Below are 72,089 nucleotides of genomic sequence, written 5' to 3' on the forward strand. Positions count from 1 at the left end.
AAAGATAGGAATTTGTGGGCCATTCTGGCTGTAAATCGCTGTTTAAGACATGGAGATTTTTGGACAAAATGGTACACAATCTCTATTTTTAGGCACCAAAATAGCTTGTATTAACGTTATAGTATGTTTGATTAATAATACAAATATTATGGTGATATTCTACTTACTTTTTTTCTTAAATTAACAGGTAACTTCTTAATTCTTCTTTGTTCTTCGAATTCGGCTGCTTCTTTTCAGGAGACTGGTCTTCACTGCAATTGTAAAAGCTTCAAATGAGTAACTTTGTTTGTATATAGCGCTGTTTTTAATTTAGATATTGATTTTTTTAATTGAAATCCTCAGTGCCTTCTTTAAAACCATTAAACTAATTTATTTATATAAGACACATTGCATCAGTTCAGTACATATGATATGTTCTTAATGAACAAATTGTATTGAATGACTAACTGTAGCAAAATAAAATATCTTTACTATGTCTTGTGAAATGTATAATATACCAGTGAATACCACTATTTCTGTAAGTAAGCTGTTCTAGGTAATAGCGCCTCAATGGCCCTCATTACAACTCAGGCGTTAAGGGTTAACGCCACCGTTAACCCTTAACGCCTGATTCCCACCTTAACGCCTGCTTTTTGCAGGCGTTAAGTTCCATGGTGCTAAGGCACCTTGGTGCTAATTACGGCACCGTAATTTACGGTGCCGTAATTAGCGCCTTCCCCACTCCCATTATGCCCTATGGGGCAAAAATGGGAATGGGGAAGGGAAAATGGGAAATGGGGATTTACCGCCCTACTCACCTTGTAATGGGGCGGTAAATCCGCCATCCACCATGGTGTAAACGTAGTTTACACCATGGTGGTAAAGTTGGTGCACTTAGCACCTCAGTTGTAATGAGGGCCAATGTCATGTCTAAATTAAAGTTCTGAGGACGCTGTCCGTATTGTTCGCTGGCAAGTTGAATGTGTTCTAAGAACACTCGCGGTGTCCTGAAATGTTCGCAAATAAACAAAATGGGGGTGTCCTGAGGACGATGTCCATATTGTTCTCTGTCAAGTTGAATGATGTCTGAGAACACTCGCGGTGTCCTGAAATGTTCGCAAATACACAAAATGGGGGTGTTCTGAAGACGTTGTCGAACACTCGCGGTGTCCTGAAATGTTCGCAAATAAACAAAATGGGGGTGTCCTGAGGACGCTGTTCGTATTGTTCTCTGTCAAGTTGAATGTGTTCTGAGAACACTCACGGTGTCCTGAAATGTTCGCAAATATACAAAATGGGGGTGTTCTGAAGACATTTTCAAACACTCGCTGTGTACTGAAATGTTCACAAATATGAATGGGTGTTGTGGCTGGCAAGTTAAATGTGTTCTAAGAACACTCGCAGTGTCCTGAAATGTTCGCAAATAAACAAGATGGTGGTGTTCTGAAGACGCTTCTAAGAACACTTGCGGTGTCCTGAAATGTTCACAAATAAACAAAATGGGTGTGTCCTGAGGACGCTGTCCGTATTGTTCGCTGGCAAGTTGAATGTGTTCTAAGAACACTAGCGGTGTCCTGAAATGTTCGCAAATAAACAAAATGGGGGTGTCCTGAGGACGCTGTCCGTATTGTTCTCTGTCAAGTTGAATGTGTTCTGAGAATACTCGCGGTGTCCTGAAATGTTCGCAAATACACAAAATGGGAGTGTTCTGAAGACGTCGTCGAACACTCGCGGTGTCCTGAAATGTTCGCAAATAAACAAAATGGGGGTGTCCTGAGGACGCTGTCCGTATTGTTCTCTGTCAAGTTGAATGTGTTCTGAGAACACTCGCAGTGTCCTGAAATGTTCGCAAATACACAAAATGGGGGTGTTCTGAAGACGTTTTCGAACACTCGCTGTGTCCTGAAATGTTCACAAATATAAATGGGGGGTTGTGGCTGGCAAGTTGAATGTGTTCTAAGAACACTCGCGGTGTCCTGAAATGTTCGCAAATAAACAAAATGGGGGTGTCCTGAGGACGCTGTCCGTATTGTTCTCTGTCAAGTTGAATGTGTTCTAAGAACACTCACGGTGTACTGAAATGTTCGCAAATAAACAAGATGGTGGTGTTCTGAAGACGCTTCTAAGAAAACTTGCGGTGTCCTGAAATGTTCACAAATAAACAAAATGGGGGTGTCCTGATTACGCTGTCCGTATTGTTCTCTGTCAAGTTGAATGTGTTCTAAGAACACTCGCGGTGTCCTGAAATGTTCGCAAATAAACAAGATGGTGGTGTTCTGAAGACGCTTCTAAGAACACTCGCGGTGTCCTGAAATGTTCGCAAATAAACAAAATGGGGGTGTCCTGAGGACGCTGTCCGTATTGTTCTCTGTCAAGTTGAATGTGTTCTAAGAACACTTGCGGTGTCCTGAAATGTTCGCAAATAAACAAAATGGGGGTGTTCTGAAGACGTTTCTAAGAACACTCGCGGTGTCCTGGAATGTTCGTAGGGGGTGTCCTGAAGGCGTAGTCCGTATTGTTCGCTGGCAAGTTGAATGTGTTCTAAGAACACTCGCGGTGTCCTGAAATGTTCGCAGATAAAAAAAATGGGGGTGTCCTGAGGACGCTGTCCGTATTGTTCTCTGTCAAGTTGAATGTGTTCTGAGAACACTCGCGGAGTCCTGAAATGTTCGCAAATACACAAAATGCGGGTGTTCTGAAGACGTTTTCGAACACTCGCTGTGTCCTGAAATGTTCGCAAATATGAATGGGGGGTTGTGGCTGGCAAGTTGAATGTCTTCTAAGAACACTCCTGGTGTCCTGAAATGTTCGCAAATAAACAAAATGGGAGTGTCCTGAGGACACTGTTTGTATTGTTCTCTGTCAAGTTGAATGTGTTCTAAGAACACTTGCGGTGTCCTGAAATGTTTGCAAATAAACAAGATGGTGGTGTTCTGAAGACGCTTCTAAGAACACTCGCGGTGTCCTGAAATGTTCGCAAATAAACAAAATGGGGGTGTCCTGAGGACGCTGTCCGTATTGTTCTCTGTCAAGTTGAATGTGTTCTAAGAACACTCGCGGTGTCCTGAAATGTTCGCAAATAAACAAGATGGTGGTGTTCTGAAGACGCTTCTAAGAACACTCGCGGTGTCCTGAAATGTTCGCAAATAAACAAAATGGGGGTGTTCTGAGGACGCTGTCCGTATTGTTCTGTCAAGTTGAATGTGTTCTAAGAACACTCGCGGTGTCCTGAAATGTTCGCAAATAAATAAAATGGGGGTGTTCTGAAGACATTGCTAAGAACACTCGCGGTGTCCTGGAATGCTCGTAGGGGGTGTCCTGAGGACGCTGTCCGTATTGTTCTCTGTCAAGTTGAATGTGTTCTAAGAAAACTCGCAGTGTCCTGAAATGTTCGCAAATATGAATGGGGGGTTGTGGCTGGCAATTTGAATGTGTTCTAAGAACACTCGCGGTGTCCTGAAATGTTCGCAAATAAACAAGATGGTGGTGTTCTAAAGACGCTTCTAAGAACACTCGCGGTGTCCTGGAATGTTCGTAGGGGGTGTCCTGAAGGCGTAGTCCGTATTGTTCTCTGTCAAGTTGAATGTGTTCTGAGAACAGTCGCGGTGTCCTGAAATGTTCGCAAATACACAAAATGGGGGTGTTCTGAAGACGTTGTCGAACACTCGCGGTGTCCTGAAATGTTCACAAATAAACAAAATGGGGGTGTCCTGAGGACGCTGTCCGTATTGTTCTCTGTCAAGTTGAATGTGTTCTGAGAACACTCGCGGTGTCCTGAAATGTTCGCAAATACAGAAAATAAGGGTGTTCTGAAGACTTTTTCGAACACTCGCTGTGTCCTGAAATGTTCGCAAATATGAATGGGGGGTTGTGGCTGGCAAGTTGAATGTGTTCTAAGAACACTCGCAGTGTCCTGAAATGTTCGCAAATAAACAAAATGGGGGTGTCCTGAGGACGCTGTCTGTATTGTTTTCTGTCAAGTTGAATGTGTTCTAAGAACACTCGCGGTGTCCTGAAATGTTCGCAATTAAACAAGATGGTGGTGTTCTGAAGACGCTTCTAAGAACACTCGCGGTGTCCTGAAATGTTCGCAAATAAACAAAATGAGGGTGTTCTGAGGACGCTGTCCGTATTGTTCTCTGTCAAGTTGAATGTGTTCTAAGAACACTCGCGGTGTCCTGAAATGTTCGCAAATAAATAAAATGGGGGTGTTCTGAAGACATTGCTAAGAACACTCGCGGTGTCCTGGAATGTTCGTAGGGGGTGTCCTGAGGACGCTGTCCGTATTGTTCTCTGTCAAGTTGAATGTGTTCTAAGAAAACTCGCAGTGTCCTGAAATGTTCACAAATACACCAAATTGGGGGTGTTCTGAAGACGTTGTTGAATACTCGCTGTGTCCTGAAATGTTCGCAAATATGAATGGGGGGTTGTGGCTCGCAAGTTGAATGTGTTCTAAGAACACTCGCGGTGTCCTGAAATGTTCGCAAATAAACAAGATGGTGGTGTTCTAAAGACGCTTCTAAGAACACTTGCGGTGTCCTGAAATGTTCGCAAATAAACAAAATGGGGGTGTCCTGAGGACGCTGTCCGTATTGTTCTCTGTCAAGTTGGATGTGTTCTAAGAACACTTGCAGTGTCCTGAAATGTTCACAAATAAACAAAATGGGGGTGTTCTGAAGACGTTTCTAAGAACACTTGCGGTGTCCTGGAATGTTCGTAGGGGGTGTCCTGAAGGCGTAGTCCGTATTGTTCGCTGACAAGTTGAATGTGTTCTAAGAACACTCGCGGCGTCCTGAAATGTTTGCAAACAAACAAAATGGGGGTGCCCTGAGGACGCTGTCCATATTGTTCTCTGTCAAGTTGAATGTGTTCTGAGAACACTCGCGGTGTCCTGAAATGTTCGCAAATACACAAAATGGGGGTGTTCTGAAGACGTTGTCGAACACTCGTTGTGTCCTGAAATGTTCGCAAATATGAATGGGTGGTTGTGGCTGGCAAGTTGAATGTGTTCTAAGAAAACTTGCGGTTTCCTGAAATGTTCGCAAATATGAATGGGGGTTGTGGCTGGCAAGTTGAATGTGTTCTAAGAACACTCGTGGAGTCCTGAAATGTTCGCAAATAAAGAAGATGGTGGTGTCCTGAGGACGCTGTCCGTATTGTTCTCTGTCAAGTTGAATGTGTTCTAAGAACTCTCGCGTTGTTCTGAAATGTTCGTAGGGGGTGTCCTGAAGATGCTGTTCGTATTGTTCGATGGCAAGTTGAATGTGTTCATAGAACACTCGCGGTGTCCTGAAATGTTCGCAAATAAACAAGATGGTGGTGTCCTGAGGACACTGTCCGTATTGTTCGTTGTCAAGTTCAAAGTGTTCTAAGAACTATCGCGTTGTTCTGAAATGTTCGTAGGGGGTGTCCTGAAAACGCTGTCCATGTTGTTCGCTGGCAAGTTGAAAGTGTTCCAAGAACACTCATAATGTCCGCGGACATTAAAAGTTTCCATAGACCATAGTTGAAATGTTTGACTCTATGGATGTGATATGCTGCGGTGGTTGTGGCCAGGGCATAGAGTCTTGGGTGCATGGCCATTTGGCCATGCACCCAAGACTCTATGCCCTGGCCACAACCACCGCAGCATATCACATTCATATTTGCTTATAACTTTGGGTGAAAAACAAATGTATAAGGAACAAAGGTATTAGATACTATGGATGTGATATGCTGCGAAGGTTCTCCTTATTATTGTATACTTAATGTTTGGTCTAGTAACCGGAGTACATGTATTTCTTGTTAATTTCTGTGATAAAAGAAAATAGCATGTTAGTATTAGTATTTTGTAATGACTTATTACATTGGCCCTCATTACGACCCTGGCGGAAAGTGACTGACCGGACCGCCACAGCGTAAATAGCGTTTCCGCCATTGCACGAAGGAGCAAAGTGCGGCCCATTCCGACCCATCGGGCACGAGCACCACGGCATGGCGGAAGTGCAAAGTCCGCGATGGCGGAAATGAACCCAAAACGGCCCACACCGCCGCCGTACGGCGCCCTAGGTGCAATACCGCCACCCATCACAGCGGACACCGCAGTGTGCGCCTACCGGAAAGTACGGTGACCGGAAATATACGGAAACGGAAGTTAAAACATGGGCCCGGAACGGGAAACATCCCGCCGTACACCTATAAAACCACTAAAACCACACAACCACTAAAATCACTACCCTGAGACACACCCCAACCCGTCATCCACCCTAGCGAAACCAAGAAAAATGGGAAAAGTAGCGAAGAAAGCGTGCGACCGCAAGCGGCAGGTCCACTTCTCCCGTGAGGAACTCACCGTGCTAACAGAGACCCTCCAGGAGAATGCTGCCGTCGTCTTCTGCACGCAAATGACCAGGACGGCACTTGCAAACAAGAAGGCCATATGGGCTCTGGTGGCACAGCGGGTAAGTGCGGTGGGGACCGCACCCCGCACCCCACAGCAATGCCGTAAGCGATGGGACGACCTGCGGATACGCGTCCGCAGCATACTCTCTGCCAACCGCAACATTGCCACAGCCACCGGGGGAGGTCCTGAATCACCCATCAAGTTGACCCCCTGGGTAGAAATCTGTGCCTCCACCATCGGAATGGAGAGCATAGAGGGAGTCGGAGGGATGGAGAAAGGAGTGCAGACATCCGAAGATTCAGGTAGGTGGCCCAAATAAAACAATGCCAAATCCACAAAGTCCATCCATGTGAAGTACCATGCGTCCACATAGTGCAACAGAAACACATGTCCAGGAGAACGGCCACACACATCGGCCTGATAGCGCACGTTAAAACCCACAATAAATACATAAATAATTAAAAACCCCTAAAACACGCACTACACGTGCAGCAGGCACACCCTAACTGCAGGCTGCCAAACAACTGCACCCTCACTCCACACACAAATGAAAGCACCTCCAAGGCCCCGACCCAAATCACCCTCAGCTACCACCCCAATGCATGTGATACAATGCCATTCCAATTCCCACAGACCCATCAATAACCCTCGCCCTCCTTTACTCCACCACAGGGTCCGATCCAAACGACGAGCTTCAGGACACCCCTACCAGCACACCTGCAAAGAGGGCCAAGACCAACGGCCAAAGACCCTCCACCTCAGCTGCACGCATCAAGACACGGCAGCAGCACAAATCAGGTGGCAGCACAGAGGAGGGAACATCAACAGGCACCCCAGCAGCCAGCATGCCCACAACACCACCACCACAGGTCCCCCCAACGGATGCCACAGAAGGCACTGGCTCCGGTGGCAGCAGCACCATAGGTGACACCCCATTGATGGCAGCATGCTCCGACACAGAAGACGGGGATGTCGAAGTCAGATCCATCCATGACCTGTCCCAATCCCCCTGTCTGTCCCATCCCGTACAACATGAGGATACCACGCAGGGGCACCCACAAGACGACGACTGGCCATCCCCCACAAGCCCTGTGGCAGGGCAACATGAGGACAACAGCCCCTCTGTGACACCCCCGCAAATGGCCATGGCCCAGCAGAGGCAACAGTCCCTCGACAAGTTAATCGTGCAACAGCAGCAACTGGCCACGCTCCTCAAGGACCATGCCGATGAATGTGGGGGCACTAAGGCAGACATAGAAACATCAACTGAGACACTTAGGGCAGAAATGGAGAGAGGTACAGAGACACTAAGGGCACAAATGGAGAGAAGCACCGAGAGCCTGAGGGGGGAACTGCATACGAACTTGCCGCAGTGCGCCGTGTGCTCACTGAGCTCTCGCAAACCCTTAGGGACATGCATGGACGTGAGCAGGCAGAGACATCATCCGTTGCAAGTTCCGTCCAGGGCAGCCCCCAACGTAGATCTGGGAGGAACCTGCGCTCCACAGGCAGGGGTGCCCCTGATACCCGCAGAGGGGGCTTGCAATAGCGACTGCCCACTGACAATGAGCATCTTTGGACACTGGTGTTCGGGGGGGAGGTGGGAGGGTGGAGGGGGTGTGTTGGGCTCACTTGGGTGGCGGGTCGATAGGGTGTACAACATGATATCACATATGCCATAAAAAGTGCACGATCAACCAATGAGATGTGTGGACATTGATCTTTGTGTACTAGGCCATCATAGGCGTACAGTCCATATTGTGCATGTCCCAGACACACACAGTGCCACGAGTCCCGTGTCCATGTATCAGCCACCAGGCGTGAGTGCTAGAAGCATACATCAATGAGATGCTGACGAATGTCACGGGCCTCCGGTGCCTCGCAGACTCCTTGAGGTGCTGCCACATCCCCACCCTCATCATGACCATCATCAGGTGCTTGCAGTTCTGCGTCAGGGGGCATGGGCACATTTCTACGTACGCACATGTTGTGGAGCATGACACATGCCATCACCATCTTTGCAACCTTCTCATGGCGGTACAGGAGTGCCCCGCCAGACCTGCTGAGGCAGCGGAAACGACCCTTCAGTAGGCCGAATGCCTGTTCAATGACTACACGGGTACGTGAGTGGGCATGGTTGTAGTCCTCCTCATGCTGGTCCCGTGGGTTCCGGACTGGTGTGAGGAGCCATCTCTTCAGTGGATATCCAGCATCACCTGTATGTGGACGAGAAACGTATGATGTGGAATGCCATTGCTACGTACGCACCCCCCCCCCTTCCTGCCAGGTCATTGCCGAATCACATACCCCACATTATCATGCATGTAATGAGACTCACCGAGTAGCCAGGATCTGTTCCCTGCGTGTCGCTCCATGTAGCGTGGTATTGTAGAGTTCCTCAAGACCATAGAATCATGGGTTGATCCAGGGAATCGGGCACAACAATGTGTAATGATCCTGTTGGAGTCACAAACCATTTGTACATTCAGAGAATGAAATTGTTTTCGGTTGCGGTACTGGGCCTCCATGGCATGTGGGACGACCAATTCCACATGGGTGCAGTCGATGGCACCAATGCAACCCGGTATGCCGGCAAGTGCATGGAATCCCACTTTTGTGTTGGTAATTTCCTGCTCCGAGCGTGGTAGGGAGATGTAGTCGTCTGCGTGCTGCAGGAGGGCATCGAGCACTTGCAATAGTGTCCGTGAGAACAGTGGCTGAGAAATGCCATGCAACTGTCCGACTGTGTGCTGGTAGGTGCCTGTGGCCAGGAAGTGGAGTACAGACACCACCTTCAGTAGGGGTGGGATGGCGGTTGGGCTATCTATCATGCTGACAAGGTCAGCCTGTGTCATGTCCACAATGGCGGCTATGGTGTCCCGGTCCAGACGGTAGAGGGTGTGGATCTGCTCATCAGTGAGGTTGAACGGATGTGCTCGGAGGCGTGGGATTGCGGGCTGCCTGCGTGGTGGTAGTGGCTGTGCTGGCGGCCCTTGCTGGCCCTGCCTTGGCCTCCTCCTCCTCCTGCGTCTCCTCCGTGCGGCCGGTTGTAGTTGGTGTTCGTCTTCTTCTTGGAGTTGGAGTACTTGCAGTGCTATCAGGTCCCCCAGGGCCAACATCGCGAGTCCTGCCGGTAGCATTTCGGTGTGGTTGTGGGAGGAGACTGGCTGTGCAATTTATGTGTTTTCAGGCTGAATGGCCTCCACCTGTGGTGATTCATTCCACCTGTGCAAACTGCTCTCCCCTTTGGCCGAGCACGTCCCGCGCACAACGCTGCAATTCGTGGAATGGCATCTTGCTATTGCAATCATGTATTTGTACCCGATGGCCGTGTAACATTGGTTGATATGTTCATTCTGCTGTGGTCCCATTGTTTCACATACTATCTGTGCAGTCGCGAACAGAGTTGTGAAGGGTCAGTGGAACGTAGTACTCGAGTAACGGTGGGCCCTCATTCATCACTGTACCGAGTTGCAACGACGGGCGGGGCGTCCCATTCGTGGGTGAAGGCAGTTGCCATTTTCACACACAGCCGCACTCGATGGATTAATTAGTGTTTTCAAACGGCCACAGATGCCTCTTCGACGTGATGTTGCAAATGAGGAATTCGAAGGGCGGCGCTTTCGGTTTTCAGCTAGCGGCGAGGAGATGCCCACAGGTCTGACTGCAAATATAACGTTCTATTGTTCAATGTCCTTGGGACAGGGGCCATGGCGAGAATGCAATGATTGATATGAATAGTATGGGATGCGCAATAGCGTAGTGGACGATAAGGCAGGACGTTCCCAAATACATGTTACTTCACTACACTGGAATTACGGGCTGGGGCACTGTGGATTTTGCAGGCTGCATAACGCACATACTCAATGGATATTTCTAATGTTATGTGAGTAAATATTCAGGCGTTTTAATCCCGGGATGAGGGAATGATGAATGGATGCATGGGCAGGTGATTTGATACAGAGTTTGCCATGTACAGGGCTTCTTGGGATCTATCCGCCTCCCCTACGCTATGTGATGCAGGGCTGCCATAGTGGGACCATCGTCTATCTGGCCTTGTTGAGCCCTCCCTGTCTCGACGCGCCCTCAGACACTTGTGTCCATGCACGTTACCAATCCCATCAGATGGATTCTGTTTTCACAGGCGCATGCACAGGTACACTAGTTATGAGTCGCAAGTGGTTTTTGGGTGGTGATGGACCTTTGGAGTGGGCTAGCATGCATGTGGCTGTGGATTTAGTGTGATCATTGCAGTGAGTTGTTGGAATGTAGTACTGATGGCCATTCTGTTCTTTTTCTTTTCTTTTGGTTGACAGGTATCTCCTCCCCTTTTGCCACTGCCATCTGTATGCCACTCCTGCAGATGGGTTTTTTACTCCCGACACCTGCTGCTTCGTGTTAATCAGTGGAGCAGCATTACGATCTTATGGGACGATCGCCAATGGGCCACATGCCCTTACGCAGTACTGGTGGCTCGGAGCAACATTTCGGCCTTTCAGCTGGACTAGTGCCTCCCCATTGGGACGGCCCTGCGGTTCTGTGCGCTTCCATGTTGCCTTTTCGTACGTGAATGTGGCTCTGTGTACCATGAGGGAACAGGGCGTCACACAAGTAGTGGCTGGTCATTTCTTGCGGATGCAGCCCACAATGGTGAAATGTGTTTTGGAGTTCATGGCCTGATGGCTGTATGGGCTTGGTGATTTTGATGTGCATTAAATTTCTATTCTGATTTGGCCCGTGTAGCGTTCTTCTTTGCAAGTGATGTGGCATATGCCTATTTGGGGGGCGATGTATTGTGAGGAGATCTGCACTGGGTTCCAGCTTCGGAGTTTAGTTGCGTGGTACTGTACTGGGCGCGTTTGCCTACGAAGCCCGTGAGGTCAGGGATGGGGGCTGCCAATATGACAGTTTGAATGTTGTCATGCTCAGGGGCGGGGGATTGGGTTTTGTGTAACAGATGCCGGTCAGCCAGGTGGACTGGTGGAATGATGTGATTTTCGGAATATTGCTGGTCACAGGTGCCTGTGTTTGCGTGCGTTTCTTGGTGGGGGACTGTGGTCATGTCCATTGGGATGGCTTCTGTATTCGTGCCATCTGTGCCCTGCAGCTCCCATTGGCCCCTGTTGTGTTTCTATTGTTCGTTGGCATGCATGGGTGACTTGTACATTTCACTGGTTGCATTGTGGCTTCGTTGCACCTACGGGGAGTTGTACTTTGTGGGCAGGGAGCGGTGTACGGGCACTCAGTGGGGCCGTTTACGGTTGATTCGCGATGCCGTACTTCTCACCATGGCGGAATGGTGCATTCCACCATGCTTGATGGCGTTAGGTACATGTCCGCTAGGGTCGGAATTGGCGTACCGTTGCGCCATGGTGGTGTTTACGGTTTGGCATGGCGCGCGCGCGCGTGCTTGGTGCAGTTAGCGTTGGCGTTCACTACGGTGTCGCTAATGGCATCGTACTTTGCGGTGACGGGTCATAGTCGCACCGAGCGCTATTCGATGGCGGTATTGCATTTCCGCCATCGTTTTCCGAATTCCGCCAGGGTCGTAATGAGGGCCATTGTATAATCAACATACTTTTTTTTTTGGGCCCTCATATTTAGTAGATTACAAATCAGAGTACTGTGCAATTTGCTCAGTTTCTGTGTTTGTTGCTAAAATCATTGGGCCTGTGGGAGAAAAAAAATCCATGTTGGATTAAAAAAAAAACCTTTTTCTGTTATGCTACAGTTTATTTGTTTGTTTGTTTTCAGTGTTCACTTGTTGTTTCTGGCTAATGCTTTATACTTTGGCTTGTTCCATTTTTTTGGAGCAGTAGCATATTATTTATTTGTTTGGATATTATAGAATTTTGGAGCAGTTAGATACCAATTGGCGTATTCTAACTGTCTATTTTTTTTATATATTTTAGTGGTATTGATTTATCTTATTGGATATTGTTAAATTTTGGGACAGTTAGATACCAATTGGCGTATTCTAACTGTGTATTTTTTGGTCTAATTTAGTGATATTCATTTATCTGATTAGTTGTTGTAGAATCTTTGAGCAGTTAGATAGCTTTTGGAGTATTCTAACAGTTTATATTTTTTTAACACAAGTTTACTTAGGGTTTAAATACAGTTTAGTTATCACATTTTGGTTTTAAGAACATCAAATAAGCGTTTGTAAGATTTGCTGGTAATCTCTGCTTTAGGGTAATGGTACTATCATTACATTCCAACCATCCACATTTCTTTTTTATATATGCAGTGTAGTGCCCTGAATTGGTTGTGGTTCCTGCGTGGTAGATTATACCTATTGTTGTGAAGGTTTTCTTACCAAGTGATATTTGACCATGTGTGAATCCAGTCAGCTTGCAGTTGTTTTTGGTACCATCTGCATTGTAACTTAGAAGCATTAGTATTATGTATTTACTATATGTTTGTATTACTAACGTGGAGCGATTATCTGAATTGCAGGTAGAGCATAATCTACCATGGTTTGCATTTTGTACAAGTCGCTGAAATGGAATGGATTCACAATTTGGTATTGATATATATATGAAGCGTTCATTGGGGATTTCTTCTTGTGTCACATTGTTGCAGAGAGTGCATGTATGTTTCCACATGTATGAAATCTGGAAGATTTCATTTATACGTATGTTTTTGTTTTCCAGTACTTGTAGTAAGTACATTAGAAATTCTTGTGGATCTTCCTGTGAGTTTATAGTGAATTTCACCATTCCAGCACAGTAGTCCAATTGTTGTCTTATTCCATAAACACTATACGTGTTGTCAGGATTGTTTGATGCATTTCTGTGAAGTACTAACATTTGCAAACACAATGGGTCTGTACTGTGTAAGTAAATGTTGTCAACAATTGGTGGTAATTGAAATAGAATATTCATTGCTACATTTGCGTAGCAATTTACACCAACTATATTTGAGAATTTAAATGGTCCAGGTAGTTCTGTATCTAACTGCTTTTTTTGGAGTTTGTCTTCCTTCTTTAAAGAAGTACCTGGTTTACTTTCCCTAATTGATTCTTTTTTGCTTGTGGTACTTGATGAAGTATTAGTTTCTTTTACTAACTTTGGAGGATTTGCAGTGACATCCTGTTGCATTTCTGTTTGATTTATTTTTCTTTTATAACTTTTTACTTTTTGTGGAACAGAATATGTGTTTAGGTGGGGGGTGTATAGTGAGCGAAGTCTATTGTATTCTAAAATGCAAGGAATATCAGCGTTTATTTTACTTGCATCAAAGTTGATTAGAAATAGACCGTCAAGTGTACGTAAGCGTGATAGTGCTACGTAGCTCATGCCTTCTTTAAAGACTGTGTTACCAATGTCTATAATTGCTTTGTCTAGGGTAAGACCTTGTGATTTATGAATGGTGACTGCGTATGCAAGAGTTAGAGAAAATTGTTCTCTGCATACATACATGTCTTTGAAGAGAAGGAATCTAGCTGTTGAGCGTCCTATCCTTTTTACTTCTGAAAGTTTGTCAAAGAGTATATTGACAAACTGAATTTTGTTGTCACGTGGGTATGTTTGAAAGCCAACAACTGTACCCAGTGCTCCATTAACTAGTCTTTGGTCCATGTCAAGGTTACGTTTAAGCATTAGTCTGCAATTTAAGGATAATTTTAATTTCTTTTCTAAGCCTGCTGTGTTTGAGATTGATTTTTCTAAACTATTTAGTCTTGTTGTGGCTTGGTCACACATGGGTAGTGTCATACCATGTACATCTAGTTTGTCTGTGGCGCTAATTTTCCATGATTGGTTGCATTTCTTTACTTTAGCATGATTTCATTGAATTTGAAACAGCTTGCAAGAGTTCGGCATTAAGGCCATACAATTGACATTTTTGTGGGCTAATTGTTCCATAACATCTGTAGCACATGCATTATCGCCGTAAAGTGCATTAATGTGCTGGGTTTTCAATATTGCTTCTGCTTCTTTAGAAAGTATATCAACTCTGATACTTTTTAAAATGTTGGCATAAGTGAGATCTGCAGATTGCTGCATGTTTTCTGTTAATTCTCTGTATTGGAAATGTTGCCAAAGGTTGACATTTCCAATGCTGCCAACAGTTTTACGGCAGAGTTTGTGTCCTAATGTTTTAAAAATAGGCTCACGTTTTACTGGTGTTAATTGAAGCAGATCTCCAAAAACAATAATGTGTTTTCCTGCAAAGAGCTCTTCATAGTCTGTTTTGAGTACTTCTTGTAATCTGAGGTGAATCAACGCTAACATCAGGTTGGAGACCATGCTCACTTCATCTATTAGTAGCATTTTCATTTGTTTCAATACTCTGCGTAGTTCCATTGCAGCTTCTGCAGAAAGCTTGTAATAGTCTAGTTTGTTCTGGTGTTCTACTGGTAATAGTAGTAATCGGTGTAATGTAACACCACCTATGTTGTAGGCAGCTACACCTGTGGGGGCAGTGACAACAGCTGACAGTTTGTTGTTTGTCAATTGTTAAAGGAACTTACTAATGATTTTGATTAGGAATGTTTTGCCAGAACCAGCTTCACCACTGACGTACATTAGTATAGGTTTATAATTATGGCAGGAACATTCTTTTTTTCATGTTTTACACCATGTGCAATTTAATGCTACGTTGCTCATTGTTTAGTTTTGATTGTAGTATAGTTAAGTCTTCTTTATCTTCATACTGACACATGGGGGCCGATTCATGGAACAAACGTGCGCCGAAAATCTATGCGCAAGCAGGCGCAAGGTAGCGCAAGAGCGAGAAATGCAGCACACACGCATGTGTGCGATTCAAGGAAGAGGCTGCGCGTGTTTCCCGTTGTCGTGCACCCAATCCAGCCATGGCGCATGCAGGCATACACGGCGTGCGCTACGCACACAGCAAAAGCGCACATAGCGCGGCGCACACAACCAAAGTGGGCGGAACAGTGGGCGTAACACGCGGAATGGGGAATAACGCATGAAAAAGAAGGCGTAACTGGGGAAGTACTGCAGGGAACTACACGGAACGCAAACACGCACGCGAACAACCCGTATTCATGGATCCGAATACGGGAAACACACGCACGGCAAAAGACGCACATAGTATAAAAGTGCGCGCAAACAACAAACACATATATACAGCTACGATGAATGCCCCATTTGTCGCAGCACTGATCGTGGGACACCGCAGGAGGAGGAGAATAGCCAGGGCACGCATTTTCGCACCACGGACAAGCCTTTTTGGGATGTCTGACGACCAGGTCTATGGCAGGTATAGGTTTCCACCCCACATCATCCTAGACCTGGTCAGGGAGTGGGAAGATGACCTTACATCCCCCACCCTTTGCTCCCAAGCATTGAGCCCCTTGGAGAAGCTGCTCAATGTCCTGCATTTTTTGGCCACTGGGTCATTTCAGCGGACTACTGCCATAGTGGGGGGGTTTCACAGGCCACGCAGTCACGCTGCCTACACCAGGTACTGGCAATCATGACAGCGCGCCCCTCAGTCCGCAAGCACATATACATGCCCAGAACACCCGCAGAAAGGCAGGCCGTTGTCCTGGATTTTTTCAGGGTGGCACACTTCCCCAAAGTGCTCGGTGCCATAGATCACACCCATGTGGCCCTACGTCCACCTAGGGCCACTGAGCACATCTACCGAAACCACAAGCACTGGCATTCCATCAATGTACAGGTGGTATGCGATGCAAAGGGAATCATCACCTCTGTCTATGCAAACTACCCTGGCTCCACCTATGACAGTTTCATATACAGAATGTCCGCCCTGAGCCGGGCCCTGGAAGCTGGGCAGCATGGCGACACATGGCTCCTAGGTGAGTACAAATGCCCTTGCACATGCATGCATGTCACACACACACACACAAATAAACAAACCCCAATAATCACAACCATTTACACCTCCCCAGGGGACAGTGCCTACCCTCTGAGCAACCACATGATGACGCCAATCCGGAACCCCACCACACCACCCCAGGTAAGATACAACGCCGCCCATATTGCAACCAGGGCCATAGTGGAGCGCACATTTGGAGTGCTCAAGTCATGTTTCCGCTCCCTTGACCGCTCTGGCGGGCAGCTACTCTATGCACCACCTGTAGTGTGCAGGATCATTGTGGCAGCATGTGTCCTGCACAATGTTGCAACACGGCAGGGCGTCCCGGTGGACATGGTGGTGCCCCCACATCCCCAACCACAGGCACAGGCGCTGCCCATGGGAGGGGACAGGGCATGTGGCGAGGAAGCCCGGACCCAGCTTGTGGCCACATTTTTCACCTAAACTCCCACCCCTGCGGAGTGCACACAGGCCTGGCACATACCAGGTCACAATCGATGATGACAAAGAGACAGTCAACTGTCACAACCCTACCACCCTGAGATAGTTGCCATGGAAGTGCCACATTGTCCGCATCCCTAGCTACTTAAACACAAGCTATCCTGTGTGACCAAAAGGCACACATATGACATGACATGATATGGCCTATACACAAGTATTTCAAGGTGCGATGAGGCAGGGAGTGGGGAACAAGGGAAGACAGACAACAGTACTACTAGGCCAGGTGTCATTTAGATTGTGCAAGTGCAGGGGTAGGGGGAAGGGAAAAGTGCAAGGGGAAGGGGAGGGGGGGAGTGCAGTACAGGGTAAGTAGACCCAAAAACAAATACATAGACCAGCTGGTGGCAACTGCAAAGGTAAGTGCAGACAAGTGCTGGGAAGGGGGGGCTGTAGGGATAGAGAGACAGTACCGCAGTGCAGGGGTTGCCAGGGAGGCAGTGCAAGTGGAGAGTGGCTGGGCCAGGGACCGAGGTCGGTGAGAGTGGCCCAGTTGCAGATCCAGTGCAGTTCCAGTGAAGAATTTTGCAAGGGAGAGGCAGTGAGAAAGCAGAAGCAAAGAGGAAGGTCTTGAGGTGCTTCCCGAACCGGAGATGGTTCTCCTCAAGTTCCAGTGAGGCAGGAAGGCTGTTCCAGAGGGAGGGCCCTGCCGCAGAGAGAGATCTACCCCCAGCTAGTTGCTTTGAGAAGTGGATGACCCTGACATGCAAGGTGTGAATCACACACACCTGCAAAACAGGCCATGGCCATCACTGTTATGTCACTCAAACCCTCCCAAACCACAACATGACATGGCAAGCAATACCCATACACCAACACAGTAACAATAAGGTACACATTGCCATGTCCAAAATGTACAGTGGCATCAGACAATGATGCCTGACCTGGAATCAGATGAAATGACTGACCAACAACCTCCCACCCAAAATAAGTCATTTCCAAATGCATTACAAGAGTTGTAGACGTAACATAACAATGAATGCCTGTCTACATGCACATTGTGCATTGCAAAATCAACACTGCAGCTTCTGTGTGCTGTGTCCTACTTCTGCAACACACTGCTCAGTGGACAGCACAGTGAACAGCCATTGTGTGTGATGCACACCCTGAGCATCACATCTAAGCGACAGACCACATCAAAAAGCAAATTAGGCATGTACAGGATCCATAATTGGTCACAGAACATGTGCTGCAGGGACACAGTGGGCACCAGTGTTCACGTGGATATGCAAGGGTGGTAGTACATATAGTGCATCAGAGTGCAAGTGTGTGGGTCAGCAAGGACATGCACTCAACATATGCATGTGCAATCAAGTGACCATCAGTGTTCTCTACACATCACATGTGAACATTCACCATCTGTACACCCCAGCATGTCAAACCACAACTATCCCCTTGCACCTGAAAGGTAAACACAACACATGAACAGGCATTGATCAGCAGAACACAACATGTACATAGGATACCACCATTACAATGTCAGGGTTCCCAACACACTGCAGGGCAAGGCAACTATCAACAACAACCCCCCCCCTCCCTCACAAATGACCATGACCCACTGAACAACAGCACCTGGGTCATGGAGCCTTCAACCCTCAATTCCACCTGGCCACAGGATCACCTTTACCCTTCGTCACCATCTCCCATCTTGTGTGTAAAAAGGTGCCTGCACCCTCAGAATCCACACTCATTTCCAAAATCAAAAAATCCAAGGCATAAAAACGAACCAGAACACCCTCCATTAGATGACTTGATGTAGCAGTACCTCACAAAGGCCAAGTACTACCACAATGATGCAACAACCAAGGTAGCACAGTAAAACAATGTCACAACAGGATGTGAACCATGTGTGGTACATAACATAGAATGATGCACCATGAACGGATGTGTACCGTCACAGGTCCCGTGTACAGGCGCGGGAGTGTCACGAAACAACCACCCCCACCGTGTCCCGGGTGCCTGCAAGGTCAAACTCACACAGGCCCCTGAGACCCTGGTGGGGAAGGAGGTTCAGGGATATGCAGTCGGGACAGGTGTTGGCACACTGGATAACTGGAATGAGTGGCAGGAGAGGGGAGGAGGAATGACACATGAAAGTAGGGAATGCCCGAAAATGTACTACCTGCATGAACACATACACAATCCAAACAAACTTGGACATCATTGTCATGGCCTTCTGTAGTCCAGGCTTAGGAGTGGCACGAACCAACCACCCCCTCTAGGGTTTTGCCGCCTGCAAGTTTGGGGCTTACACAGGCATCCGCAACCCCAGCGGGAAAAGAGGGTTAGGGAACGTTGCTTGGATAGGTACGGGAAGCAGGAACACCGGGTAGAGGGTACAGGGTTCAAAATTGCATAGGATTCCGGATGATTAGGGGGAAGAAAACATACAAAATTGAATTACACATACATCCATGCATTAGTGCACCCCCCAGCAAGCCTATGCAGAGCAGTTTGAAAGAAAAACAACAAGACACTTAGCTCTGGTTTTGAGTGCTGGCCTCCTGCCTGCGCACTCTCAGGTCCGGTTACAGGAGCACTGCAATGCTGCAAAGAGAGCCAAAGTCAACAACCTGTATGTGCCAATTACACAAAAACACACCACCAAACATGCCCCATAGCAACAGACTACTCTACAAACAGACAATCTGGTGTAGATGCTTCGTACCCATATATAACATTACCCCTGTGATGGGTCATACACAGTCAATGCAGTAAGTCAGCCGCCGGTGGGTGCGTGGCAAATGGAACACCAATGTGTCACAATTCACACAACATGCAATGTTCCCTGGGTAAGCAGACATACCCATATAGCAAGCCATGACTTCAGAGCAAGTTGTGTACCACCATGACCGAAACAAAGTTGTCAGTGCATTTATCATAATGTACATAGAAATGAAATGCACTGAACCCGAGTATGTCCCTTGCTGTATGTCCCTGTGAGCTGGCCCTTTCCATGTCTCGGAAGGCTACATGGTTGATACAAGTGCCTCGATGGACTTTGGTGTACCGGAGGGTATGTGCCACTGCCCCTGCAGGTGTCCCAGACAACCTTACAATCAACAGCCACCAGTCCACCAACACATCCGAGCTGCACTGTGTGCTTCAGCACCAATATTTGTCCAAGCTCACCCTCAGTGCTGTGACTAAGCCTGCATGTGCAACTCGCCTGGTGCAAGCTTTGCTGTGTTGTGGCCCCCCTGTGCTGCTCATCTTGCTTGGAGTTCCTTGGAACACGTCAGCAGTTCTAGGATGTAGGTCTGCAATCCCTGTGCCTCTGCTTGTGCACACATGTGCATGTGGGCACCAACAAATGTGTCCAGAATTCCGTCATCTAATGGACCATGTCTGCTGGCAAAGGTGCTCTGGAGGCTCATCCCCCTGCAGAAAGGGCATGAAACACATGATTAATGCTTCAAAGTCATCTGTGTGTGTCTCTTCAGGCATCTCATTACTTGACCATGTCAGAGAGTCACATCATAAATCACACCATTAGTCCGTCTTTCACATCCAAAGTGTGGAACACTATCTACAGCATGAATTGCAACAAGCACGTGTACAGTAAAGATAAGAAACATACTACACAATGCATAGCAATGAATGTACACATAAATCATGAAACACCCCATCTAGCAAAAGCTGAACAGTGGACAATAACACCAAAATCATCCCCACTAGGGGTGTAAACACAAGTCACACAGCACCAGACATGCCACAGATATGACAGTCCAAAGCCCTTGTGTAAAAGGTTGTGACACCGAACCATCCTTGCGAGCCCATGTATAAGGGAGGCAGGAGTGGCATATGTGAGTCAAGGACCCCAAGCAGCAAACACATACACAAGACAAGCCTGAAGGGCCCAGCTGGAACAGACAGTGGATGCCTTCAAAAGCCACAAAGCACCGCACCATCACATGAAAGCACAATAGACAAGCAATTTTAAACTATATTAACTAATTACACTAACTATGGAAAACCTACATTACCTAATTAAACTAACTATCAAACAGAAACTTAACTAACTAAACTAAAAGAAAAATCAAAATTGGCCACATACGACCTGTGGGGGAGGGGAGGCACCCAGGAGGGGGGAGGTACAGGGTGCTGCTCAACATCCCCATGCGATTATGCTGAGCCAAAAAAAAAACCTCCATGGACTCAACGCCTGCACAGCCAGACCTATGTGGGAGATAGATGGTCGTCCGAGTCTGGCTCATCCTGTAAAGGAGGACGTGGCACAGTAGCCTGGCCACGCCTAGCCGCAGCTTGCCCCTCATCGGCAGCTAGTCTGCCAGACTGGTGAGCCTGGTTCTGCGTGGCGATGTGACGTAGGTCTGCATGCAGAACCTCACGTGATACACGTGCTTCCTCTTGCAAGATAGCACGTGCAACACGGAGTTCCTCCTGAAAGGCCTGGCTGGACAACCGCTGCACCTCCCGGCAAGCCTGTAGCTCAGCCGAGATGGTACGCTCAACTGTGCAAACCTCTCCTCTGCCTGCTGCCTCTGGGACATCATAAGGACACCCAGAGTGGATCTGAGGGAAGCATACTCCTCCCTAAGGGCATCCATGTGCGTCTCTGCGTGAGCAGCAATTGCTTGACGCAGAGACGACATTTCAGCCTGGCGTGCCCTGTCTGAGGCCGCCATGCCCAGCCTGAGCGAGCGGGCCGTGGACGGTGCCGCCTGCTGCTGGAGAAGCACCTGCCTAGCAGGGGGAGCACAGATCGGGCCACACGCTCCATGCTCTCAGCGATGTTCTCCATTGCTGCCCCCTGCCGTTCTGAATTGGCAGTCATGTCTTGCTCCCACTCAGTATACTGTGGTTGCGCGTGGCGCCCGCGTTGCCGGGCTTCACCCCTGCGGAACCCAAGGACCGGGGGTCCTCGCTGTGTTGTCACCGCCCGCGGCTGCACGACTACATGCCCCCGTCGACGTGATGTCCCAGGCACATCAGTGACTGGTGTGGAGGGTGACCCTGCGTCCCTATCCACCACGGGCGGAGGAACCAAGACTGTCTGATCCCTCAGTGCAGGTGTCGCAGACAGAGGAGCGTCCACATCAGAATCACTCACCCCTGACACATGGACTTGATGCTCATCCAACTCAACATGGACGTCAGAGTCGTCATCAAGGCTGGACTCATAGGCAGCCAGAGACAAGATGGACTGTAGCACTTGGGGGTTTTCGTGGCCTACCACCCCACGACCCCCACTAGTGCCGGTTTGATGTAGTGGTAACAACCCTGTGTCTGGCATGACAACACCATCCTCCGCCTCTATTGCGTCATCACCTGAAAAATAGAGAGAAAAAAGGTCACTACACATGTCAGAAGCACACAACACCGACAGCAAACGCATCAGGCAGACATGTGACACAGAACATATAACCTGGCATGCATGCTGGGTCAACTTTGAATTGCATTGTGCATTCAATGTGTACCATATCTAGAAGCCAAGCACCCCTCCACCCCAGTACCAAAGCAGGGATGCCTAGCATGGTATCAAAAGGCTGACCATACACCTGTGTATTGACAGGCAGTGTTGACTGGCATCAACAGCTTAATGTGATTCAAGTGACAACACTGCAAATGATGCTGGGACAGTAAGCAGGACACATGATGAAAACTCTGGATTCCGCCCACGTGTGAAGAAGACACAACAACAGTTGGACAGAGTCATTGGCCATTGAACAGGCTGAGGCCTGTGAGCCACACAGATTGTCAGACCCTAAACATGTGTGCAACGCAGGACTGAGCCACAGTTGACATGGGAAGGCTGATGAGATGGCAGGCAATGTATGTAACCAAGGACTTGTATTACAGTGATCATCCAGTCAAGGACACATAGGGGCATGCGTGCAATGCACATGGAGCATGAATGGGCACTCATGTCCCTGCGGGACATCTGACCTATGCACAGTACAAGTGAGATACCCTGCATCAAGTACTAAGGCTGTACCACACGGCATATGTTTGGCAGATTCCACGCTGGAAGTTAGCATCTACACAGGACGCATGAACAAGAAAGTACACATTGGCAAGATTGAAGAACACCAGTGCAAAGGTGGAACTGGGGTGCAGAGTGGCGGAGGAGGGGCAAAGGAGCATGCCTACATGGAGTCCCCGCATGCAGGCAGAGGAGACATGCATGACGGAAGCATTGCATTACTTACACATTAGAACCATGTACACGTCACATGTAGTGGCAATCAAGCACAACACATCCCACAAGTGAAACACACACGTCCTCAACAAACACGCATCAACACTCACTGGACTGGGCATCAAAGTCCAGCATCTCTCCCACTCCTTCGACCAATTCAGGTGGTATGAACTCCGCAACAAGTGCCTCATGCGCAGTGAGCTCTTCCTCTTCTGGTGCAGGCCCACCGCCAGTCACCAGAGTCAAGTTGTAATTAGAGGCACGCTTAGCCTTAGTGCTGCGTTTGATGTCATTCCAACACTTTTTGCACTCTTGCGCCGTGCGCACCTCATGGCCAAGTGAACTGACATGTTCCGCATCATGCTTCCAGTGGGTGTCACGTTGGGCAGCCGTAGTCTGACTATTGGCACCCACTAGCATGTCACGGCTGTGGCCCCGCACGTAGTCCACGAGGAAGTCCAGTTCCTGCTTGCAGAAAGGCTTCTTCCTCGACGTGCAGGAGGTCGTGGCTGTGTGTGGGGTCCCAGCCTGTTCTGCAGGTGCAACCTTCCTCCTCTTGGACTGTGGCGCAGACCCTGGCTGGCTAATGCCGCCCTGACCAGTATGGCCAGTGGGTTCGGTGGATTGAGCCAAGGGAGTGGCAGGTGGAGGGATGACCAAAGGCCTGACTTGTGTCAGTGGCAGCTGGGTGCCCACTAATGGACCCTGCGCAGCAACATCAGCTGTGGCAGGGTCATTGACCGCAACGGTCCTGGTTGGCAGACTCACAGCCGGGGTGCTGTTGGGTGCATCTGCCCCTGCACTTGCCAACACCCGGCTGTTAGGGGCAGCAGATGACATGACTGCCCCAGGGACACGTGTCTTGGTCTGAGCAGACCGGCCTGCCCCTATAGTTTCCCTCCTGGCCTGTTGGAGATCTACCAAGAGCTCCTCAAGTGCCAACGCAGCCTGCGCTGGCAGACCCTGAGCCTGGGTGGTGGTGCCCACAGCTGCACCTGCAGCTACTACTACCCTTGGACCCGTGGCAGTCGATGGAATGGACTGCCGGGTCACACGGGCGCCAGTGCCAGATGCAGAAGCTGCATCCCCCGGAACCACAGGGGGTGGTGGCATGATTGCACCGACACATGGCACAACATTGTGCTCAAGTGGCGCACCCCTGCCTCTTCCCCCTCTGTGGCCGCCCTGGACACCCTGGAGTCCCCCTACTCCCTGGTCACCACGGCCACGTCCCCGACCACGCCTGCCACAAGGAGGAAACCCAGCTGAGCCGCCCCTCACCTTTGGTGGCCTCCCAACCATGGCACAGATGTAGTAGTGCCGGCACAGATGGAGTGGTGCCAATGGGAGGTGTACACCACAATTGACCTGGGCAATTGGGGTGAAGGGGGTGGGAAGCAAGATGTTAACAGCCCCCCTGCACCTGCAAGGCTGTATGTGACCCCGGTGATGTAGTGACGGGTCACGCAACGCTCAGGCACCCCAAAACTGCAGTAAAACCATGCACGCAACCCTGCAGCCTACGTGCGTGGATTCAACCTCCCGCACTACGCGGTGGCACCCAGTAACACGAATAACGCGTACGCGTGGGACACGCAGGCTACTATGACATCAAAAATGGGTGCGATACACAGGGGCACCCGCAGTGGGAAAAAGAGCGTGTGCGACTAACCATCTGACTAGCGCGATGCAGAAAAACACGCGTAGCCAATACCCCCGCCAAAAGAAGAGATACGTCCTTGATAGCTGTGAAGTTGTGATGGCGCGCGAAACAACAGGAAGCAGCAACACACGTCGGTCTCCACGAAAGGCACATACAGCGAACTGCTGGGCCCGCTCACCTTTAACCCGTGCTGAGGGAAACGCCCACGCGCGTCACATCACTTACGCGCATGGGCCCTTTCCTCGGATTACACACGGACGTGCAGTTTTTCACGCATGCTGAAATGCCCATGTACGCCTGTGCGCATCACGTCACAGGGGCGCTTGCGCTTGAGGGGCCTTCTGTCCAATGAAATTGCGTATGCGTGCAGACGCGCTTACGCGCTAAGGGCCTTTCCTCGAATTACACGCTGACGTGCAGAATTTTCACGTGCCAAATCACTCCGTATCAAGCTCGCCAAGTGTAAGCACACGGAAGACCACGCTCCTGCCCAGAAGGCCGAATTACTGCCCCCCAGAGCCCCGAGCACGCTCCCACCTGCCATCTGCTGCTGCCTGACTGCCTGCTGCCCACGTGCCCTGCCATTTGCTGCCTGCACATCAGCCAGGGGTGCTGTTGCTGTGACCACCCCTGCTGGAACCGAACACTCCCGACTGGGATTCCATCGCTCCACAGCCCAGCCACAGGACCCAGTTGCCCACCCACTCCTGCCTCTGGGGTTGTCATTTCGGGCACTGCAACATCTGGCACCACTGACAACCCCCGGCCAGAGAGGCATAGGGGCACCAGCTTCAGTGCCAGGGAAGTTGGTGTCCTGGTGAAGCAAGTCCTGGCTGGAGCAGTATGATGTCCTCTTCGGAAGTTCCCGCGCCGACAAGGAAGGACGGACTCAGATCTGGACTGACATCGTGACTGCCATCAACGCGGAGGGGGTGGCAGTCCGCGACTTACAACATGTCAAGAAGCGCTGGGAGGACTTCAGGTCCAGGACCCTGAACAAGGCTCGGCGCCTCTTGAAGGCAGCGGATGCTAAGGGGCGCCGGGGCCACTTGTCGGAAGATCAGATGAGGGTCCTGGAACGCATATCCCCAGCGCTCCACGTCCAGGTCCTTGAGAGGCAGACCCGTCTGGAGTCGAGCGGTAAGTGTACATGCATCATGATTGTGAGCTGTGCGTGTGGTGATGTTTCAGTAGTGTGCAGGTTGCACATCTGTTTGTATGGGGTCGAGTATGGGTGGGGGTGTACAGGGCCGTGAGGCTAACACATGCGAGGGCTGTAATGTGTGAGACATGGATGGTGCTTGTGTGTGTAGGCTTGCATGTCAAATGCAGTTCTGTGGGCACACATGTTTGGATGAATGTGTATGTAAGTAGACATGTTCGTGATGTCACGCATGTATGTTGTTTTCAGCTGCATGTATCAGCACTGTGTACATGTGCATTTGTCTGTATTTGACAAGGGTGCAACAGTGATGCAACATGGATGCATGTGACAGCGGGATGTGGAAACCTGATTGGCAGATGTGACATGGATGCCCATCTGAACAGTGCGACACTTGGCAGAGGTGTACACATGCATGCAAGTGTGGTGGTGTGTGTACATGTGTAGTGCACTTCCTGTGTTGCATGTGATGTCTGGCTCAGCTTTGCCTGCTCATGCTGTTGTATGTGTATGGATGGTGCTGGCAGTTGCGATATGGCTGTGGTATGGCTCATGTGTGCGAGTTGAAATGACATGTGCGTTGGGGATTGTGATGGCATGTCTGAGGTTTGCCAATGCCACTCATGTACAACTGTCATGTGTGTATGTGTCCATTGTACAGTGCCCTGATGCCTGTGTTTTATTTCTCCCTGTCTGCAGCGTCAACTGATGAAGAGGGCGGAGAAGGTGCTGTGGAGCACAGCGGCGGGGATCCCACCGCCAGCTGGAGACGCAAGGCCCGGCTCCCCTCCCATGTTGTGATCTCGTCGGGGAGTGAGGAGTCCGGTGCCGCGTCCCAGGCCGCAGCTGCCGGGGGGAGGTCCAAGAGGCGGAGGTTGGAGTTGGACTCCTCGGCAGCAGAAGGGGCAGCTGGGACCCCACAGGGCCCAACGGGGGAAGATGGCACAGAGTCATCCAGGTTGGTGGGGGGTTTGGTGGAGGAGGAGGCCGTGCAAGCAACAGAGACGGGGTCTGGAGGTGGGGATCCCACTGGTGCTAGTGGTGCAGTGCAGGACCAGGGACAGGAGGCAGCACAGGCCGCCGCGGAGGTGCCTGTGTGCAATCCTGTCCCTGATCCTGTCCCTGCATCATCTTGCACCAGCAGGGATGCCTACGTTCAGACCCGTTTTCAGGCAGGGGATGAGCTCACGACAACTGGCCTTCCTCTGCCTGCGGACGTGGCTATCCGGGTCCGGGTTGAGCCTGTCTTGACTGGTGTGGCGTTGCGTCAACGGGCCATGCGTGGTGACCTGCAGTCTTTTCATGAGGAGACTGCACGTCATCTCGAATGGCTCGTTGACCGCGTCGGCCTACTGGGACAGGTCACCCAGGCTGGATTCCTCCGTTTGATGGGGCTTGCTGCGAACCCCTCCTCAACTGAACCCCCTATGCGCCAGTCGTCCTCCGTGCCATCTTCCCACCCATCAGTCACCTGGGTGCCCTGTGGAGCTGCCTCTGACGGTGCGGCCAGGCTGGTGGAGGAGGCATCCCTGCCACAGTCGGGAGTCGGACGTCCAGCAGGGGTGGCCACATCAACGACTGCACCCCAGCCAGCAGAGGATGTGCAGGCAGCAGGAGGCAGACCACGGGCAGAGGCACAGCAGCAGCAGCAACTTGGTGGGAGCCATGAAGGCTCGGGGCCTTCAACATCGGAGGGGCAGGCATCGGCCGGAGGACCCAGGACAGAAAGTGTCTTCCGTGTGGCAGCGGTTGGGCCACGTCATAGATGCGGAGCGGCAGCGGGCGGAAGAGGCACGGCTCACGATGGTCAGGGCGGAAAACTCCATGCGGAGGGCCCTGAGGCGGGCCGAGTGCCTCGAGGCAATCCGCAGGGGGTTGGAGGTGGACACGTCAACGGCCCTGTGGACCCTCGGGGCCATGGAGGAGGACCGCCTCCGGGACATTGAGCAGGAGTTTGATGATGCCCTGGCCCGGGACATCCAAAAGTGAGCCGTCACACTAGCCCGCTGCCCTTGTACATAGTTATGTATTTAGTGTTAGGTTTCCTTTGTTTTTGAATTTGTTTTGGACCTTTTGGACAATGGGCCACATTTTTGTATATAGTTTTTTTTTTATTAGTTAGTGTTGTTAGATAGGTTTCATTTCTTTTGTTGGGATAATGGACCCTGGCTTGTTCATCTGTACATAGTTCACTGTTGGATTTTCTTTTTCTTTTACAATTTACCCATGGAGCAATGGCTTTCAATTATAATTTTCCATTGGATTTTCTTTTGTGGACTGTGACTTTGGACACCATTCCTTTGGATTATGATTTTTGGTTTTGCTTTTTTTCACGGACATGCTTCTTTTCATTTTTTTACATTCCCATTTCTGTTTGTTTATTTTTGATTCAATTTATGTTTCCTTTAATACATATTTTTTGATCAAACTTCAATGTGTAGTATTATCTCATTGGTTTCATGCATATCATGATATGGGTTTTGAGATTCACTGACACCCATTGGGTGTATGTGAGGGACATGTGTTTGTTTCCAAACTTGCAATTGGTGTTCTATCATGTTATTGCCATTTCTAAGTGGGTGGATGCAATACTCGGGTGGGTGTTTTGCATTTGGAGGCTGACCATAGGGACCAGGGATCTAGATTGTGATGACATGTTGGCTGGGGAACATGAGTTGGGGCCTGCTGGCAGGTGCCCCACAGTGCTGGGGGGTGGGGGTGCAGGGGAACATTAGTTGGACATGAGTGGGGGCCTGCTGGCAGGTGCCCCACAGTGCTGGGGGGTGGGGGTGCAGGGGAACATGAGTTGGACATGAGTGGGGGCCTGCTGGCAGGTGCCCCACAGTGCTGGGGGGTGGGGGTGCAGGGGAACATGAGTTGGACATGAGTGGGGGCCTGCTGGCAGGTGCCCCACAGTGATGGGGGGTGGGGGTGCAGGGGAACATGAGTTGGACATGAGTGGGGGCCTGCTGGCAGGTGCCACACAGTGCTGGGGGGTGGGGGTGATGGGAGACATGGGTGGGGGCCTGGTGGAGGCTGCCCCTGGTGGCTGGGGGGTGGGGGTGGTGGGAGACATGGGTGGGTGCCTGGTGGAGGCTGCCCCTGGTGGCTGGGGGGTGGGGGTGGTGGGAGACATGAGTGGGTGCCTGGTGGAGGCTGCCCCTGGTTGCTGGGGGGTGGGGTGGTGGGAGACATGGGTGGGGGCCTGGTGGAGGGTGCACCACAGTGGTGGGGCGTGGGGGTGCAGGGGAACATGAGTTGGACATGAGTTGGGGCCTGCTGGCAGGTGCCCCACAGTGCTGGGGGGTGGGGGTGGTGGTAGACATGGGTGGGGGCCTGGTGGAGGCTGCCCCTGGTGGCTGGGGGGTGGGGGTGATAGGGGACATGAGTGGGGGCCTGGTGGAGGCTGCCCCTGCACTGCTGGGGGGTGGGGGTGGTGGGAGACATGGGTGGGGGCCTGGTGGAGGCTGCCCCTGGTGGCTGGGGGGTGGGGGTGGTGGGAGACATGGGTGGGTGCATGGTGGAGGCTGCCCCTGGTGGCTGGGGGTGGTGGGAGACATGAGTGGGAGCCTGGTGGAGGCTGCCCCTGCACTGCTGGGGGGTGGGGGTGGTGGTAGACATGGGTGGGGGCCTGGTGGAGGCTGCCCCTGGTGGCTGGGGGGTGGGGGTGATAGGGGACATGAGTGGGGGCCTGGTGGAGGCTGCCCCTGCACTGCTGGGGGGTGGGGGTGGTGGGAGACATGGGTGGGGGCCTGGTGGAGGCTGCCCCTGGTGGCATGGGGGTGGTGGGAGCCATGAGTGGGGGCCTGGTGGAGGCTGCCCCTGCACTGCTGGGGGGTGGGGGTGGTGGGAGACATGGGTGGGGGCCTGGTGGAGGGTGCACCACAGTGCTGGGGGGTGGGGGTGCAGGTGAACATGAGTTGGACATGAGTTGGGGCCTGCTGGCAGGTGCCCCACAGTGCTGGTGGGTGGGGGTGATGGGAGACATGAGTGGGGTCCTGGTGGAGGCTGCCCCTGCAGTGCTGGGGGTTGGGGGTGGTGGGAGACATGGGTGGGTGCCTGGTGGAGGCTGCCCCTGGTGGCTGGGGGGTGGGGGTGGTGGGAGACATGGGTGGGGGCCTGGTGGAGGGTGCACCACAGTGCTGGGGGGTGGGGGTGCAGGGGAACATGAGTTGGACATGAGTTGGGGCCTGCTGGCAGGTGGCCCACAGTGCTGGGGGTGGGGTGATGGGAGACATGAGTGGGGGCCTGGTGGGGCTGCCCCTGCAGTGCTGGGGGGTGGGGGTGATGGGAGACATGAGTGGGGGCCTGGTGGAGGCTGCCCCTGGTGGCTGGGGGGTGGGGGTGGTGGGAGACATGCGTGGGGGCCTGGTGGAGGGTGCACCACAGTGCTGGGGAGTGGGGGTGCAGGGGAACATGAGTTGGACATGAGTTGGGGCCTGCTGGCAGGTGCCCCACAGTGCTGGGGGGTGGGGGTGATGGGAGACATGAGTGGGGGCCTGGTGGAGTCTGCCCCTGCAGTGCTGGGGGGTGGAGGTGATGGGAGACATGAGTGGGGGCCTGGTGGAGGCTGCCCCTGCACTGCTGGGGGGTGGGGGTGGTGGGAGACATGGGTGGGGGCCTGGTGGAGGGTGCCCCACAGTGCTGGGGGGTGGGGGTGGTGGTAGACATGGGTGGGGGCCTGGTGGAGGCTGCCCCTGGTGGCTGGGGGGTGGGGGTGATAGGGGACATGAGTGGGGGCCTGGTGGAGGCTGCCCCTGCACTGCTGGGGGGTGGGGGTGGTAGGAGACTTGGGTGGGATCCTGGTGGAGGCTGCCCCTGGTGGCTGGGGGGTGGGGGTGGTGGGAGACATGGGCGGGTGCCTGGTGGAGGCTGCCCCTGGTGGCTGGTGTGTGGGGGTGGTGGGAGACATGACTGGGGGCCTGGTGGAGGCTGCCCCTGGTGGCTGGGGGGTGGGGGTGGTGGGAGACATGAGTGGTGGCCTGGTGGAGGCTGCCCCTGCACTGCTGGGGGGTGGGGGTGGTGGGAGACATGGGTGGGGGCTTTGTGGAGGCTGCCCCTGGTGGCTGGGGGGCTGGGGGTGGTGGGAGACATGGGTGGGGGCCTGGTGGAGGGTGCACCACAGTGCTGGGGGGTGGGGGTGCAGGGGAACATGAGTTGGACATGAGTTGGGGGCGGCTGGCAGGTGCCCCACAGTGCTGGGGGGTGGGGGTGCAGGGGAACATGAGTTGGACATGAGTTGGGGCCTGCTGGCAGGTGCCCCACAGTGCTGGGGGGTGGGGGCGGTGGTAGACATGGGTGGGGGCCTGGTGGAGGCTGCCCCTGGTGGCTGGGGGGTGGGGGTGATAGGGGACATGAGTGGGGGCCTGGTGGAGGCTGCCCCTGCACTGCTGGGGGGTGGGGGTGGTGGGAGACATGGGTGGGGGCCTGGTGGAGGCTGCCCCTGGTGGCTGGGGGGTGGGGGTGGTGGGAGACATGGGTGGGTGCCTGGTGGAGGCTACCCCTGGTGGCTGGGGGGTGGGGGTGGTGGGAGACATGAGTGGGGGCCTGGTGGAGGCTGCCCCTGGTGGCTGGGGGGTGGGGGTGGTGGGAGACATGAGTGGGGGCCTGGTGGAGGCTGCCCCTGGTGGCTGGGGGGTGGGGGTGGTGGGAGACGTGGGTGGGGGCCTGGTGGAGGGTGCACCACAGTGCTGGGGGGTGGGGGTGCAGGGGAACATGAGTTGGACATGAGTTGGGGCCTGCTGGCAGGTGCCCCACAGTGCTGGGGGGTGGGGGTGGTGGTAGACATGGGTGGGGGCCTGGTGGAGGCTGCCCCTGGTGGCTGGGGGGTGGGGGTGATATGGGACATGAGTGGGGGCCTGGTGGAGGCTGCCCCTGCACTGCTGGGGGGTGGGGGTGGTGGGAGACATGGGTGGGGGCCTGGTGGAGGCTGCCCCTGCACTGCTGGGGGGTGGGGGTGATGGGAGACATGAGTGGGGGCCTGTTGGAGGCTGCCCCTGGTGGCTGGGGGGTGGGGGTGGTGGGAGACATGGGTGGGGGCCTGGTGGAGGGTGCACCACAGTGCTGGGGGGTGGGGGTGCAGGTGAACATGAGTTGCACATGAGTTGGGGCCTGCTGGCAGGTGCCCCACAGTGCTGGTGGGTGGGGGTGATGGGAGACATGAGTGGGGGCCTGGTGGAGGCTGCCCCTGCAGTGCTGGGGGTTGGGGGTGATGGGAGACATGAGTGGGGGCCTGGTGGAGGCTGCCCCTGGTGGCTGGGGGGTGGGGGTGGTGGGAGACATGGGTGGGGGCCTGGTGGAGGGTGCACCACAGTGCTGGGGGGTGGGGGTGCAGGGGAACATGAGTTGGGGCCTGCTGGCAGGTGGCCCACAGTGCTGGGGGTGGGGTGATGGGAGACATGAGTGGGGGCCTGGTGGGGCTGCCCCTGCAGTGCTGGGGGGTGGGGGTGATGGGAGACATGAGTGGGGGCCTGGTGGAGGCTGCCCCTGGTGGCTGGGGTGTGGGGGTGGTGGGAGACATGCGTGGGGGCCTGGTGGAGGGTGCACCACAGTGCTGGGGAGTGGGGGTGCAGGGGAACATGAGTTGGACATGAGTTGGGGCCTGCTGGAAGGTGCCCCACAGTGCTGGGGGGTGGGGGTGATGGGAGACATGAGTGGGGGCCTGGTGGAGTCTGCCCCTGCAGTGCTGGGGGGTGGAGGTGATGGGAGACATGAGTGGGGGCCTGGTGCAGGCTGCCCCTGCACTGCTGGGGGGTGGGGGTGGTGGGAGACATGGGTGGGGGCCTGGTGGAGGGTGCCCCACAGTGCTGGGGGGTGGGGGTGGTGGTAGACATGGGTGGGGGCCTGGTGGAGGCTGCCCCTGGTGGCTGGGGGGTGGGGGTGATAGGGGACATGAGTGGGGGCCTGGTGGAGGCTGCCCCTGCACTGCTGGGGGGTGGGGGTGGTAGGAGACTTGGGTGGGATCCTGGTGGAGGCTGCCCCTGGTGGCTGGGGGGTGGGGGTGGTGGGAGACATGGGCGGGTGCCTGGTGGAGGCTGCCCCTGGTGGCTGGTGTGTGGGGGTGGTGGGAGACATGACTGGGGGCCTGGTGGAGGCTGCCCCTGGTGGCTGGGGGGTGGGGGTGGTGGGAGACATGAGTGGTGGCCTGGTGGAGGCTGCCCCTGCACTGCTGGGGGGTGGGGGTGGTGGGAGACATGGGTGGGGGCCTTGTGGAGGCTGCCCCTGGTGGCTGGGGGGCTGGGGGTGGTGGGAGACATGGGTGGGGGCCTGGTGGAGGGTGCACCACAGTGCTGGGGGGTGGGGGTGCAGGGGAACATGAGTTGGACATGAGTTGGGGGCGGCTGGCAGGTGCCCCACAGTGCTGGGGTGTGGGGGTGCAGGGGAACATGAGTTGGACATGAGTTGGGGCCTGCTGGCAGGTGCCCCACAGTGCTGGGGGGTGGGGGCGGTGGTAGACATGGGTGGGGGCCTGGTGGAGGCTGCCCCTGGTGGCTGGGGGGTGGGGGTGGTGGGAGACATGAGTGGGGGCCTGGTGGAGGCTGCCCCTGCACTGCAGGCGGGTGGGGGTGGTGGGAGACATGGGTGGGGGCCTGGTGGAGGCTGCCCCTGGTGGCTGGGTGGTGGGGGTGGTGGGAGACATGAGTGGGGGCCTGGTGGAGGCTGCCCCTGCACTGCTGGGGGGTGGGGGTGGTGGGAGACATGGGTGGGGGCCTGGTGGAGGCTGCCCCTGTTGGCTGGGGGGTGGGGGTGGTGGGAGACATGGGTGGGTGCCTGGTGGAGGCTGCCCCTGGTGGCTGGGGGGTGGGGGTGGTGGGAGACATGAGTGGGGGCCTGGTGGAGGCTGCCCCTGCACTGCAGGCGGGTGGGGGTGGTGGGAGACATGGGTGGGGGCCTGGTGGAGGCTGCCCCTGGTGGCTGGGTGGTGGGGGTGGTGGGAGACATGAGTGGGGGCCTGGTGGAGGCTGCCCCTGTTGGCTGGGGGGTGGGGGTGGTGGGAGACATGGGTGGGTGCCTGGTGGAGGCTGCCCCTGGTGGCTGGGGGGTGGGGGTGGTGGGAGACATGAGTGGGGGCCTGGTGGAGGCTGCCCCTGCACTGCAGGCGGGTGGGGGTGGTGGGAGACATGGGTGGGGGCCTGGTGGAGGCTGCCCCTGGTGGCTGGGTGGTGGGGGTGGTGGGAGACATGAGTGGGGGCCTGGTGGAGGCTGCCCCTGGTGGCTGGGGGGTGGGGGTGGTGGGAGACGTGGGTGGGGGCCTGGTCGAGGGTGCACCACAGTGCTGGGGGGTGGGGGTGCAGGGGAACATGAGTTGGACATGAGTTGGGGCCTGCTGGCAGGTGCCCCACAGTGCTGGGGGGTGGGGGTGGTGGTAGACATGGGTGGGGGCCTGGTGGAGGCTGCCCCTGGTGGCTGGGGGGTGGGGGTGATATGGGACATGAGTGGGGGCCTGGTGGAGGCTGCCCCTGCACTGCTGGGGGGTGGGGGTGGTGGGAGACATGGGTGGGGGCCTGGTGGAGGCTGCCCCTGGTGGCTGGGGGGTGTGGGTGGTGGGAGACATGGGTGGGTGCCTGGTGGAGGCTGACCCTGGTGGCTGGGGGGTGGGGGTGGTGGGAGACATGGGTGGGGGCCTGGTGGAGGGTGCACCACAGTGCTGGGGGGTGGGGGTGCAGGGGTACATGAGTTGGACATGAGTTGGGGCCTGCTGGCAGGTGCCCCACAGTGCTGGGGGGTGGGGATGATGGGAGACATGAGTGGGGGCCTGGTGGAGGCTGCCCCTGCACTGCTGGGGGGTGGGGGTGGGGGTAGACATGGGTGGGGGCCTGGTGGAGGCTGCCCCTGGTGGCTGGGGGGTGGGGGTGGTGGTAGACATGGGTGGGTGCCTGGTGGAGGCTGCCCCTGCACTGCTGGGGGGTGGGGGTGTTGGAGACATGAGTGGGGGCCTGGTGGAGGCTGCCCCTGCACTGCTGGGGGGTGGGGGTGGTGGGAGACATGGGTGGGGGCCTGGTGGAGGCTGCCCCTGGTGGCTGGGGGGTGGGGGTGATAGGGGACATGAGTGGGGGCCTGGTGGAGGCTGCCCCTGCACTGCTGGGGGGTGGGGGTGGTGGGAGACATGGGTGGGGGCCTGGTGGAGGCTGCCCCTGGTGGCTGGGGGGTGGGGGTGGTGGGAGACATGAGTGGGGGCCTGGTGGAGGCTGCCCCTGCACTGCTGGGGGGTGGGGGTGATGGGAGACATGAGTGGGGGCCTGGTGGAGGCTGCCCCACAGTGCTGGGGGGTGGGGGTGGTGGTAGACATGGGTGGGGGCCTGGTGGAGGCTGCCCCTGGTGGCTGGGGGTGGGGGTGATAGGGGACATAAGTGGGGGCCTGGTGGAGGCTGCCCCTGCACTGCTGGGGGTGGGGGTGGAGGGAGACATGGGTGGGGGCCTGGTGGGGGCTGCCCCTGGTGGCTGGGGGGTGTGGGTGGTGGGAGACATGATAGGGGGCCTGGTGGAGGCTGCCCCTGTTGGCTGGGGGGTGGGGGTGGTGGGAGACATGAGTGGGGGCCTGGTGGAGGCTGGTGGTGGGAGACATGGGTGGGGGCCTGGTGGAGGCTGCCCCTGGTGGCTGGGGGGTGGGGGTGGTGGGAGACATGGATGGGGGCCTGGTGGAGGCTGCCCCTGGTGGCTGGGGGGTGGGGGTGGTGGGAGACGTGGGTGGGGGCCTGGTGGAGGGTGCACCACAGTGCTGGGGGTGGGGGTGCAGGGGAACATGAGTTGGACATGAGTTGGGGCCTGCTGGCAGGTGCCCCACAGTGCTGGGGGTGGGGGTGGTGGTAGACATGGGTGGGGCCTGGTGGAGGCTGCCCCTGGTGGCTGGGGGGTGGGGGTGATAGGGGACATGAGTGGGGGCCTGGTGGAGGCTGCCTCTGCATTGCTGGGGGGTGGGGGTGGTGGGAGACATGGGTGGGGGCCTGGTGGAGGCTGCCCCTGGTGGCTGGGGGGTGTGGGTGGTGGGAGACATGGGTGGGTGCCTGGTGGAGGCTGACCCTGGTGGCTGGTTGGTGGGGGTGGTGGGAGACATGAGTGGGGGCCTGGTGGAGGCTGCCCCTGGTGGCTGGGGGGTGGGGGTGGTGGGAGACATGGGTGGGGGCCTGGTGGAGGCTGCCCCTGCACTGCTGGGGGGTGGGGGTGGTGGTAGACATGGGTGGGGGCCTGGTGGAGGCTGCCCCTGGTCGCTGGGTGGTGGGGGTGGTGGTAGACATGGGTGGGGGCCTGGTGGAGGCTGCCCCTGCACTGCTGGGGGGTGGGGGTGATGGGAGACATGAGTGGGGGCCTGGTGGAGGCTGCCCCTGCACTGCTGGGGGGTGGGGGTGGTGGGAGACATGGGTGGGGGCCTGGTGGAGGCTGCCCCTGGTGGCTGGGGGGTGGGGGTGATAGGGGACATGAGTGGGGGCCTGGTGGAGGCTGCCCCTGCACTGCTGGGGGGTGGGGGTGGTGGGAGACATGGGTGGGGGCCTGGTGGAGGCTGCCCCTGGTGGCTGGGGGGTGAGGGTGGTGGGAGACATGAGTGGGGGCCTGGTGGAGGCTGCCCCTGGTGGCTGGGGGGTGGGGGTGGTGGGAGACATGGGTGGGTGCCTGGTGGAGGCTGCCCCTGGTGGCTGGGGGGTGCGGGTGGTGGGAGACATGAGTGTGGGCCTGGTGGAGGGTGCCACAGAGTGCTGGGGGGTGGGGGTGGTGGTAGACATGGGTGGGGGCCTGGTGGAGGCTGCCCCTGGTGGCTGGGGGGTGGGGGTGATAGGGGACATGAGTGGGGGCCTGGTGGAGGCTGACCCTGTACTGCTGGGCGGTGGGGGAGGTGGGAGACATGGGTGGGGGCCTGGTGGAGGCTGCCCCTGGTGGCTGGGGGGTGGTGGGAGACATGATTGGGGGCCTGGTGGAGGCTGCCCCTGGTGGCTGGGGGTGGGGGTGGTGGGAGACATGGGTGGGGGCCTGGTGGAGGGTGCACCACAGTGCTGGGAGGTGGGGGTGCAGGGGAACATGAGTTGGACATGAGTTGGGGCCTGCTGGCAGGTGCCCCACAGTGCTAGGGGGTGGCTAGTGATGGGAGACATGAGTGGGGCCTGGTGGAGGCTGCCCCTGCAGTGCTGGGGGGTGGGGGGATGGGAGACATGAGTGGGGGCCTGGTGGAGGCTGCCCCTGCACTGCTGGGGGGTGGGGGTGGTGGGAGACATGGGTGGGGTCCTGGTGGAGGGTGCCCCACACTGCTGGGGGGTGGGGGTGGTGGGAGACATGGTGGGGGCCTGGTGGAGGCTGACCCTGGTGGCTGGTTGGTGGGGGTGGTGGGAGACATGAGTGGGGGCCTGGTGGAGGCTGCCCCTGGTGGCTGGGGGGTGGGGGTGGTGGGAGACATGGGTGGGGGCCTGGTGGAGGCTGCCCCTGCACTGCTGGGGGGTGGGGGTGGTGGTAGACATGGGTGGGGGCCTGGTGGAGGCTGCCCCTGGTCGCTGGGTGGTGGGGGTGGTGGTAGACATGGGTGGGGGCCTGGTGGAGGCTGCCCCTGCACTGCTGGGGGGTGGGGGTGATGGGAGACATGAGTGGGGGCCTGGTGGAGGCTGCCCCTGCACTGCTGGGGGGTGGGGGTGGTGGGAGACATGGGTGGGGGCCTGGTGGAGGCTGCCCCTGGTGGCTGGGGGGTGGGGGTATTAGGGGACATGAGTGGGGGCCTGGTGGAGGCTGCCCCTGCACTGCTGGGGGGTGGGGGTGGTGGGAGACATGGGTGGGGGCCTGGTGGAGGCTGCCCCTGGTGGCTGGGGGGTGGGGGTGGTGGGAGACATGAGTGGGGGCCTGGTGGAGGCTGCCCCTGGTGGCTGGGGGGTGGGGGTGGTGGGAGACATGGGCGGGTGCCTGGTGGAGGCTGCCCCTGGTGGCTGGGGGGTGCGGGTGGTGGGAGACATGAGTGTGGGCCTGGTGGAGGGTGCCACAGAGTGCTGGGGGGTGGGGGTGGTGGTAGACATGGGTGGGGGCCTGGTGGAGGCTGCCCCTGGTGGCTGGGGGGTGGGGGTGATAGGGGACATGAGTGGGGGCCTGGTGGAGGCTGACCCTGCACTGCTGGGCGGTGGGGGAGGTGGGAGACATGGGTGGGGGCCTGGTGGGGGCTGCCCCTGGTGGCTGGGGGGTGGGGGTGGTGGGAGACATGATTGGGGGCCTGGTGGAGGCTGCCCCTGGTGGCTGGGGGTGGGGGTGTTGGGAGACATGGGTGGGGGCCTGGTGGAGGGTGCACCACAGTGCTGGGGGGTGGGGGTGCAGGGGAACATGAGTTGGACATGAGTTGGGGCCTGCTGGCAGGTGCCACACAGTGCTAGGGGGTGGCTAGTGATGGGAGACATGAGTGGGGCCTGGTGGAGGCTGCCCCTGCAGTGCTGGGGGGTGGGGGGATGGGAGACATGAGTGGGGGCCTGGTGGAGGCTGCCCCTGCACTGCTGGGGGGTGGGGGTGGTGGGAGACATGGGTGGGGTCCTGGTGGAGGGTGCCCCACACTGCTGGGGGGTGGGGGTGGTGGGAGACATGGGTGGGGGCCTGGTGGAGGCTGCCCCTGGTGGCTGGGGGGTGGGGTGGCGGTAGACATGGGTGGGTGTCTGGTGGAGGCTGCCCCTGGTGGCTCAGGGGTGGGGGTGATAGGGGACGTGAGTGGGGGCCTGGTGGAGGCTGCCCCTGCACTGCTGGGCAGTGGGGGTGGTGGGAGACATGGGTGGGGGCCTGGTGGAGGCTGCCCCTGCACTGCTGGGGGGTGGGGGTGGTGGGAGACATGGGTGGGTGCCTGGTGGAGGCTGCCCCTGCACCGCCGGGGGGTGGGGGTGGTGGTAGACATGGGTGGGGGCCTGGTGGAGGCTGCCCTTGGTGGCTGGGGGGTGGGGGTGATAGGGGACATGAGTGGGGGCCTGGTGGAGGCTGCCCCTGCACTGCTGGGGGGTGGGGGTGGTGGGAGACATGGGTGGGGGCCTGGTGGAGGCTGCCCCTGGTGGCTGGGGGTGCAGGGGTACATGCGTTGGTGGGCAGTAGTGCAAGGTGACATGTGGGTTGGCTGGGGGGCATGGCCATGGTGGATGGGGTGCCTGCAGGACATGTGCAGGGTAGGCCCCTGTATTGTGGGCCACCTGCAGGGGCCGTGGAGGGTGTAGAGGGAACACCTGGGAGGACCCACACGTGCAATTCACGTGTGATGCTCCCCGCGCACCCCTGTAATACACGTACCCTGATGGAATTGCGTGTGATACTTCCCGCGCACCCCTGAAATACACGTACCCTGCTGATTTTGCGTGTGATACTTCCTGTGCACCCCTGGAATACACGTACCCTGCTGTTTTTGCATGTGACACTTCCGCGCACCCCTGGAATACACGTACCCTGATGGAATCGCGTGTGATACTTCCCGCGCACCCCTGGAATACACGTACCCTGCTGATGTCGCGTGTGAAACTTCCCGCGCACCTCGAAATACACGTAGCCAGGACATTTGCGTGTGGAACTTCCCGCGCACCAAGATATACACATACCCTGCTGAATTCACGTGTGAATCTTCCTGCGCACCCCTGATGTACACGTACCCTGATGGAATCGCGTGTGGAACTTCCAGCGCACCCCTGAAATACACGTACCCAGCTGAAATGACGTGAGGTACTTCCCGCTCACCCCAGTGATACACGTAGCCCGCTTGCCGTGCTGGTACAGGGTTAGCGCAGCCCTTTGCGCTGGATTGGGGATTTTGATGGCTTTTCCCTGCGCGAGAGGCGTTCTTAGGGGCGTAACTGGCGCTGCTGCAGGGTCGCTGCGCCACTGTGCGCCACGGCTGGTTTTGGTAGCTGGAATCCATGAATACGCTGTGCACGGAAATGGAATTTAGCGCACGCGGCTGGTGCAGGGATTCGCACGCGCACACTGTGCGCCAGCCGCGTGCGCCACTTGTGCGCTAAATTCTATGAATTACCCCCAATGGTGTTTTCTACTTCTATCATAGCTAATTCTGTCTCATTTATTAGTGGTTCTCCCAGTGGTTCTTGGCTTCCTGTTACAGAAGATTGACTACTGTCAGGAGTGTCCTTATCTAGTTGGGCTTGGAGTTCTTCTTCGTGTTGCTGTTAATTGTGCAACATTGTTTTGTACTGTGTAAAGTTTACATCAGTTATAGTGCTTTCATTTGCTTTGAAAGCATCCTCATATGAGTCATAGTTATCTAGTATTTGTTCTTCTTTTCTCCATTGTTTGAAGAGTTGTAGCAGGGGCATGTAATATACTTTTGTTGAGGAGTCTTTAATGACAATTTGTTATGATTAATTAAATTTGGTTTAGTGAGTTTAACTAAGCTGCCTTCACAGTTTGTCACTCTATATTTACCTTTTTTTTCAGGTTTCATATTATTTTTGTATGTGTAGTTTTTGGCTATGTGGTAAAGACACATGTTTTCCAAAGTATTACTTCTGTTTGGGTACTATGTGTCCAATAAATTGTTTTTAAAATGTCTTGGCTGTTGGGATCACGTTTGGCTACTGTTTCTATATCTTTATATGATTTTAGAACTCTTTTTCTAGATTTAGCTGGACCAAGACTTAGCCATACTATATTTTCAGATTTACCATACAATGCAGTACCAGTTAAATGATCAGCTGCTTCATATGATCCACATTCTCTATGGGTTAGCATTTTTATGCCCAAGCTGTATAATTTCTGAGACACTGTGTTATCTGATGACAGGTCATTCCAGAGGTCTTGGAGCTCTGTCTTTTCTGCTTTAGTTAAGTATGCTGTGACATATCTTGCAACTGCAGTAGAATTGTCTGCAATGTACTGCACATCTATGTTTGCATTCCATAAGTGGGCAAATATTGCATTATAATAATTGAAATATTTTTCTTCTTCTTTTCTATTTATGTAATGTGTATTTTTAGGTGACTTACCTTTAACACTATGTCTAACTGAAGACATGAGGTTGTTCACTTGACCTGTATTTGTAACTGGTCTAGGGATACCAAATCGGCATTTGGTGTAGTATTTCCCTTTGTTTTTGTATTTGCGACGACAATATTTTCCACATTTGTGTCTTTGAAATTGTAAAATTTGTGCATGAAGATCACTATTTGTGGCTTCTGATGGAATTTCACAAGTGACATATTTTTCAATAAACTGTAAAACAGTGGCATCACTGTCTTGACCAAATTTAGGAGCATCTTTAATCCATAAAAGCATGTGGATATGTGGTGCTCCTCTGGCTTGGTATTCTTTTCTACAAAAGAAGTGTTGCACTTCAACAAGGGGAGGAACGGTTTTATTACAAATAAAATGTAGCATAGCAATGAAGCGATAGTGAAAATATCTTGAAACATTAACAGGATCCAAAGAACAAAGTTCTCCAGGTGTTAGTATATCTATGTTTGTTTTGTTTTTATTTGATATGCGTAGGAAATCATGTAAATCTTCCCATGCATATTCTGCACAACTTAATGTAACAAACCAAGTGGGTGGGCCAAGATTTCTGATCATACAACGTACATCTCCATGACGTCGAAACCAGTACTCTTTAGTACCACGCATATTTGCTAATAGATTTGTAATATTTGATTGTAAAACCTCATCCTTTTGTTGCACTTTTTCTAATAATTCTGTAGCTGTCAAATGTTAAAAGTGGGATCCTGATTTTAATGTGTGAGCTACTCCTTAACATAAAGTTGATAGTTCACTTTCAAAGAGTAGGTGGAATATGTATTCCACATTTTGTCTAAATCTGGGATCTTCAGAATACATCCGTAATGAGCGGTATTCTGAAGCTGATATTTGAATAGGTCTATCATCATACCTTCCTCCTTTGCCAGTAGGAAAGAGTAGAGGAAAAGAACGTGCTTCTATACTTTTTTCCCATATGCTGATTGGCGATCCTTTTGTTTGACGCATTTGGTACGTTTCCAGTACATCTTCTATGGTGTCATTAGAGTGCAAAGGATGAATTGTATAATGGTCTAAAGTATTTGATATTGTAGCAGGATCTAGTAGCTCAAATTGACCAGCTTCTTGTGTTTCTTGAATTATTTCAGTTGTATCTTTCAAGTTTTCTTCAATATTAATGTCTTTGTAATATTCATTATTCTCTTTAAGATATTGCAAGGCTTGTCTAACTTTATGTAAATCTGCCAGCTGTTGCCATATTTTTTTGTCTTTTGTAGGTACTCCATTTACTAAGATAATTAAAGATTGCTGAATTGGACATTGCTTTCCTAGAGTATGCACATTTTCTTTTAGATCTAATGTTAAATAAACTACTTTTTCACGAATACTTTTTACCAATTCAGAGGGAGGTAATTTTGCTGTTTTTGGTTGAAGGCGTATTATTGCTTGCAATGGGTGTACTGTTTGAATTATGATGCTCTCATATAAATTAAGTTGTTGTAGGGGTTTTGGTACTGGGTATAATTCCAAATTATTTGTGATAGCACGTGAAGGAGTTTGGTTGTTGTCAAGTTTTGTAGTGCAGTAACTGCAAAGTATTAAGGGGTCAGTTATTTCGTATTTGTTTTCTGCTACAAGGTAGAGAGCTAATTCAAACCATTTAGAATCTTCATTGTCTTCTATTTTGTATGATAGGTCTACAGTTTTTGTGTTACTTTTATAAAAAGTTCTACGGCAACATGCACATACATGGTTTGGTACTTCAGCTGAAGTACTTTTAAATTTTAGTATTTCTTTTTTGCATGTGTTTAGCAAAAGGTTGCCATGTGTAGAATTGTTGCTAATTTGTTTTAAAGTTATTTCATTCTGTAAGTGGCTTTCACTTCCAAAATATTTTTTCTGGATATAGTCGATTTCTTCAAGTAGGTCTTTTGCTGTATCATGTAGAAGAATGTTATTTAAATTGGCTAGTGCTAAAGCAGGACTTTTAGCATAGTACAGTTTATAGACTAGATTTCGTATAGTTGAAGGATGTGTTGATATCATTTTGATATAATGGAAGTTGGTTTTGCAAGTAGGTCCTGAAATGCAGGCCAATGAATGTCTTTTTAGTCCTGTTTACTTGCACACTGGACAGGTATCCATATTTTGCAGTAGTTTACTTTTGATTGTGTCTTTGCCTTTCAAATATTGATTGAGGAATTGGCGTAAAGACTTGAAAGATTTTTTGGGAATGTTACACATTGATGTGCATGGCCATTTGTATACTAGACGTTCTGATTCAGTTCAATGGAGAGGTAACTCTAAGTTTTCTGGGGATATTTTTGTAAGCAGTATTTCTTGTTCCATTATGGTGTTATTAACTTTTTCATAACCTTGTCCACTGCTATGTATGGCAATTGTATTTGTTTGCTTGTGTTTGTATGCTTCTTCATTAAAATATGGTTCTGTGCATGTAGTGTGACTCCACTCACCTCCACAGATATTTAAGAAGTTATTTCTGTTGACAGTTCGTTTATTGAGAAGTCTTTTTTGTAATTTAGTCATTAGTTTTGTTAGTGGTTTCATTTTGTTTAACAATGAAATAAATAACTTTCTTTTGAGAAGGATTGCACTGTCTATCAAAGCTTCTAAGATTAATTTCCTACGATAGGTTTTAAGGGTTGTGCCTGATTTATGTCCTGTTTTTGATTATGAAGGACTCTGTGACAGAACATTTTTGCTAAAATACTTTTTTTGTTATGCTTACTTGGCACTATATCTAGATTTATAGGAGCAGTTTTATCAGTACTGGTAGCTGAATTTTTGTTAATTGTTTTTTGTTTTGTTTTACATTTTGATAGAGGAGGCAAAGTTTCTGTACTTGAAGCTTGTTTTGTTTCACTAAATGACTGTATTAGCTGTTTTGTTTGAACATTTTTTACAAATTCTGCTAGAAATGGATGCTTATTTTGGACACTTCTATTTTCATTTGCTCTACTTCTGCGTTGCTTTCTACGGACTTGATTTTTGGTAGGCATTCTTTAGGGTCTGTTGAAAAAAATAAAGAAGGTATGGGTTGGTTGTTCTGCAATGTATGTGTGCTGTGTGCATGAGTGTCTGAGTGTATGTGTGCTACTAAACTGGGGTTGAGATGACAGTAGAAAGTAAGCTAGTGGTGTGGAGAAGTACAAATTGTAAATCTAATGGTATACAATTAAAACAGTTGTTTGTTCTATATTATCAAAATTCTAGGGGCTGAGTTGGGTCATATGTGCGCCCACAAATGGGAATTTGTGCACCATTCTGCCTGTAAATCTCTGTTTCAGAAATGGGGATTTGTGGACAAAATGGTGCACAATCTCTATTTTTAGGTGCAGAAATAGCATGAATTAACCTTACAGTTAAAGTACAAATATTATGGTGGTATTTAACTTACTTTTTTCTGGAATGAGCAGGTTTCTTCTTAGTTCTTCTTTGTACTTCAAATTCGGCTGCTTCTTTTCAGTAGAGTGGTCTTCACTGCAATTGTAAAGGAAACAAATGTGTAATTTTGTTTGTATATAGCACTGATTTTAATTTAGACATTGATTTTTATGTTGTTGTACAAGTATTGTTGTTTGATATTTGAACATAGTGTGTGCATGCAATTTTGTTTGAGTATGTTAACTCTTCATATTTCACTTTAAATATGTTAGTTCAACATACTTTGCAAATGTGTGTGTAAAAAGAAATTAAATAGCAGATAGGTTTGGAAGGAACAGTTGATTATAGGAGATGGGAAAAATGCCAGTAAGTTCATTTTATACGTTATACAAGCTAAAAGTCAGTTCATTTGTTTATATGAATCTATAAGAATTGTACATGTACTATACAGATAATATGTATACCTGTAGTTTGTGTTCATGCATATGGATATGCATGCAGCTGCAAGTAGAAATCTTGGAGACTTGTACAGTATTTCTTGTAGAAGGTGCTTTCCAATGATATGACACTTGTACTCAGAGAGATTAACAGTACATGTGAAGTGCTGATCTATGATGATGCAGTTAGATGTAGAGGTCTTAGATCTGATTGGTGGATGGTCGTGTGATTGCTTAGCTCTATCCAATGAGGGAAGGGCAGAGAAAGTGAAATGGAAATGGTAGAAGGACTGTCCATGTTAAGATATGTCCGCGGACATGGCGGTACTCCGGGGACATCGTGTGTTACATCCGGGGATTTTGGGGTGGGGAGGCATGCAAATGAGAATGAGCAGAGCAAGGGATTGGTCAGTAAAGTTTAGTGGGTGTGTTGTGCCAGGAGAGAGTTTCTCAGATACTCTTTTTGCTGGGAGAAGAACAGATAGCGATGGCTGTGTGTTTCAGAAAACAGATTGTTTGGATTTTGGGAGACTTGTGGATACATTGGTTGAAGGTGCATGCAGGAAGCTGTGGAGTAGCTGTAGATCTTGGATTCCCACATCTCTGTGCTACTTTGGAGACAGAGCAACATCCAGACATAATTGTAATTCATTGTGGAGGGAACAGTTTAGGGCATGTGTCTGGAATTTCTTTGCAATTTGCAATGAAAGAAAGACTTGGGAAGGTCATGGACATGTTTCCAAATTCTCAAGTAATTTTTTCACGGATTGCGCAGAGTCAAATGTGGCTTTGTTCTTCTTCATTTGGTCCACAAATGGAGAAAGCAAGGCACAATGTCAATAATGCTGTGTGTGCCTTTCTAAGAGATTTTAGCATGTCCTCATTTCACAATAAAAATATTATGTTTCGTAGCACATACGTTTTTCGCAGAGATGGAGTCCATCTTACCTATGCTGGCAATCAGATTTTTCTGAGAAATGTACAAAATGCATTGCGACCTTTTTGGGAATTACAGCATCCATTTTGTAGTAGGTGTTGAGCATTTCAAATTTTTCAAACACAAACAAACACCACCAAAAGGCTCTTTTCAGAGCCACCACTTCCTCCCAAAACTGCAATGGTTATGATAGGGCAGCACCCCAAAATTTTAGATGTCTGCGGACTTCTAAAAAATACACAAGGCCCTGCTTCATGGCCCCAGTGTGGAATGACCTTAGGTGTCGCTTCATAGTAGTTGTCCCAATGCTGTATGAACCAAGCCTCCCGCAATTGAGTACCATTTTGCACTCATTGCAGGTGACTTGGTTCGCACGCGCTTTAGGTACATTACCAAGAACGGTAAATAACCGCCACACCCAAGACTCACGCTGAGTGCTGGTAGTAGGGACTTCCACTACCTCATTCTCGTCATCCTCTTCATCCTACTCTGCATCCTCACTCCTGTTCCCCTCTTCAGGCCCTTGTGGAGGTGGTGGTGGTGGAGGTGGTGGTGGTGGAGGGGGTGGGGGTGGTGCTGAGGTAGATGTAGCACCAGGTGGCAGTACTGCAGCCATGGATGCCATCAGGTTTCAGATGAAAATCTGTAAAGTTGGCAGCAAAATGCACTGTGTTCTGTAAGATAGCCAGAAACACAATGAGAATGAGCTCTAGGGTGTGTCGTTTTATAGGGGTGCTTGTGCACGGTTCACGGACACACGCGTGTCCGCGGACAGATGGAACACCGAAGAAGGTTCAAAAAGTCCCAAAAAGTATGTAGAAACTCAGGATTACTGTCCGGGACTTGTGCTACGGTGATTTATTATTGAAAAATATTGAGGATTGCTTGAAAAGGTAATTTTAAATTGTTCGGTGTCCGCAGTCAGAACACACGCTCAGCGTGGGTGCGGTCATATGATAGCTTCGCGAACATGTCCGCGAAGGGAGCGGGTTTCCGCAGGACATCAAATGCACTGAAACTGTTTTGCGCATGCGCGTTGGTGTTCTACGGACACTGTTCGGGTCCTGAAACTAATTAAAACTGCGTCACAAGTGAAACGAACAGTTACGAACAGGCGTTTGTTCTTAGAACAGTTTGAACTCGCTTGCGAACAATATGGACAGGTATCGAATCCTCAGGACACCCCCATTTTGTTTATTTGCGAACATCCTGGGACACTTGATGTGTTCTTAGAACAGTTTGAACATGCTTACGAACAGCATGAACAGGTCTAGCGTCCTCAGGACACCCCCATATTGTTTATTTACGAACATTTCAGGACACAGCGTGTGTTCTTAGGACAGTTTCAGTTTGCCTCCGAACGATACGGACAGGCATAGCGTCCTCAGGACACACCCATTTCGGCTATTTATAAACATTTCAGGACACTGCATGTGTTCCTAGAAAAGTTTCAACTCGCCTGCGAACAATACAGACAAGTATAGCATCATCAGGACACCCCATTTTGTTTATTTACGAATATTTCAGGTCACCGTGTGTGTTCTTAGGACAGTTTCAGCTTGCCTCCGAACAATAGGGACAGGTATAGCGTCCTCAGGACACCCCCATTTTGTTTATTTACGAACATTTATGGACACCACATGTGGTAGTTTGATTGTGGACATCCCGAACACCAGGTGCGTTCTTAGAACAGTTTCAACTTGCATGCGAACAGTACGGACAGATATAGTGTCCTTAGGACGCCCCCATTTTCGTTTGTTTACGGACATTCCGGACACTTGCGCTGTCCGCGGACACCTGAACTGCTTTTAAAAAAAAGACAAGAAATGAATTAGGACACAATAAAATAATTTTACTTTATTTTATATGGATGTTAAATTTATGACAGAGAAGGTGAGGCAGAAACTGAAAAAAAACAGGAGAATTGGGGGTTTCAAGAGGATTCATATGAGGTGAAGAAGGGATGGAAATTTCATCAAAACATTTTTATTCATGGAGAGGATTTGGGGATAATTGAGTGAGATATGGTGAGGGGGGACAGGTACATGTGGGACAATGGTATCCAGTCTTTTCTTTCAAGTTATCCTCCACAAAGGTTTTTGAATTGTTGAAATTTTCCATGAGTATGTCAATTTTTTCTTCCATGTGCTGGAGAGTCTTATCTAATAATTCTTTTCCTTTACTAATTTCAATGTTTGTATAGTCTGTTAAAAAAATGTATATGTTAAATATATATAAAATAATATTTATTAATTGGTTTATACAGAAAAGTGTCTACCATTAGGTTCACTATCTTCAGACATTTCCTCACGAGCCACCCCAGAGTACTAGACATTTCTGTGAGAAAAAAAAAAATGATATCACTTTTTTTGTACCTAATACTGGCATTTTAGAAATATATGAGTAAAATTAAGTACACTTACTAGCTTCTGGTAACGTGTGTTCTTACTGGTCTGTACATCTGCTGTTGCTCTTAGTTGTGGAGTTTCTGTGAGGTAATCATGTTGGAAGGCTATTTTTCTTTTTTTGGTATATTCCATTTTAGATCATATTGTATTTAAATGAATGGTTGATGTGTTACATATATAGGTTCCACTTCTTATTTATTAGTACATATAATGTGTTTGTGTGCTGGTTTTTGAACTCATGAAGTGTTCATATGGCATGATATAACAATTTAAGATACCCCCTAAGTTTTTGGGAAGTATTGCTGTTGTCCGCGTCCGTCCGTATACACTCGCACAGTCCGCGGACATCAAAATCACTAGCTGGGGTTCGGTACGTTCTATGTTACATGTATATAAAGTCAAGGATATTATGGTTAAGTTGTGCTATTAAAAACCTTTGAAATTCAGTAAAAAAACTTTGTTAAAGGGACGTTATGGTTAAGTTGCGCTACTAAAAACCTATGAATTTCAGATAAAACGTTGTTAAAGGGATGTTATGGTTCCAAGTGAAAGCGAAAAACCCCTGAAATTCGCCACTTTTGGTAAGCTAAGCAACCATAACTCGCGCCACCACCGTGCACTGCTAAGACTAACACCCAGGACATCCAAGATGACATCACAAATGTCATTGATGACATCACTGATGACACCACATGTACATTTACTTTTCATGAAATGTCTGTACAAGGGAATTGTATTATAATGTTCAGAAAAAAGTGTCAAAGATCATTGGAATAAATATCATGATCTAATTAGTGCATTAAGCAATGCATTGATATAAATAGCATTCTATTATGAAGTTCTATCCAGTATACTAAGCTACTCATGCAGAAACATAGGCATTGTGTGCAACGTACATGATGAAGATACAATATTCATAATGTTGATATGTTGAATAATGAAATGATAACTGCTTTCTTATTAAAGTTTTGCGTACTGTGAAATATGTAATAAGTAGCTAATAAAACCCACGTATTACATAATTGCATTATTACAGACAAAACACAAAGAGACAAGAACACATACAAATATGGGTATTTACAGGGAAAGTGAAGTAAGCAAAAAAGCAGAAGTAGTAGCAGACACAATTCATAACCTAACTATCTTCATGCAAATAAATGATTGCTCTGTTTCAAAGCTGCTATTTACCCTATATATATATATCACATGATGTGACTGGACCCTAAGGAAAGTAGTGTGAGTACAATGTATACAAATATGAGCATATACAGGGAAAGTACAGTAATAAAAAAACAACAGAACTATCAGAAAGTGCTGATAACTCTACTGATTATCTTGATGCACAGAAAGGATTGCTGCCTTTCAAGCTTGTGTCTTCCCCTATGTATATGTTTCATATGATATGACTGGACACTAAGGGAATTTGTGTAAGAACATACTTGAAGGATAAGTATACAAATATAGTATGTTTACAATTTTTTGTTCCTGACTGTTACTGAAGAAAACCATGTGGCCTAGATATGTCAGTAAAGGAAAAAAGAGTGAGCCAGACATGTGATGTCATCAGTGATGTCATCAATGACATTTGTGATGTCATCTTTGATGTCCTGGGTGTTAGTCTTAGCAGTGCACGGTGGTGACGCGAGTTATGGTTGCTTAGCTTATCATAACTGGCTAATTTCAGGGGTTTTTCGGGGTTACTTGGAACCATAACGTCCCTTTAACAAAGTTTTTTTACTGAATATATATATATATATATATATATATATATATATATATATATATATATGATACATTACTCACCGTAATCGTATTTCTGATGCTTGTATCTGCTTAGATTCACATGCTGTGCATAGGCCGACATCTAGTGGAAGCTGCAGAGTATTACAGTTTGTTTTTCGAAACTCGAAAATGGGCGTCGACACAGGGCGTGCCAGTAATACTATCCCTAGTGTGACGTCCACTGTACCCAAGATCCCTCACGCGTCTAGGATCCTCAGATTGTATTTTTTCTGACATGAGGTAGCATGAGGAGTAGCGTGAGTACAGATAATCCAAGCAGATAAAAGGAAAGGTAAGACTACAAGTAATCAGCGCCTTCTCTCGGAGGGGAGGAAGGGTGGGTCGCATGTGAATCTAAGCAGATACAAGCATCAGAAATACGATTACGGTGAGTAATGTATCCCTTCTGAGGCTTGTGGAATCTGCTTAGATCACATGCTGTGCATAGATTAGCGAGCAGTACCAGAAGAAGGAGGTGGGATGTGAGAAGGGTCATGAGCAAATAAATGTCTTAGAACCGCTTGTCCCACTTGTGTATCTGTCTTGGAATAGGTGTCAATGCAGTAATGCTGAGTAAAAGTGTGAATAGAGCTCTAAGTAGCTGCTTTGCAAATGGTGTCGAGGGGAACATTTGCAATGAAAGCCAGAGTGGCCCCAATGCCTCTAGTAGAGTGGGCCCTTGGCGTAAAAGGCAGAGTCTTTTCAGAGAGTGAGTAACACAGCTGGATACAGTTAATAATCCACTTCGAGATGGCACCTTTAGAGACGCGATCCCCCTCTCTGCCTGTAGCTACGGAGACAAACAGTTGATCTGTTTTCCTTAGCGGTCTTGTTTTATTTACATAGTAGAGGACCGCCCTACGCACATCTAGGGTGTGTAGTTTCACCTCAGCCGAGCTTTGCGGGTTCTGGAAGAAAGCCGGAAGCTCGATGGACTGGTTTACATGGAATTTAGATATAAATTTAGGTGAGAACCTAGGGTGTGTGCATAAAACCAGTTTGTCTTTATGGATAGTAAAGAAGGGATCCTGCACTGACAGAGCCTGAATTTCACTGACCCTTCTTATAGAGGTAATAGCCACTAAGAAGGCCGTTTTATAAGTCAGGTGTTTGAGACTGCTTTTATGCATGGGTTCGAAAGGGGGGCCCATGAGCTTGGCTAGCACCACATTAAGGTCCCACCCTGGCGGTGGGTTTGAAATAGGAGGGTGAAGTCTCTTTACTCCTTCCATGAAGGCTTTAACTACTGGTACTTTCCACCACGACACCTTGCTATGGGAAGTGGTGTAAGCCGAGAGAGCTGCCATGTGTACTTTCAGTGAGTTAAAAACCAATCCTGCATCTAGCAGGTGGAGCATGTATGTAACAATAGTGGAAGGAGTGCAATCAACTGGGTTGATTTGTCTACTCTGGCACCAGATAACAAACCTCTTCCACTTGTCAAAGTAACAGTGCCTTGTGTTTGGCTTCCTAGATTCCTTTAGGATGTCCATACACCTCTGTGGCAATTTGAGGTGTCCAAACTCTATGACCTCAGGAGCCATGATGCCAGGTTCATTGAGTTGGGTTGCTGGTGCACTGTTTGACCTTGGTGTTGGGACAGTAGGTTGTACCAGGCTGGAAGTTTGATGGGCTCGCACACCGCCATCCTGCGTAGGTGTGGGAACCACGGTTGTCTTGCCCACATGGGAGCAACTAGGACGAGCGTCATCGATTCCCTGTTCATCTTGTTCACCACTTTCCTGATGAGAGGAGTTGGTGGAAAAGCGTACGCAAACATCCCTGACCAGTTCATCCACAGGGCGTTCCCCTGGGAGTCTGGTTGGGGGAACCTGGATGCAAATCCTGGGCATTGTTTGTTTTCGCTTGTGGCGAATAAGTCTATAGTGGGGAAACCCCACTGAGAGAAGAGATCTTCTACGACCTCTCTGTGAAGAACCCATTCGTGTTCCTCTGGGAGGGAGTCTCTGCTCAGAGCATCCGCTAGGGAATTGAGCTCCCCTGGAACATGTTGTGATGACAGGAAGATGTTCCGTCTGAGTGCCCATATCCAGATTTTCTGGGCAAGCTTGGACAGATTTGGCGAGCGAGTCCCTCCTTGCTTGTTCAGGTAGAACATGGCTGTAGTGCTGTCCGTCCGGATTTGCACTGACAGGTTTAGTAGATGGGGCTTGAACGCCTGAAGCGCTCTGAATACTGCCAGAAGCTCTAGCAGGTTGATGTGGTTCTTGGCCACTGAGTGAGACCAGAGACCCTGAGCTGTGTGGTGGAGATGGTGAGCTCCCCACCCTGTCAGACATGCATCTGTAGTGACTACTGCCTGTACTTCAGGATCGTAAAAGGGTTTCCCCTTTGCGAGATTCTCTCTTGTCCACCAGTGAAGGTTTTGTACCAGTGTTGGCGAAACGACCACTATGTCGTCCCACTGACCACTTGCCTGAGACCACTGTTTCGCCAACCATTCCTGCATGGGACGCATGCGCAGGCGCGCGTGGGGGACCAGGTAAATGCATGACGCCATCATGCCCAGTAAACGCATTGCTTTGAGTACCGTTATTTGTTGACCGGACTGATAATGCGGAATTTGCAGAAGTATATTCCGAATTCTTTCTTCTGAAGGAAAGGTCAAACCCTCCTGGGTATCCAGGATTGCTCCTAGGAATTGTTTTGAGGTGCTTGGCACCAGGCTTGACTTCTTCTCGTTGATTGAGAAGCCTAATTCGTGGAGGAGGTCGATAGTCCTTTGAATGTTTGTCCTGCAAATTCCTGGGGTTTCCCCGGTTATGAGCCAGTCGTCCAGATAAGGGTACACTGGGATTGCCTCCCTGCGTAGGTGTGCAGCCGCCACCGCCAGTACCTTGGTGAATACCCTTGGTGCTGAAGCTATCCCGAAGGGCAGTACCTTGAATTGGTAGTGGCGACTGTCCACCTTGAAGCGCAAGTACTTTCTGTGCGCTGGGAACATGGAAATATGAAAATAAGCATCTTTCATATCCAAGGTTGCCATGTAATCCCCCTTTTTTAGGAGGGGGATTACCTCTTGTAGCGTGGTCATACGAGATTTTTGGGGCTTGACATACTTGTTGGCAGGCCGTAAGTCCAATACTGGGCGCATTGTCAAGTCTTTCTTTGGCACAAGGAAGTAAGTTGAATAAATACCCTTGTTTACCTGGTGTCCCGGGACGAGTTCTATCGCGTCCTTTTGTAGAAGAATGGCGATCACCTCGAGGAGAAACTTCTGATGTTCTAAGGAGTGTACTCTTTGTCGTGGAGGATGGTTCCGGGGACGCTGCAGTAGCTCTATACAATATCCCGTGGATACTGTTGACAGCACCCATCTGTCTGATGTGATCCCTTCCCAAGCCTGGGTGAAGTTTGAAATGCGTCCCCCTACTGGGGTTGCGTGAGAAGGGACCCTGAACTGAGCGTCACTGCTTTGGTGGAGGCGTGCTGCCTCCCTTGCTGGGGCTGCCTCTGCCTTTACCACGACCTCTCCTATTACCTCTGCCGTAACCCTGGGTAGACTGTTGGTTGTTGTTCCACTGTGTACCCTGCCCCTGGGAATCGTTAGCTCCTCTCTGGGAATTTTGGCCGCGTGGGCGACGAAAATTACTATTCCCTCTCTGGTTAGGGGGTTTATTGGTTAACTGGCCAAGGGATTTGAGTGTCTCGTATTCGTCCTTGGCATTTTTCAGTGCGTCCTCGACCGCCTTACCAAACAACAGATCGGCTTCCACCGGTTTATCTAACAATGATGCCTGAGTTTCTGCCTTAAATCCAGACTGCCGTAACCACGCATATCTCTTGATAACAGTACCTTCTGCTATCAATCTGCCTGCGTTATCCGCTGCGTCGAAGGTTGCTTTCAAAATGCAACCAGACACGGCTCTACCCTCTGCGGAAATCCGAGCTAATTGGCCCTTTAATGGTTCAGGAGCAGAGGCTATGAGAGCCGCGACTTCTTCCCACTGATGGCAGTTGTAGCTGGCCAACAGGGTGGTGGAGTTAGCAATCCTTGCTTGATAGCCGGACGTTGAGGCTACCTTCCTGCCAAAACCGTATAGTTTTTTGCTCTCCTTGTCGGGAGGAGCTTCTGACGAAGACAAGGGTGTTCCAGCCCTCTTACGAGTGTTGGTAACAACTAGGGAGTCTGGCTTCAGATGCCCTCTTATATAGAGAGGGTCAGACTGAGCTGCCCTGAAAAGTTTTTCAACCCTGGGATTGACTGCTCTGGTGAGGTTTGGGTTCACCAGGGACGGATCTATTCTCCGCTGAATGGATTTAAGGATAGGGATGGTCTGGGCAACCGGCCTCCTTTCTCCCACTAACTCTTCTGCGAAGTCCCTTTCCTCCTGTACACCGTGGGTGTCAATGTGGAAATGTTCTGCTGCGTGAGCAAGAACCTCATTTAGGAGGGGCTGATTATCGACCGGGGAGTCGGTAACCGGGGCTTCGTTCTCTACCGGGGAATCTACTCTGTATGTTTCCGGGTTATCCTCTTCTTCTTCCTGTTCCTCATCATCCCCATAGTAGCCCGTCCCGGTTTGGTCTTCTATCATACCAAATTCTTGGTCTCCACAAAAGGAAGCCTCTTCTTGATACCGTGAGTATGGTGTTGTGTAAGGTTGTACCTCGAAGGGTTCAGACCTCATTGGGGTTTCAAACCGGGCCTTCTTACTCGGGGGGATAGGATCAGTAGAGCCTGAGGGTGTGGCCCCTTGTGGATCATACGAGAGGAAATGTTCTGGATTTTTATCATAAAAATCAGCCAAAGAAGACATTCTTGACATGACCCTATCTATGTCTTCACTGGACCATTTTTTGGAACTGGGAATGACTCTCTCAGCAAGTCTATGGGATTTATCTTGAGTAGCTTTGCTGGTTGTGGACCTATCAGCAGACCTGGGCTTGTCTGTCTGTTTAGGGGGGGTGGAGTGTTTCACAGGTGTGGAAGAATGTACAGGTAGTTTCTTCTGCTGTTTCCCCCCCTCCCCGTGCGTCGAAAAATGTTTTCCCTGTCCCTTAGTGGCTCCGGAGGTTTTCGACGCCTGGCGTCGAGGATCGGGAGAGGTGTCCCTGTCCTTCGAGCGTGGGGCCTCGCTGGCTTTAATTGCGGGCTCCGGCTCTTGGAGCGCGGCCTGGGGGTGGAAGTCGTCTTCGTCTTCCGACGATCGAACTTCTGTTAGCCTAGGGAGCGAGGCACTCTTGGCAAGAGTGGATGATTGCCTGGAGTTATGCGGCCATCTTGATCGAGAGCGCCCAGAGGACACCGAATCGGACCGTTCTGTCTGTGCCTCTTTCCGAGAACTCGACATCGTCGAGTCTCGGTTGGACTTAGTGTGTTTAGTGTGTGTAGTATGTGAAGCGCTTGCGTCGCCGGGGGTCTTCCCCATAGCCGCCCTGCCGGACGACCTTCCGAGGTCAGAGACCTGCGCTCGGCTGGCTTTCGATGCCGTAATGCCCTCGCCGTCCGAAAGTACGGCGTCGCTGCCATCGCTGAAGGCGCTCTCCGCTGCCATGGCCGCCTGCCTGGCGTGGTGGGCCCAACGCTTCGTCGAACGGTCCTTAAGTGTCTTAGGTTTAAACCTACTGCACGCTCTGCAGTTCGCTTTGGGGTGGTCCCTCGGCAAGCAGAGATTGCACGTGGCGTGCCTGTCGACCCAAGGGTATTTGCGGTTGCACTTGGGGCAGAATTGAAAAGGGGTACCCTCCATACGCACCTTGAGGCAGCGGGCTGTTAAGTGTAGGAAATGTATAAGGTGTACCTATATACCAAGAGTGTAGAGTATGTACCACCCCCCACTCTCCCTACTTGCAGGGCCGAGGCCAGCGGCCTACCAGGCCCGGGCCGAGGCCAGCGGCCTACCAGGCCCGGGCCGAGGCCAGCGGCCTTCCGAGGCCCAAATCCGTCGTGCAGCAGCCGACGGTCGATTTCTTCTCCAGCCGGCGTCGAGTGTCGAAGTTCGACGTTGGGGTGGGGAAGGATGTCAATAGATTAATAATTTTAAATTTTAGCAAAAGTATGGCTAAGGCCAGGGGACTCCGCAAGATGCTTCCAACCAGTATGGCATAAAAAAACAATCTCAGGATCCTAGACGCGTGAGGGATCTTGGGTACAGTGGACGTCACACTAGGGATAGTATTACTGGCACGCCCTGTGTCGACGCCCATTTTTGAGTTTCGAAAAACAAACTGTAATACTCCGCAGCTTCCACTAGATGTCGGCCTATGCACAGCATGTGATCTAAGCAGATTCCACAAGCCTCAGAAATATATATATATATATATATATATATATATATATATATATATATATATATATATATATATATATATATATGTATATATATATATATATACACAGTCAATCACTCCAGTTATGGAAATTCATATCAAAGAATATTGCAGTTGAGCATGGTACGAGGATAAATGACAACACTCATTTTCAAATGGCATAATGAAGGACTGATAACAGATGAGGAAAAGGCATTTCTTTGCATAACGGAACCCATTATACTGATGATATATTTATTTCCTAAAATTCACAAACAGTTCTACATACTACCAAAAGTCAGACCGATAATGAACGGGTTTGTTTGGGCCACTGAAGGCCTATCTACCTACATTGATACTTTGATTAAACAACATGTGGGATTACTGACTTCTTATATTAAAGATTCACCAAATGTCTTGCAAATCTTAACGACTTTCACTTGGCAAGAAGACTATGTATTAGCAACACTGGATGTAAAATCATTTTACTCTTTTATAGATCACTTTTTGGCTATACAAGCAATTGATTATACCTAATTTCTCTGCATCCAAAGATGTCACATAGAAATAGTTAAAGAATTCCTTTGTTTTTCGCTTTGAATAACAACTATTTTCTATTTGATGACAACTATTATCTTCAAATCAATGGGGTAGCGATGAGTGCCAAATATGACCCACCGCTAGCAAATCTCTTCATGGGACAGTTTGAGCAGACTCATGTTTTTTCGAATTCAAAGTTTGAACATCAAATTATTATTTGGAATTTATTTATTGACGACATTATTATTATTTGGAGGGGCACCTCAGATACATTTCACCTATTCATCACCTATTTGAATGACAACAAAAATTTGGTTTGGAATTTACTGGACAGACACAGTGATCGAGCTAACATTGAATTTTTAGACTTGTATCTATATATTAAGGATGATAAAATAGCAAGCAGAACATCTAGGAAAACAAACGGAAGTTAACTCCATCCCTTTTGCTTCCAGTTGTCACAAGAGATCAAACATTTTCAACATACCCATAGGGGAATTCTTTCGAGCCCACAGAAATTGTAGCGATGACAAAGATTTTGAGTTAGAATGTGATTTGCTGAAAAAAAGGTTCAGTGAGAGAGGATACAATGGTGAATGTATCTCTCAAGCTCACGAGAACATCAAAAATATGAATAGAAATAATATACTGAAACCTAAAACACCTGCCCAAATTAAAGAACAATGCAACGTGAACTTAGTCACTACATTTTCATAAAATACAAATCAATTATTCAAAATTATAAACAAGCACTGACATCTTTTAAAGATGGGTAATGATCTGAATGAGTATATAAACAAAAAGCCTACATTTATATACACTCGGGCATCAACTATTAAAAACCAAGTGAGTCCTTTATTCCTTAAACCCATTGACATGATATCTTTGAGAACCTGTGTATGGATGATGCCACGTACAGAAGGGTTTTATAAATGTGGAAATTGCAGTATGTGCAAGCGTGTACTTCCAGATACCAATAAATAAATACATTGTGATGGTACAGAGATTTGCATTACAGACCTTATCAATTGCAGATCAAAATACGTGGTATATGCGATCATTTGTGTCTGTCGCCACATTTATGTGGGCTGTATGATAAGGGAGCTGCGGATCCATATTAAAGAACATCTGTCTAATCCTAACTTACAAGACATCAGACTGCCTTTTGCAGTTCATTGGCAGGAACAACATCAAATGGACCATAAAAAAACATATGTTTTATTGGATTGCTTAGAGTACAAACTGGCATTTGTGGTCAGAAAAATGTGTTAAGAAAAACAGAATCTAAAATGATATGTCAATTATGCTGTCTAAAAACAGAATTTAACCAGGACCATGAGATTAATGTCTTTTTATAATGCATGATCAATAATCAAAAGTATTCATGTAACAGGCAAATGTGAAGGCGGAAAAATTGAAACAGTTTGATGAACTGGGTTGATTATAGTCAGATTTATTCAAGTATTCATTTGAGTATTTAAACTGTCAAATCCACATGAAACTGACCATCTTAATCCAATCACATCGAATTTGATGTAATACATGAAATTCATATTGAGATTAGTCGCTCACCCAGACCAAGTCTAAGACAACATATGTCATCTAATTTAATTTAATGCGTAAAGTTCAAATTTATAGTAATCGCTCAACCAGACTAATACAAAGACATTTAATATCAACCAATGTGGTCTGTTTATGTAATCCAATTTCTGCTATTAAACCTTATCTATTTAGTTCCCAGTAATATGATCAATTAATTAACAGACATGCTCAATGAAAATTAATTTTAGGTTTCACAGTTAACATCGGTTGGGGACGATATATGATGTATAATGATTCTGAAAGACATCATTTTCAAGAAGCTAGGAGAATTATTGACTCCTCATTGTCCTAGCCGAGCCAGATGTCATCACATAGTATCAACAGCTAATTCTTGCCCAGACTAGTCGATTGTAGGTACATTACCTAATATTAGTATTGTAAATATACAAGACTATACAACTCTGATCATCTATAAGTTAAGATTCATCAGAGTATTGAAATGAAAAATTAACAAATACATTTCCACTGATACGAATTATAGAGCCATGGAAAAAAGACCTGCAGGTTAGACGTAACGTGCAGCATGATGTCATTAGATGGACATCAAAGTATCAATAAGGATCCAAAATGGCAATCACGATGGATTGCCTCAAGAAACGCCTTGCCCGACCAGGATGACGCTCCGATCGGGAGAACTGTAGCAAAAACAGGTAAGAGACAACTAATCGTACAATCTCAGGGATCAGATGTGTCGAATACCTGTTCCATGAGGCTGTCAGGGGCAACACCATAGGGACTTAAATATCATACTTCTTGTCACACTCAGATGCTGCTAACAATCATTCACGAACTTGAAGAATAGACAGATATCCACAGAAGATATATTATGATACAGTGAACGAAGGGTGAGAATAATTTATCCTTTACCATGCTCAATTGGGAATCCAGTATTAGGAGAATAGAAAAGAATCACCAGCTTGGTGGGTTTAATATGAAGGAATACTAATTTAATATGAAAGCACCGAGACTCAGCTAATGTCAATGGGATCTAATGGTTAACACATATAACGCATGAATAAGTACTAGCTATATAATGTATGAAATCGGCTAACATGCATGAAATAAAATGTCCTCACTCAAGGTGCTTGCAAGAACTCAATCATCACTTTATAGTCTTAAATAGCCACAGGTGTGGGTGAGCAATTTATTTTCAATGGATACATTTATGAGAATCTAAGTTGTTATCAAATGCATTTGTATGAGAAATTGAAACTGAAAAGGTATTGAAGCACAGGGTTGAAAATTGTAAAGTGCAATATACTGTGATAGGTCTCTATAATTGATTGATGAGTAAATACAATGGTTAGTTCCAATCCGTTTTATATGATCTCTTTTTATTATTGTCTCTTATTATTTCACCTTGTTTCCTCTCATCATCAAGCTCATCTTAATTGCATGAAAGAGATTTAAGGGCTAAATCCCTACTTTTCATTGGTTTGCTGCTTTCTCTCCAGCCATACATGATCTAAAAAGTAACCTAAGCACCCGTGATGCCCAGTTTGCCCTGTTATACGTTTCCCCTTTCTACAGCACTCTGTTGCTTCTCAGCTTGGGTTGTGCTTTACAAATCTTTATAAATAAAGAGGGGGGAATCACCTTCAGGAAATTTAGGCTGGCTTCTAAAAAAGAGTGCATGTGTGTGTTTTAAAAACTTCATCAACCAATCGACCACACATCTCCTGACCCAGTTGAGGAACCATCAAGAAGGTGATGTTTTGGACTGCATGCATCCACTAGACCCACATTTCAATATACCTCCTGGCTGCAACAGATGCTCAGTTGCTGCAGCAGGACCTTGACAACCAATGCAGTAGCTGCCCAGTTGCAACTGCAATTTACCACATCACTAACATATATTATTCTTCCCCTTCATGAAATACTGTGAGGAGGATCTTGAGTTCTTTCAACAGACATTATGACATGCAAGTCAAGTCACACAATTACCCGTTCAAGGAGCAAGAACGTTATGAGCTTGCAACTATTTTGGAAACAATTGATCCATTTGTTCAATGACATCGATAATGCTACATCTTCTCTTGTGCCTATAGATAGTGCTATTATAAACACCAAAAATGGTGATAAGTTTAGATGTAATCATATCTACTTTCTTTTTGTGTTTAGTCCACCAGCACCATTGCAGAAGGGAACCAACCATATACAGATCAGACTAGATCCCATCACTAATTGGAGTAGGACAGCCGAACTGTTATGTCATGTCTTCACTGCAAGAAAGCATAAACCAACACGGACATCCTTGATAAACCTCTTTAATGAGGTGTGTCTTGGTTCCATAGGTATACAGAGGAAGGAATACATATCTATGCTTCTCGTATCCTATTTATGGGGGCTTACTACAAACAATCTAGGTATAGTGTTCTAACAGTCAGGACAGTATAGAATTGTCCCACATTGTTTCCAGAAGTTGAAATCCTGCTCTTTTTAGGGATCTAATTCCAGACATGTACCAGAAAATTGACATCAGCTATATATGTATTTCCACCACTCTTGGAAAATGACATCTGAAGCATTTGATGAAAGGGATATTTTGAGGTAGGTGTCTGTTGGCATGCTCATAAATGTCGTTTCTTGGAGCCTCTTGAAAAAATAATTACGCTTACCTATCAAACAGGACACATTGCTTTTATGTAAATACTTGAAGATGTACTTGACCACAAGAAGAGAAAGAAGCAGTGGATGAAAACAGCAAATCACCAATAACAACCATATTCTTTGACTGTGTCTGTATCACCCCCAAACCATGCAAGGGAGACTTAATACCCATTATATTCCGTTGGCAAGGAAGAGGAGGCTGATGAGGAGGCACCTGATCTTTTCCTATGTCAATGTAATCCATCAAAGTTCCACTGTCCACTCTACTAGACTACTCCAAAAAGACATACAATGACATCATATTGCTACAAGTACCATCAAAGAAACATCCTGACTCTCTGGTATGAGAGCATCTCAAAGACATCAGCAAAGATGTAGTACAGGAGAAACTGAACACTAATACACTGAGGTGCATGTGTGCAGAGCCTGCTTTTGGAGCCCATGAACCAATTTACTTGGTCATATGCTTCAAAAGACTGTGCTACTGACAATGGTAAAAATTAGGATTTGTAGAAGAAATCAAAGGGTCATTGAATGTCATGTCATGCTACATCATCTATGCCCAATATCACAGCAGAACTGAACCTGCAAATCATCAGGGCTTCGGGGAGCCCCGGTGTGATTTGCAATACTTTACCGAACATGAAATACATTAGTGCAATATGTCTAATACCCAAAGCTAAGTTTATATGATATGATGAGTCATTTATAACGGGCCTGTATCCAAGTGTTTCTAGGTGCAACAAGACAATGGAGGGAAGACAATGGGAGGACAGGAAAAACAATATTACTAAGCCTTGGGCCTCATTACGACCCAGGCACTAATGGGTTAATGGCGCCGTAAAAGGCTGCGACGCCGTTAACCTATTAGTGCCTAATTACGAGGTCCCTTTGCGGAACCCGACCTTAACAGCTGGTGTAGACCAGCCGTTAAAGTAGGGACCCGCAAAGGGACGTTGGTGCTAATTATGGTGCCGCAATTTGCGGCACCGTACTTAGCGCCTTCCCCATTCCCATTGAGCCCTATGGGGCAAAAATGGGAATGGGGAAGGGCCATGGAGGGAGGGGGAATTACCGCCCCGCCAACCTTGTAATGGGGTGGTAATTCCCCCTTTCTCCATGGCGGAGTCAGTGATTTACCGGCATGGACCATGGTGCTAATAGCACCATGGACTTCCGCCAGGGTCGTAATGAGGCCCCTTGTGTCATTCAGATAGTGCAAGAGCGACAAGGCAAAGTGCAGGGGGAAGGGAGAGGAGGGAGTTCCAGGGAAGGGTAAGGGGAAGTACAATCAGCGCAGCAATGCTCTGAGTAAGTGCAGCCAGCGTTGCACGGCTCTGGGTAAGTGCAAGGAGGCAGGAGACTGTAGATGTTACAGTTACAGCCCCTAAGCGTGCAGTAGGCATGGAGGCAGTGCAGGGGAGACTGATTATGGAGGAGTCTGGTACCTAGTGAGCTCTGAGGGTAGCCAATCAACCAGTCAGTGCAGCACACAGGTAGGTCAGTAGGGGAGGGAGAGAGGGAAAGCAGAGGAGAAAAGGAAGATCTTGAGATGCTTCTGGAACTTCAGGTAGTCGACCTTAAGTTTGAAAGTGGCAGGGCAGACATTCCAGAGTCAGGCACCTGCAGATGAGAGCGATCTACCCCCACTGTCTGCCTAGAGAAACGTCTGATCCTTCGAGAGTTGGAGGTAGCTGAGAGAAGGGCTCAAGAAAGGAAGCTATTTTGGAAGAGAGAGTTGGATGTAGTGCGGCCCTGACCCCAGAAAGCCTTGAGGACAATGCACAGTGTCTTGAACTTGATTATTGCAGCCACTGAGAAACAATGGAGAGATTTCAGGGCAGGAGAGATACAGTCCATTGGATTGAGACCAAGGATAAATCTCATAATCCTGTTCTGGATTAGCTGCAGAGGGCAGAGAGTCGAGGAAGGAAGACTGAGAAAGAGGCTGCTGCAGTAGTCTGATCTAGAGAGAACCAGGGCTCTGGAGGCAGTGAGTTTCTGGGGGAACATGAGAAAAGGAAGAATACCTCTGAGGAGGTGCAGCTGGCAGTGGGATATCTTGGTAAGCTCTGTGATGTGAGGAGAGAAAGAGAGAGTGGAGTCAAAGGTTTGTTGCCTAACAGGAAGGTGAAGGAAGAGGGCCCAAGGAGGGCGTCCATAGTGAGAGAGGGAAAGCAGGAGCAGGGGTCCCAATGAGAAGGATCTCCATCTTACTGGCATTAAGGCAGAGATCGTTGGAGCTGCATCAGTTCTGAATAGCGTATAGACAGTCAGGAATGAGCAAGAGGGGAGAGGAGGCTGAGGGGAGCCTGAAAGAGAGCTGAGTGTCATCCAAATAACACTGAAAGTTAAAGGAGAAGGTAGAGTTCAGGCATGCCAAAGGTGCCAATAGACATGGAGAGTCAGGGTGAGAAGATAGATCCCTGAGGAACACCACATGAGGAGAGAGAGATTGTGGAGAGAAAGGACCCAAGTTGGATCTGGGAGGGTTGGTCCAGAAGGAAGGAGATCAACCACTCCAGGTTCTCACAGAATCTATTGATCACGATGGCAAGATTGACTGTGTCAAAAGCGGAGGAAAGGTCAAGGAGGAATAGGACAGAAGGAAACCTGGAGTCAAAATTAGAGAGCAGTACTTCATGGGTGTTCAGGAGAGGAGCAGTTTCCATGCCTCTTGCTGTGCTCTGAAGCCAGACTGATGGTCATTGAGACAACCAACAGATTCAGTGTGAAGAGTAAACTGGGAGATGGCCAGCTTTTCCAAGAGTTTGCCCACGAAAGGAGTGATAGAGATAAATCAATAGTTTGCTGTACAAGAAGGGTCAGTGTAAGGCTTTTTTATGGGGAGGAGGGTGCAAAAGGGAGTGCTTGAGGAGAGAGGGGAAAGATCCAGTGGTGAAAGAGTGATTGCAGAAATCGATTAAGGCTGGAGCAAGGGTGTCAATGTGGTCCTTGATGGTTCTTGAGGAGCAGGGGAGCACCTGGTTGGATGACACTTTTATAGATTGGACTTGTCTAGAAACTCATCAGGCGTTTTTCAGAGAGAAAGAGGAGAAAGAAGGAAGAAAGTGGGAGGCAGCCAAAGGGGGGCCAAGAGAGGAAGAGGAAGAGGAGAGTGAGGACAGGATGTCCTGAGGTTTTTTGGTGAAGTGAGAAGCCAGAGCCGTACAGAGGCCCTTGGAGGGAACAGGAGATGTGGAGATTGCAGAAGGATTGGCCAGCTCCTTTCAGATTTTAAGAGTTTGCTATGTTGTTAGAGGCTGCAAACACTCAGGCTTGTATGTGGACTCTCTTCTTGGACAGAACAGAGAGTCTGTAGTGTCTTTGGAGCAGGCGGCAGGCCAATTTGTCAGAGGATGCGCCCAAAGCCCTCCACTTCCACTCAGTCACCCTGCACTTGCATTTCAGGGCAGTGAGGTCGGGGTCACACCAAGAGTTGCACTTGGAGGTAGGCTTCAGACAAATTCTCATGACAGGGGCAAGGATTTCTAGTGTGTTGGAGATACAAAGATGCAGGTCAGAGAGGGCTGTGTCAGAGTGTGAGTCAGTCGCAGGAGAAGGAGGAGCAGAGAAAGTAGAGGCAAAGACATCCAGTGACACACACTGTATGGGCTGAATGACCAAGACGATAGGTGGCAGTGCTGGGGTGGGCTTTCCCTGATGGACCGAGAGTTTCAGGTGAGAGGAAAGCTGAAGGTGGTCAGTCCAAGAGAGAGGGGTGGTGAGAGGGTTAGAGAGGTGGATGTCTGAGGAGATGAGAACATCCAAGGTGTGTCCGGTAGAGCGTGTCGGAACAGACGGTAGGCTGGAGAGAGAGAGTGTGTCACAGAGGTTGCAGAAGAGCAGAGAGGAGGGATTAGAAGCATCCAGGTGGATGTTGAGGTCTCTGAGGAGCAGAAGTTGAGAGGTATAGGCAAGGAGAGAAGAGGCAAGGCCAGCCCACACTTAGAGGAAGAAGGCAACCTGGCCAGGTGGCCTGTAGATGGTGGCCACCGTCAGAGAGAGGCCATGACAGATTGAAAGACTGTAGACCAGGCATTCAAAGGAGGAGTAGGCCTGCATAGGAATGACAGAAGCAGGTACCCACCCCAGAAAGATCAGGGATACTTCTCCCGTGACAGAGATTGCCATGAGTCATGTCTCAGTGAGAGCACAGATTTCTAGGTCAAGTTCTTAAATGAGGTGGCAAATGTCAGAGGAATATTTGACAGCAGAGCGAGAGTTGAGAGTAGTGACGTGGAACAGGTTGCCACATTTGAAAGACTTCGGGGAGGGTTACAGGCTTGGGGTGCACCCAGCGGAGGTAGTAGAGGGGCCTGAGAGAGGGCCGAGGTGGTAGCAGGAGGTGGCATAGAAGCCAGAGAGGTGCTAATAGGAGTAGCGGGAGAAGGAAGGAAGTTGAAAAGACACACGAGACACCTATCGAAAAGGAGGAGATTGGACTGAGGGCCCTGGACCAAGATGGTGCCATTCAGATAGACATTAATGACGGTCTTGGAGGAGTGGAAGGAGGCAAAGAGGACCTCCCACCAAGTGCCACCATTAATGGGAGAGGAAGAGATAGGAGAGAGAACTGAGACCATATAATAATAAATAATAATAATAATTTGGCATTTATATAGCGCTACAAACCCTCAGGTATCTGAGCGCTGCTTATTATTACCCACCGTGTGTGTTGCTCATTTATCGACCTCGGAAGGATGAGTTTGGCCATGCCGGGATTCGAACCTGCGTTAGCAGGCTCTGCACGGATGTCAAAGCGAGCGCTCTACTCGCTGTGCCACTTGAGCGGTCCATAGGTCTGCAGAGGAAATGACAAACGGGATGTTGATTAGGGTCTGTCTGGAGGAAGCGCTGATGTGGGTGTCAGTGATGAGGAGGACAGGGTTGGAGACCAGGTTATCACTCTTGAACCTTTTCCTACCAGACTTAGTGAGAGGGATAGGATAGGAAATAGAATAGCAGTTTGAGAAGATGGGAGAGATTGAGAGCACCATAGAGGGTGAGAGGAGGCAAAAAGGGAGCATGCGGGAGGAAAGAATCAGAGCCCTAAGCCAAGCACCACAGGAAGCAACAGAGGAGAGAGTAACACACAGAAGGAGGCACACAGGAGGCAACACGTAGGATAGCACAACGGAACACAGGAGCAGTGTGGACAGAAGACGGGGCGGGGAAGCACAATGAAAAAACACCCAGATTTGACATTCCTAAAAAGAGGGGAAAAGGCCTAGTTTCAATACAAACAGCAATTGTAAGAAATAACACCCAGATTTGACTTTCCTAAAAAGAAGAGAAAAGGTCCAGTTTCAACACAAACAGCGATGTAAGAAAAAACATCCAGACTCAACTTTCCTAAAAAGAGGGGAAAAGGCCTAGTTTCACTGAGATGCTTATGAGTGGTGCAGTATGAACAATAGCGTAATTAGAGGGTTGGGGAGACTAGTGGGGTGAGGTGATTGCTGCACCCCTGACCAACCACACTTACTTTAGCAGTCACAGAAGGTTGACAGCTGCAGGCTTCTTGCTGCCCCAGCTGACACCGCAGACACCATCTGGAGCTGTATCAGTGGGTGCTGGCCTTCGCCTCTGTGTCCTTAGCTGGAGGGGGCTGCCTAGCAGGGTTGAGAATAAGGGCCCAGCTATCCAATGGGAGCACGGTGGGAGGGAGGGAACCAGGGAGGGAGGAGGGGAAGGAACAAGGAAGCAGGGTAAAGGGGAGAGGGGGAGTGGGTGCCAGGCGATAAAGCACAGAGAAACACTTTTAAAAATTGAAATCACCCAGGTGCCTCACAACACAAGAGGAAACTCATCCCAGTCAAGGATGGCCAAAGAATAGTGAGCGGAACCCAGGTGGGTGAGGACCCTTACTGGGGAATGGACCCGCAATCCAATGGGAGCGTGGTGGGCGGGAGGGAGTAGGGGAAGGAGCAAGGAAGCAGGGGCAAGGGGAGAGGGGGAGAGGGTGCCAGACTCTGAGGCACAGAGAAACGCTTTTAAAAGTTGAAATAACCCAGGTGCCTCACAACACAAGGGGGAACTGCAGCCAGGGTAGGCCTAAGAATGGTGAGCAGAGCCTGGGAGAGTGAGGACCCTCACTGGGGAACTGGCCCACAATCTGATGGGAGTACAGTGGACAGGAGGGAGGAAGAGAGGAGGAAGCATGGGCAAGGGGAGAGGGGGAGGCACAGAGAAACACTTTTAAAAGCTGAAATCACCCAGGTGCCTCAAATAAAAGAAGACATTTCTGTCTAGAGAACATTTTTCATGGTATGTTTTTGGCTAACTCCTGGATCTTGTAGACTGCACTGGAATGGATCTCTTTCCGGCAGGTCAAGACACAGCTTGTGAAGATGGATGTATATGTCTCAAAGTTGGCTTTGATAGTTATGGGGTCCCACAGGGATTGTCACTCTCCCTTATATCCATCTGAGAAAAGATATCACATGGATTGATGCAAACTAGCCTAACATTGAATCCAGGTAAGATGGAAATACTGATTGTAGGTTCTAAAATATGTTTAATCCCCCTCACTGTTATCCAGGTGCATTATGTTTGACCATATCTTTAATATGCATGCACAAGTTGTCAGTGTTAAGACTGGATAGTTCTATTTTTGAACATCATAGTTGTACACCCCAACATCAGAGTTTTTCAACCCCTCATGTTACCCCTAGGCCAACACTAAATGATGTATGCTTTTCTATCTCTTCATGTGTGCTATAGAAGTATGCATTGCAAAAATCTAACCATGCGCCAAGCATAGAGGTTAGCATAATTATGCTGCTTAAATGCAACAGCATGTTTCACCTCTCAGGCATAGTACTCCTACTCTCTGTGACCTGCAACAAATAGTAATAATTTACAATGTGAAATACAAGATGGACATCATGGACCTTGGATTTCTATTGTTCTCAAAGGCAATGCCACCCAATGAGGCAGGGGTGATGTATCCTTTACTGAGAGGTCAGGCCTTCTCGAGTCCAGTTACAGACTTTAGGAATGCTCTGCCCACTGATATAAGATGCACAATGATGTTATCCCTTTTCTCGGCATGTAAGAAAATCCCTTGTTTCCACTTAGCATTCCTTTCTTGATGTGGGCATTATGTAAGTGATTTATAGTGTATTCATGGTATATACTATTTTGCTGCCCCCTTATCTAGGGGCATTATACCTATTAGGGCCTCATTAGAATTTTGTGCCAAAATCATTTACCATTACTGCCACCCTGAATCATGGTTTTACCACAGGATTATGAGAGGTGAGATGGAGGCATACATTCCTATTTTTGTAATAACAGGACTCCATGGGGATGTTTGCAGAATTAATGCAATGGTAGTTTAGCTGCATGATCCAATGAATATTTCAGATAAGTGGAGAATTTACAACTAGCTAATTGCTGGAAGTGAATCCTTCAATTTACCTCAGCATTTGTTGGTGCTGTAAAAGTGAATGTAAATGAATTCACTACCGTCAAAGAAAGTGTCAATAATGGAATTAGTACCACATTTGAGTGGGCAACTGTCTGTATTCCAGTTTGATAAAAGACAGGATGCCTGCCTCTATATGGGAGTATACATAACTCCTCCATGCCAGGTGCAGAAACACACAACGGGAGATCTACTGGGAGTCTGGCTTCAAAGAGGCAATTAGATATCAAAGGCTTGCTTGACATAAGGGGTTGCACACCAGAGATCCTTTCCAGCTCCAGGCAGAGACATGGGTGGAGCGAAGACATTTAAGAGGACAAGTGAGACTGAGGAAGAGTTTCACCTTCTTGATTCTCTGTGGGCTTTTCTCTTCTTCCTGTCCACTGTACTTCAGATCAAACAAGGTGTGACAAATTGACTTGTGTCCATTGGAGTACAAGCATAAGTAGAGTCTAAAGCACCTACTCAGACCTCACACCTCTACAAAACAAGAGTAAACCCAATCATAAAGATGAAACAGGCACAGTTACAGTTACAAGATATAGCTCCTTCAACGTTTTTTTGGTAATGTAGGCTGAGGGAAGGCTATACTCTCAAGAGGGGTTTTAATGTGATCAAGTAGCAGCCCAAACAGCAAAGCATAACAGTTCAAAATAAAGGTATTGTCCAACCCAGGTTCTATAAATATATATGTACTTTAATGAAACACACTGGGCCTCATCACGAGACTGGCGGTAACCCTTAAATGTGGCGGTAGCGCTATTACCGCTGCATTTAAGGGTCCACCAGATCATGGCTTTGGCGGATTTCCCCCCAGCTGTTAGCTGGGGGGAAATCCGCAGGAAAATTGCCGTTTTTTGGCGCGATTACCGCTAGCGCGAAATCCACCGGCGGTAATAGCAGAATTTTACCCATTGGGCCCAATGGGGAATGAGGAATTCCCAAATGAGCCCAATGGGGAATGGGCAATAACCCTTCCGCCAAACCAGTGATCCAGTGCTAATAGCGCCAGGGGGTTTGACGGTAGGGCTATTAGCGCCGGCACTAATAGCACCGGCGTCACCGCCCAACTCGTGATGAGACCCACTATCTGCAAAAATAACTAAATAGAAAAGCATTTTGAATCAGGGGTGAAAGGCAAGTAAAAAACACTATGCTCTTTTAATAGAATATGTTCTTGTGTGCAAAAGGGATTAAGGTGACGTAACCAGTCTCTAAGGCCGAAAGAAGGAACAGGGCAGCAGTTATCAGTCAATATTAACTGTTGTGGTTCTTGGCAGTTGGACTGTGTTGAGCTAGTCTTATCAACACAATCCGTGTGGTTCCAATCAGGCTCAAATGCATCTTTTGCATTGTCCCAGATATCGAGCCAGGGTTGAGTTGAAGATCATTGAAGTTTGAAGAAGGGCAGGTTGTGAGGGACACCAGTGTCGATTTGAAAGTCAATTTGATTGCGAAGATGCTGGTGAATGAATGCGCAATTTGAGATGGGTATCTGTGGTCGGCCTTCAAAGGTCACAGTTTGAGGGATCATGGGAGGCTGCTGAAGCATAGATGAAGATCGTCAATGAAGATTCTGTTGGTTCGAATAGTGTTTTTAAGGTGGCAGGCGCAACCATGAGCTTCAAGTTCAAGCCGCGGCAGTGATGAGCTCTACTGTCATGGTTCAGTTGTGAAGAAGTAAAAGAGTGAAAAACAACACCTCAAAGTTTGGTTGAGTGTCAAAGGCAGCTACAGATGGTCCTGTTGGTTTAAACTGGGTGAACGGCTTGAATTATGGTTTTCAGGGGTTCAACAGCTAAAACACTGGGTTTCTAGCTGTCTTGACACTAAGGTTTCTGTGAGTCCCAATCCAGGGATTTAAGCATAAGATTAGTCCTTGTTCTTTGGCTGGATCTTGCAGGGATTGGGTACGGGTCAGGCTGCACACATGCAGAGAGGTCCTGGGTACCAGTGAGGCTCTGTGGCTGGCAGAGAGGCAGCTCTTGCTAAAGTAGCAGGTTGCACGCAATGTGCCTTGGGGATGGTTAGGGAAGAGAGCTTGTCTCTGTCCTGGACACCCAATTTTTTCCTACAGCAGTGAGCTTTGGAAAGTCAACTCTCCCAACAGAGGTCCTGCCAACTCTTCATTAGGTGTTTGTTTCAAAGTGAATTAACGAAGGAATGGGAGTCCACAGGCAAAAGTCCATAGGTGTTTGGCCTAAAGCAAGACTCCTTAAATGGGTCAAATCCCTGTGCTTGAGACAAGTGGTCTTTGCTTGCTGACATTACACCCAAAGGGCTTTGTGCTAAAGGAAGTGGATGGGGCAGGAAAGAAGGGTAGATATATAGAGAAATAAGAGATCAGAAAGGGTGCTACAGAGTGAAAGAGGTACTGTTCAAAATATTATGTTCTTTGTAAGGAGATTTCAGTTTCTTTCTCACTGCCATTATCAAAAAGTGTCTCCCTGTGAAATATGAGGTACAATTGTCTGCTTGTGTGGCTGAGTGACATTTTTCAACAAAGTAAAAAACAAACATTCCCAGACTGAAACCATTTCTAAGGCTTTTTTTATGTACAGTTTATTGTTAATGCTAAGGGCATACAGAAAAATTCATATGGAACTTGAAAATCATGTCACATGTAGAAAAATATGATGGCCCACGCATTTGGAGTATGAGAAATCTGCAAAATAACTCAGTCTGGGTCCCATTACATTTATTTGTATAGCCTGGAAACTAAAAAGAACTTCATTTCACACCATATTTCTATAATTCACATTCCATATGTAGAGAAAATACATCTGTCATTTTCCTTTCAACTGTGAACTCATATGCAAATGAGAATTTCATCATAGTTTCATATTCCTAATATTGTTGTCAGGAGGTGCACTTGTGAATTCTAAAAGAAAATAACCTTTTGTTCACTTTCAATCATTGTATCTTGATATACATTTCATTCAATTTCTAATAATACTGCAATTTTGCCTGAACAAGTAATTGGATGTGTCTGGGAGTAGCAGCCCAACCCTAGGAATTTTTGGCATTGCACCCAAGAGCACAAGTTAAGAATGTATTTATTTCAAGTAAGACTCACATGTCGAGCAAGGCATGTTCAATGTGTTTTTTCAGGCCCTAGTCATAAGACCATGTTAACTTTGAATCAAAGTACTTTTGAACTTACTATGTCAGTAATATGGAAAAAATCCCATTTCCCATGCTCCGCCAGTGACATCTACAGGCTGAAATTTGCAATTATTTGACTTATACTTCTTGTCAAACTGAAGAAAAAGTTATTTGTGTGTATTTGACATCAACATTTTATAATTTCAAAGTTGATATCTCTATCATGGAAGATCCTACGAACTTAAAGCAAATTGCATTTTGTCGGTAAAATATACATTTTGTAACCTACATAAAATCCGCTTGGTGCATGAAGAGAATTTTTTTTTAAAAAGTAGGAACAAATATTTTCTCTGTGAATGCACATTGCATAGGAGCGTTCAGTATCATCAATTATATGTTAAGATGTACAGCATATACATGTTTTTTTAAAATTAAACTCACATATAAACACCCAAAGTTAAACTCTTAAAAAGAAATGTCTCTTCATAACTTTAGGAGTGACAGTCATTCCCACATTTGCAATCATAAAACTTGGAGGGAAGAGCTCATCCTTTCAATTTACATGACTAGGGGTGGGTCTGAAGATTATATAACACCAGATAGACGGAATTGAGGCATTATTATTGGAAGATTAAAATGTAACACTGTTGCTGGATACAACTGTAAAGAGGTGGCTGGGGGTAGAGTTGAAACCATCTGGTGCCCTTTGGGGAAGTGAGGTGTAAGCCATTCTGGAAACTGGGTTCCAGACAGCCAGCTGAAAAGGGTGTTGCTGATGTAGTAGCTCCTGATTAAGGGTCCAAACTGATTCTCCAAAAATAAAAATTCACATTTAAAATGTAAGTATAGAAACCACAATATATAACTCTAAATTACCCATCTTGCTGTGCATAACACAACCCTGGGAATCAAAGGGGCTGGAATCCAAGGGGATGTTAATCGGACAGGGAAACAAGTGCATTATTAAACCGAAATGCACTGTGTGGTCTAT

Source organism: Ambystoma mexicanum, chromosome 3p, assembly GCF_040938575.1.
Source record: "Ambystoma mexicanum isolate Mex_15411 chromosome 3p, UKY_AmexF1_1, whole genome shotgun sequence".
Lineage (NCBI taxonomy): Eukaryota > Metazoa > Chordata > Amphibia > Caudata > Ambystomatidae > Ambystoma > Ambystoma mexicanum.